General features: G+C 42.9%; 1 protein-coding gene and 1 pseudogene across 1 annotated transcript; both read left to right on the forward strand.

Moving 5' to 3' along the window:
* The first annotated feature begins 13,837 nt into the window (after positions 1-13,837).
* Positions 13,838-36,756, forward strand: MEX3C (mex-3 RNA binding family member C). Its single transcript, XM_023207525.3, has 2 exons — positions 13,838-14,944; positions 33,731-36,756. Exons 1-2 carry the CDS (start codon positions 14,197-14,199, stop codon positions 34,954-34,956), a joined length of 1,974 nt encoding a protein of 657 aa, XP_023063293.1. The 5' UTR covers positions 13,838-14,196; the 3' UTR covers positions 34,957-36,756.
* Positions 36,757-51,682: 14,926 nt separating this feature from the next.
* Positions 51,683-53,070, forward strand: LOC111539577 (annotated as a pseudogene).
* Positions 53,071-63,191: the final 10,121 nt, after the last annotated feature.

Consider the following 63,191-nt stretch of genomic DNA (forward strand, 5'->3'; position numbering starts at 1 on the left):
GAGGCTGGGAATTAACCGCTACTCTGCCTGAATCTTTACACAAGAAACCAAACTATCCACAGTAGATGGGCCTCCAAGCAGAGTCTAAACCCCTTAGCCTTTTCAAATTTCCAGGTTTTGCTTCCTCTCGTTGCCATATGTCAATCCCTCATTGTAATCAGATGTGTGTCTACTCACCTCCCATTCCCACCCCTGAGGCTCCCAAGTCTATGGGCTTCTCTTTTGCCTCTGTGTCTTTACTTGTGGTAATTCTCACCAAGAAGCTGCCTTTCCCCCTCTTTTTTACCCATCTAGAGCTCACCTCCCCTAAATGTCTGCTTAATTTCACTATTTCCATCAAGACTTTCCTGATTATCTTTAAAAAAAAAAAAAATTGTCATTCTGCCACCTAGATTATGAGTCTCTTGTGGTCTAGCCCATGACTTATATTTCCTTGTATCCCATATGCTTGGTATAGTAACTTGTAAAAAGTTAGTCAATATTTGTTGATCTGTGTCTTTCTGCTCCAAAGTGCTGTATTAGCGACTGGGTCTCACTCTGTTACTCAGGCTAGAGTGCAATGCTGTGAACACAGCTCACTGCAGCCTCAACCTCTTGGGCTTGAGCAATCCTCCTGCCTCAGCCCCCCAAGTAGCTGGGACTACAGGCGCACACCACCATGCCCAGCTAATTTTTTTTTTTTTGGAAGAGATGGGATTTCACCATATTGCCTAGGCTGGTCTCAAACTCCTGGGCTCAAGCAATCTGCTCGCTTTGGCCTCCCATAGTGCTGGGATTACAAGTGTGAGCCACCACACCATGCCAAGTCATAGTAATTCTTAAAAAGCTTCTCCCCTTTGGCAAAATATTAATTTGATCTTAATACTCAAATATTTGGACTTTCCTATTACATTGGTGATTTTCAAGAGTCAAGATCATAACAATTGTAAAATGCTGAGAGTATAGATAAATTATTGGGAAATTTACACTAGCAAATATTTAGTTTACCTCCTAGAAAATATGCGAATAAACATGTATAGAGAATTTATGACTAAATACCACTATGTAGAATGTTTTATTGATGTACCTTAATAGTAGTTCATAACATCTAAAGAGACACAAAATCAATTTTAGAGGACCATAAACTTATTAAACATTACTATTTACTTTCTACCAGATTTTACAGTGTTACTTTATATAATAAATAGAAGTTACAGGAAAACAAAATATTTTTGGAGAATGTGGAAAATCATCTAAAGATTGTTTTATATTGGGGGGTTAGAGCGCCTGTTTTAACTAGCATCACTTTGAAAATTGCATGAAACTTGGGAGATGATAAATGTTTACAATTTGCATCCACATTGTTACTAACACAATAGCCTGTTAAATCCCTTGGCAGGAATAAGAGCAGACTGCAGGCCATCCACATTATTCATCTAGGAGGAAAAAACATTATTCACAAATTTTAGTTGCTCCTGTGGCACCAACAGTCTGAAAATGAAACGTAAAAATGTAGCCTTTGGGAAGTTTTGCTGTGCAATGACTTTCGTTGCAAACCTGATCAGAGGGACCGATGTCTCTATCACAATTACACAAGGACTTGAATAAAATAAGTTAATAGTTTCAACTCGGGTCCTAGTGGACAGTTGACGTATTTTAAAACTCATTCTATCCACTGTAAAATCAACAAGTCCTACACCTGACCCAAAATAAATAAGTCCTTACCTTCCCTAAGAACCAGTGCCCTTAGAGAGAGGTTTTAGCAGAGAGATTTACGTTTAAGCTCTCCAGGTAAAGGGAACCAGCCAATGCTGCCTAGAGAATTAGGTTGACCTTCCATCTCCAAAGCTAAGACTTAGAGGGTTGCAAAGAAAAAGAGGAAGATTGGCAGGACATGGTGGAGAGAAACACCAAATCAGAGAAATGACCTTTGGATTCAAGCTACAACAGAGGCCACCAATTGTCATGAAACCCTTGAAACCCTAGAAACATTTACCCTAGACTCACTCTACCTGAAGCCCTCCCCATTAAGAACAATAGCATCCTTCTGCTCGCACAGGCCAAAAACCTTGAAGTTTGCTGGCACTGTCTTCAAAAGTGTGTCCCAAATCCCACGGTTTCTTGTCATCCTGCTTCTCTTTGTGTCACCTACATTCAATTCTCAACACCTTTTTATATAAGTATCACTTTTTTTTCCTTTATGGTACCAATTCTTTGCTTAAAACTCAGCAATGGCTTCTCATTTCCCACAGAGTAAAGCTGAAATCCTTTAAATTTTTACTTTTTTTCTAACAAAGACAGGGGCTCACTCTGTCTTCCAGGCTGGAGTGCAGTAGCAGCACCTCAGCTTACTGCAGTGCTGGGTTCAAGCAATCCCCCCACCTCAGCCTCTCCCGTAGCTCCGACTATAGGTGTGCACCACCAGGCACAGCTAATGAAGTCCTTCAAATGGCCTAAAAGTTCTGCATGCTCCACTCCTAACTTAGCCTTCGCTCTAGATGTGTGGCTCTTCCTGGAACACTTTTTCCCCAAATACCCCCTTGGCTAACTCCTCAACCTGAAAATCTTTGCTCAGACATCACCCTCTCAATCAGGCCTACCCTGACCCACCATTGTGGCTCAGGATCCTGCCCAAGGCCCCTGTAGTTGATATCCTCCTTACCGTATTGCACTCTTGTTTATATATATACACCTGTGTATATGTGTATATATACATATATGTATATACATATGTGTGTGTATAGATATATATTTTTTTAAGATGGAGTCTCGCTCTGTTGCCCAGTCAGGCTGGAGTGCAGTGGCACAATCTCAGCTCACTGCAACCTCTACCTCGCAGGTTCAAGTGATTCTCCTGCCTCAGCCTCCTGAGTAGCTGGACTACAGGAGCCCGCCACCACATCCGGCTAATTTTTGTATTTTTATTAGAGACAAGTTTTCGCTATGTTAGCCAGGCTGGTCTCAAACTCCCGACCTCAAGTGATGTGCCCACCTCAGCCTATATGACTGATATTACAGGTATGAGCCACTGCTCCCAGCCTTTGTTTTTCGTTTGTTTTTTATATTCCTTTACCACCTTCTAACATGCTGTACAATTTACTTATTTTGTTACATATTGTTGTTTAACTTTTGTGCCCCACCCCCCTTATAGAACATGTAGGTTCCGCAGAAAAAGGAATCTTTTTTGTTGTTGTTCACGAATGTGTTCCAGATACTTAGAACAGCGCCTGGGACATAGTAGAGGCTAAGTAATTATCTGTTAGATAAATAAATGAATTAATCCATGTTTTATCTGTGAAGAAAATGAGGCACTAACAGGATAAGTGATTTTTAAGCTAAAAAAGCAGCCAACTCCCCTTTAGTGCATGTCCCCCATGGTCGCTGGAAGATGTATTCCATAGGTTAGGTTATAATGGTAAATTGACATTTTTGTCAGTGTTAGAATACAGTGGTAGAGAAGTTCAATTCTATATCGACGAATCTTAGAAGTTAAGAAAACGAGCAGTTCACATTAACTCCTTTCTTTCTTTTTATTTATTTATTTATTTTTATTTTGAGACAGAGTCTTGTTCTGTGGCCCAGGCTGGAGTGCAGTGGCATGATCTCGGCTCACTGCAACCTCCACCTCCTAGGTTCAAGCAATTCTCCTGTCTCAGCCTCCTGAGTAGCTGGGACTACAGGCACGAGCCACCATGGTCGGCTAATTTTTATATTTTTAGTAGAGGCAGGGTTTCACCATATTGCTCAGGCTGGTCTCGAACTCTTAACCTCAGGTGATCCACCCACCTCAGCCTCCCAAAGTGCTGGGATTACAGGAGTGAGCCACTGGCACCCAGCCTTCCAGCCTTTTCTTCATTTTTCTTTTTTTTCCTGGCCACTAGGTCATCAGGAATCATGTTATCTGAAACTATCTCAGAGTGGTGAGAGTACAGGCACTTTTTAATGTCTTCTTTATATCTATGTTTAGTAGAACTCTTTAGTGAAACCTGGGGATTTCTTTTTTGGAAGCTTTTCAGTTATGAGTTTAATTTCCTTATCATTATAGGATTATTTAGGTTGTTTTATTTTGGTTGAATTTTGGTACTTAATAGTTTTCAAAAAGTGGTCCATTTCTTCCAAGTTGTTGAATTTATGAACATAAACTTGTTTGTGGTATTCTCCTTTTATGCTTTTAATGGCTTCAGGATCTATAGTGAGATCCCATTTCATTGCCAATGTTCATAACTTGTATCTTCTTTCTTATTTTTCTCAGTTTTGCTAAAGGTTTAGCAATTGTATTGATGTTTTTAAGAATCCATATGTTATATGGAGTTTCTCTACTATTTCCATATTTTCAATTTTATTGATTTCTACTCTTAACTTTATCAGTTTATTTTTTCTGCTTGTTTGGGTTTATTTTGTTCTTCTTTTTCTAGTTTTTTCGGGTGGGAATTTAGGTTATTGATTTGAACCCTTTCCTTTTTTTCTAATGTAAGTATTTAGTGCCATAAATTTCTCAGGTGATGCTTAACTGTGTCCCACAAGTTTTCTGGGTCTATCTGTCTTTTCTTTCTTCCTTCCTTCCTTCCTTCTTTCTTTCTTTCTTTCAGATGGGGTCTCATTCTGTCACCTAGGCTGGAGTGGTGCCATCTCAGCTCACTGAAGCCTCTGCCTCCCAGGTTCAAGCAATTCTCCCATCTCAGCCTCCCGAGTAGCACACCACTACGCCCAGCTAATTTTTGAATTTTTAGTAAAGATGGGGTTTTACTGTGTTGGCTAGGCTGGTCTCAAACTCCTGACCTCAGGTGATCCACCTGCCTCAGCCTCCCAAACTGCTGGGACTACAGGCATGAGCTACCACGCCTGACCATCCCACAAGTTTTCATATATTATGTTTTAATTTTCATTCAGATCAATGTTTTTTTTAATTTTCCTTGAATGATTTCATTGACTCATGGATTATGTGTTGTGTAATCTTCATGTATTGAGGTTTTCTTTTTTTCTTTATGTTATTGATTTCTAGTTCAATTTTTTTACGGTCATAGTGCATACTCCACATAGCTTCAATTATTTTAAATTTGTTGACGTTTGCTCTTAACCCAGGATATGGCCTATGTATACAACTGTTGCATGGGCACTTGGAAAGAAGTTATATTCTGCTGTTGTTAAGTGGAGTCATCTATAAACATCAATTACATCCTCTTGGCTAATGGTGTTATTTAGTTGTACTTATTTGCTTTCTGTTTACTAATAATTCTATTAATTACTGAGAGGGAATGTTGAGGTCCCCAACTACAATTGTGGATTTGTAGTTCTCCTTTCAGTTTTATTGTTTGGTTTCATTTGTTTTCCAGGTTTTTGTTTTTGTTTTCAATTTTTTAGACAGAGTCTCACTCTGTCACCCAGGCTGGAGTGCAGTGGCACATTCTTGGCTCACTGAAACCTCTGCCTCCAGGGTTCAGGTGATTCCCTGCCTCAGTCTCCTGAGTAGCTGGGACTACAGGCACGCACCACCACACCCGGCTAATTTTTGTATTTTTAGTAGAGATGGGGTTTCTCCATGTTGGCCAGGCTGCTTTTGAACACCTGCCTTGGCCTCCCAAAGTGCCAGGATTACAGGCATGAGCTGCTGCACCTAGCCGCACTTGGCCTTTTTTCCATGTATTTCCAAGTCTTATTGTTGGATGCATACACACTTAGAGCTGTTGTGTTATCTGCGTAGATTGATCCTCATGTAAATAAATATTTATTATCAGGCTCTGTGCTATAAAGTGAAATAGTCTTGGGCAGTTTGTGATCAGAGCATATACGTAGTTTAAACCATGTATTTTAAATGTGCTGGCGGGGTATGGTGGCTCGTGTCTATAATCCCAGCACTTTGGGAGGCCACTTTGGGAGGCCAAGGATCCTCAAGGAGGATCACTTGAGCCCACGATTATGGGACTAGTCTGGGCAACATAGTGAGACTCCATCTCTACAAAAAAAAAAGAAAAATTTAATTATAAATGTGTAAACCAGGGTTTTGTTTTGTTTTTTGTTTTTGTTTTCAGTAGATTTCATTTTCTAAAGCAGTTTTAGGTTCACAGCAAAATTAAGCAGAAAGTACAGAGAGTTCCTATGTACCCCCTCTCCACACAGATACACAGACACCCCATTATCAACATCCAGCACCATGGTGGAACATTTGTTACAATCCATGAACCTACAAACCTACATTGACACATCATTACCACCCAAAGTCCATAGTCTACATTAGGATTCAGTCATCATGTTTTACACTTTATGGGTTTTCACAAATGTATAAAGATGTGTATCTACCATTATAGTATTAAAAACAGTAGTTTCACTGCCCTAAAAATTCTCTAAGCTCCACCTATCCATTCCTCCCTTCCTCCAACCCCTGGCAACCACTAATATTTTTACTATGTTCTTACAAAACAGGGGTTTTTAACTTGGTGTTTTATATTCATTAAGACAGGCTAACTGGGATGGCTGGGCCTTGGTGTGGACCTGCACCTCCCTTAGCAAAAATTTATAAAATTTTAAAAAAAAAAAGGTAACTGCTGCAACAAAAATATATTTCAAACTCCTTAAAAAACTTTTTTTCCCATTCACATAAAGTCTGAAACAGGTACCTCTGATTGGAGGACACCTCTGCTCCATGTGGTGACTCAAGCTCATTTTATCTTGCAGTTCTATCATCTTAACATGTGCCTTCCAAGTTCATCATACTCATTCACATCCACAGATAGAGGAGGAACAAGGATGATAATATGAGGGACTCTTGAAGGCCAGGTCTGGAAATTATGTACACTTGGCTAAAACTCAGTCTTACAGATATTCCCAACCACAATGGAGGCCAGGAAATGTAGTCTAGCTGTGTGCTCAGGAAGAGGAGGAAACAGATTTAGTGAACATCTAGTCAGTCTGTTTCATAGGCCTATAGAACCCCAAAAGATCCATGGGTAGACTTTAAGGCGTCGTTTAAGCATACAGAAAACATACGGGAAATGTTGCCTCCATATGTATTTTCCTGGGGAAAGGAAGGGAAGGACAAGCCCTGATTCTATTGACTAGGAATGTAGGTTGGAAGAAGTCAAATTTAAGCTGAGGCTTAAAAATGTGTCGAGATGGGGAGGGTGGGATAGAAGGTCAGGGCAATCCGAGCAGAAAACAACACCAGCAAAGGCACAAAGATGGGATAGTACAATGAGTATTTCAAAAATGGCCAAAGGATCAGATTAGCCATTGTACTCAGTTTACTTGAAATAATATCCATTTAGTTGGTCAGTCAGCAAGGACATACTGGCCCCTCCTAGGTACCAAGTGCTATGGTAAAACTGGCTTTATAAAGATGAGGAGAGACAATGCAATAACAAAGAATGGCAAGTGTTGCTAGGGACGTAGAGGATACCATAAGAGTCAACTGCAGGACATTTACCTTACCTAAAAGGTTAAGGAAGACATCCTAGAGGAAGTGATGTTTAAGCTGAGCCCTGATGGCCAACTTGTATTGACATCAGCTTAGCTAAGAGTGAAGGGAGAGGCCAGGTGCAGTGGCTCATGCCTATAATCCCAGCACTTTGGGAGGCTGAGGCGGGTGGATCACCTGAGGTCAGGAATTCAAGACCAGCCTGGCCAACATGGTGAAACCCCATCTCTACTAAAAAATACAAAAATTAGCCTGGTGTGGTGGTGGGTGCCTGTAATCCCAGCTACTCGGAAGGCTGAGGCAGGAGAATTGCTTAAACCTGGGAGGCGGAGGTTGCAGTGAGCTGAGATTGTGCCACTGCACTCCAGCCTGGGCCACAGAGCAAGACTCCGTCTGCAAAAAAAAAAAAAAAAGACTGAAGGGAGAAGAACCCTATTCCAGGCCTGGAGGCATAAGAAGAGTATGTAGAATATATGAACACTTGCCAGAAGGCCTTTATGGTAAGGACAACAATGCAAAAGGAAGCCTGGCATGAACAAGGCTAAGAGGTAGATATAGCCCAGATGCAGAAGACCTTGCATGTTAGGAAATGTGGATCCTAAGGAAAACAAAAAGGGCTTTACAAGAAGTAAAAGGAGTAATCCTGAATTAAAATTATTCCAACTGCAGCATGGACAACGTATTACAGTGGCGCAAGACTAGATGTAAGAATATTTGTCTTGGGGACTCCTGTTCCTCATCTAGACTGTGGTAATGATGGTTCTGAACAGTTTTTACTCTCAGCACTTCTAATACCAAATGTGTGGGGTTTTGTCTCCAAATCAAACAATGCTCCAACTTTATGGACATCAAGTGGGTGTCTTAAAATTCAATTCAGTTCTGGCACTAACTACTTGGAGTTAACATAGATCCCATAGGTTAAGGGCTCAGCCCCATAAGACTGCCCCACTTCAGATGCCAACACAAGTATTGAATATCCAGGGTACCCAACCTTCTACCCAATTTGGCTACAAAGTCAGGGATTCCCACGGACACAAATATTTGCTAGAGTGGCTCAGATAACTGAGAAGAGCATCTTACTATTACTGGTTGAGTATAAAGGGTACAAATGAATAGCCAGGTGAAGAGGTACATAGGGTGAGATCTGGAAGGATCCTGTGTTCAGGAGCTTCTGTCCTAGTGGAGTTGGAGCACACTACCCTCCCAGTACATGTGTGCCTTCACTAACCCAGAAGCTCTCCAAATCCCATCATTTAGGGTTTTTTTTTTTTTTTTTAATGGAGGTTTTATCACACATGCACGTTTATTAGCTCAATCTCCTATCACTACCAATTTTTCAGGAAATTACAAGAGTTTTAGGAGCTCTGTGCCACAAATTATGGATGAAGATCAAAGATAAATTTCTTGTTCTATCACAGTGGTAGAGATGCAGAAAGATAGATGGATTTGAGAATTGGTATGACCCTTAGAACCTAATCTTTGATTGGCTATGGAAGTTAAAGAAGTCAAGAATGTCTACTGGGCTTTTGTCAAAAGAATGGAGTAGATAATGGTGATATCTAGCACACTATTAAGCTGCAAATCAATTTTACCTGAGAAGATTTGTTTGAGAAATCGAGTTCCAACTGAGGTTCAATTTGAATTGCCAAGTCCAGGTATCCATAAGACAGTGGGACTTGTGGAGAGGTAAGAATGGAACTCAGTGGAGAGGTAAGAAATGGCAATATATATTTGGGAATTGTCAACAAGGTAACGGAAGCCTTGGAAATGGATAAAACTTTAGGTGGAGAGTATAGAGTAAGCAAAAGTAGGTATCTCTGATGGATACCACATGTGAGTGATAGGAACACAGAGCCTGCTAAGAAGACCAGGGCATGACCATGGAGTAAGAAAAGCAGAGCTCAAGGAAGGGAAAGGAAGAGATTGCTTTAAGGAGCAGTCAATAGTGTCAAATCCTGCCATGGAAAGGTTAAGCTGGATAAGGATAAAACGTGCTCAATGGATTTACTGACAAGGTGAGAATAATTTCAGTGAAGCAACAAGAGCCACGGCTGCATTGAAGTGCTTGGTAAAGAAATAGGCAGTGAGTGCAGACAGCTGATTGGAGAAGCTGATTGAAAGTAAAGAGGGTGGTGACAAGAGGGGAATGTGCCGTCAAGGAAGAGTTTCTGTTAATATGGGAGAGATTTGAACATGCTTAGGTGACAGCTTTGAGCACCTGAAAGAATGATACCAAAGTGTGGAAGGCCTGGAATTCCATGTAGAAGACTTTCTTCCAAGGCAATGAGCCATTCAAGGCAAGAGAATGACATGTTCATGGTCCTGGGTAGGAAGAAATACCGTGGAGCTGGGTATTACTACTTTCAAGGAACATCCTACCCTAAAAAAACTCATCCTGCTTTATAAAGGAAGTATGTGCTTAGTTCTGGCTTCTGGCTGAGGGTCTCAGCAGAATCTTTCACCACATTTTTTCTGGCAGTCTTTACAGCATTGCATCAAAATTATTGTCTAATTATCTTAATTTTCTTACTAGGACAAACATCTTGTTAAGTTTTGTTTACTTTGCAATTATTCCAACCTTAATATTACAATTGGATAGATTTTTAGTTCAGCAGTCAGCCTGCTATTTGATAAAGGGCAGTGCCAACGCTGTAGGTTTTTTGTCCTAAGATCCTTAAAGCAACTCTTCTTCCTCACCACCCTCCATGTGTCAAACTCTGTCATAAACAGCACCATAGAAATAAAAGGGAAACCCCCTTCAGGTGCAAATTAGTGCGTGGTGTGACTGAGGGAGATAGAAGGGATTGGGAAGTTTGATATATTAAAATGAAAGAATCCCAGTCATTATATTTAAAGCAAAAGCAAATCTCAAAGTTGCTTCATAAACAAGATTTATTACAAGACAATAAATTTAGACCCAAATGGGAAGGTCTGTGAGCTTCAATATCTCCTGCCTTATTCATAAATCACAACATTGATCAAATATAAATTAATGCATGAATGTGTATATTTGTGTACAGGAACTCATGAAACCTCATTATGTAAGAATGAAGTAGAAAGCAATTTTATATTATACACACCTACATTAAAGCATTTAGCTTTTTTTTTTTTTAATTTTGAGACGGAGTCTCACTCTGTCACCCAGGCTGGAGTGCAGTGGCGCCATCTCAGCTCACTGCAACCTCCACTTCCCAAGTTCAAGCGATTCTCCTGCCTCAGCCTCCTGAGTAGCTGGGGCTACAGGCGCGTGCCACCGCGCCTGGCTAGTCTGTATTTTTAGGAGAGACAGGGTTTTGCCATGTTGGCCAGACTGGTCCCAAACTCCTGACAGGTGATCCACCCGCCTCGGCGTCCCAAAGTGCTTACAGGCATGGCCCGGCAAAGCATTTAGCATCTTAAAAAACCTTAGCCAAGTGGATCTTTGTGAGACTTATGTACATGAATCTATTTCTTACATCTCCCCCTCTCAAAAGAAAAATGTGTGATGAACTATCACTCCTGCTACAGCTCTTGCTTTGGGTTCTTGGCAAGAGAATTGGGAAGACTAAGGAGTGAGCATTATATGATAACTCATGAAAAGAGATGGAGAGAAGAACTTTCAAGAGTTTCATTTGTATTTCCTTCCAATGACCAGCATATCCTGGGAGTGGCCTCTGTGTATTTCATTTGGTTTTCTCTCTTGATTGGATTTGGTTTTTTTAGAAGTTCTTCCCTTCAAATAATATTGTTTAAACTTAAATATCAGACAGCAAACATTTTTGTATATTCTATAAGTAAATGTCTAGTTGTACAAGCTTCACTGATACATTAAAAAAGATTTAGTACCTTTTATCAAAATATCATGAAATGTGTCCGTAAGGCATATCTCAAAAAGGGTGTCGATGTAGTAAATCGGTGAAAATTGTCCGTAATTGGGAAGGTAGGGAAGGAAAAGATCACTTTTCAGTATGAGTAATGGCAAGATTTCTTCTATAAACCCACCTCCTCCAGGGCTTACTGCTACAAATGTGTTGTTAGAGAAGCAAGACATGGGGTTCTAGGAGGGCTGGGGAAATCTAGAAGTAACAGGAAAAGTTTAGTGTTAGCTAAAAGTCTCTATGCCTTTGATCAGAGGGGTGAGGTAGGACTGTACAAATGTGCTATGGGCACAAAATGGGGAATGCAAGTCACACTTTAGCCTTCTCCATCTTGGTAACAGCCTAGACAATTTAGAAAAGTATGTGTTCAATAAAAGCTGACTCCTACGAAACGAGTTTAAGGCAATTAGGTACAATAAATTAATCCAATATAGAAAGTGTCTCGTTACAATTTTAAAATCAAGAAATTTAGAGTACTTAGTAGTACTTGAAATGTGGTTAGTGTGAAAAGAACTGCTGGAAGTGTAAAACACACCCTGGTTTCAAAGGCTTAGTGCAAAAGAACTATAAAACATTATCAGTAATTTTATATTGCTTACATGTTGAAATACTATTTTGGACATATTGAACTAAGTGTATTTATTAAAACTATGTTTCTTCTTGCTTTAAAGGGGTCATTTAGAAATTTTACAATTACATTGTTACATTGTATCTGTAGATACAGGACCATTCTGCTGGCTAAGATTAACCTGGCAGGACTTAGTACTGAAGGGATAGATGGGCCGGTCACAGCCCTAAGATAAAGGTAAGTTAATAGGCATACTTTTTAACAAGCCATTTAAAAATACCCCCTAGAGGCCAGGCGCGGTGGCTCACGCCTGTGATCCCAGCACTTTGGGAGGCCCAGGTGGGAGGAAGGCTTGAGCCCAGGAGTTTGAGACCAGCCTGGGCAACAGGGTGAGAACCCAGTCTCTACAAAAGATAAAATTAGCCAAGTATGGTGATGCACTGGGGAGGCTGAGGCGGGAGAATCACTTGAGCCTAGGAGGTCGAGGCTGCAGTGAGCCGTGATCATGTCACTGCACTCCAGCCTGGGTGACACAGTGAGACTCTTGTCTCAACAATAACAAAATAATAACCTCTAAAAAAGGTAGCCACAGAGTGAGATCACCTGAGCAACACTGTGGGAAGAGTGTCTATGGAGGAGGAAACGGGGATTCATTTCCTTTAAAAGCACCAAAGAGCTGGACAAGGTGGTTCACGCCTATAATGCCAGCACTGTGGGAGGGCAAGGCGGGCGGATCACTTGAAGTCAGAGTTTGAGACCAGCCTGGCCAACATGGTGAAACTCTGTCTCTACTGAAAATACAAAAATTAGCTGCGCGTGGTGGCACCTGCCTGTAATCACAGCTACTGGGGAGGCTGAGACAGGAGAAACTTTTTTTTTGAGACAGAGTCTTGCTCACCCAGGCTGGAGTGCAGTGGCGTTATCTTGGCTCACTGCAGCCTCCACCTCCCGGGTTCAAGCGATTCTCCTGCCTCTGCCTCCCGAGTAGTTGGGATTACAGGCGTGCGCACCACGCCCGGCTAATTTTTGTATTTTTAGTAGAGACGGGGTTTCACCATGTTGATCAGACTGGTCTCCAACTCCTGACCTGACCTCGTGATCCGCCCGCCTCAGCCTCCCAATAGTGCTGGGATTACAGGCGTGAGCCACCGCGCCCGGCAAGGGAAAGCTCTTGAGCCCGGGGGTCGGAGGTTGCGTTGAGCCAAGATCGCGCCACTACACTCCAGCCAGGGCGACGGAGCTAGACTCCGGTTCAAAAAAAAAAAGCCCCAAAGAGCTAAAGTTCAGCACCTGCAAGCTGCTGATGTAACCACCCTGCCGGCAGAAAAGCCGGGCCAACGGGGCGTGGGAGGGTCCGACCCCAAGCAAGGAGCATTCCCGGGTCCAAGAGGGAAGGCCCGGGAGCCACGCGGCTCAGGAAACCGCCCCCGCGAAGGGATAGGAGGATATTGAGTGGCCCCTCCTTCCATGACTCTTAAGGCCCTTCCTCTGAAGGGGGCGATCTCATCCTCAACCCGAGGAAACAATGCCCTCGAACCTGCGCCTGCAGCTCTGCTCCAGGCCGCTCACACAGTGCCTCCCCTAAAAGAACTCAGCCAGACGGGCTACAGGGATGAAGGGTTGGGGGGAAACAAATCCAGGTGTGCGATTCGACCGCACGCGCCTGCGCCAAAACCCCGCGTGGCCCTTAGTTTCAGCCTCTGCAGCAGCACCTTCATCCGCCTCCTTTTTCCCGCCCCCGCCGGAGACGTCACAAAGAGTGACGTGTAAAGTGAACAATCACAGTCCCTCTCCGCGCGTGCCGGGAGGAATGGAGAGGAAGGTGGGCGGGGAGAGGACGCAAAGACTAGGCTTCGGGAGCTGGCTGGTCCCGGTCACCCAATCAGAGAGCTCTGGGGAGGGGAGGGGCGGGGCCCGAAGGAGGGCGGGGGGGTGGGGCTGGGGAAAGGAGTTGGAAGGCTGCGGGAGGAGAAGGCGGGCTCCCAGAGATTAAAAACACCCAATAAGAGCGCGCCGGCTTCGTTCGGAGAGCGGCGTGGGGCGTCGCCGCCGCCGCCGCGCGCGCCGGGGGCTGGTTAAGGCCATGAAACAAAAGAAACCCTGAGAGCGAGCCGCTGCCACCTCCACCAGCCCGCCCCGCCGCCGTCCCCACCCACCCACCTAGTTACCTACCTTTGCCTCCTTCCCCTGCCCCTCCACCCCGCCCTCTCCGGTCTCCGGGCGGCCCTGGCGCTCCACAGCCCGGGTCCCCAGCCCCACCGCCTCCCAAGAGGAAAGGTGTTTGCGCGCTGAGCAGGGCCCTGGCCCTGTCCGCCATGGGGCTCGCCGCCTGCCGCGCCTGACCCGGCCGCCGCCGCCGCCATTGACAGCGCGCCGCCGCGATGCCGAGCGGCAGCTCCGCGGCCCTGGCCCTGGCGGCGGCCCCGGCTCCCCTGCCGCAGCCGCCCCCGCCGCCGCCGCCGCCGCCTCTGCCGCCGCCCTCGGGCGGCCCGGAGCTCGAGGGGGACGGGCTCCTGCTGAGGGAGCGCCTGGCCGCGCTAGGCCTCGACGACCCCAGCCCGGCGGATCCCGGTGCTCCGGCGCTTCGAGCCGTGGCGGCGGCGGCGCAGGGCCAGGCCCGGCGGGCGGCGGGGCTGTCTCCAGAGGAGCGGGCTCCGCCCGGCCGGCCCGGGGCCCCGGAGGCGGCCGAGCTGGAGCTGGAAGAGGACGAGGAGGAGGGGGAGGAAGCAGAGCTGGACGGAGACCTGCTGGAGGAGGAGGAGCTGGAGGAAGCAGAGGAGGAGGACCGGTCGTCGCTGCTGCTGCTGTCGCCGCCCGCGGCCACCGCCTCTCAGACCCAGCCGATCCCAGGCGGGTCCCTGGGGTCTGTGCTGCTGCCCGCCGCCGGCTTCGATGCTCGGGAGGCGGCGGCCGCGGCGGCGGCGGCGGGGGTGCTGTACGGAGGGGACGATGCCCAGGGCATGATGGCGGCGATGCTGTCCCACGCCTACGGCCCCGGCGGCTGTGGGGCGGCGGCGGCCGCCCTGAACGGGGAGCAGGCGGCCCTGCTCCGGAGAAAGAGCGTCAACACCACCGAGTGCGTCCCGGTGCCCAGCTCCGAACACGTCGCCGAGATCGTCGGCCGCCAGGGTGAGTGCAGGGGTGGGGAGGTCCAGCTGGGCATGGCCCCGGGCGTGGGTGGGGAGACCAGAGAAATGAGCGTGGGACTGAAAAGGCAAACCCGGCGAGGCCCTAAGTCCACCCCGAAGGGGTCTGGGAGGAGCCAAGGGTCGATCAGATGTGAAGATGGGTCACATTGCGAAAACCCACGCTTTTTCGCTGGTCTTGCCTGGTAGAAAGTGTGAAGTTTTTCGGGCGACCCAGTCCGGTGGTGTTCACGTTACTTGGGCTGTATTCGTGGAACACCAGGCTGGCGTGGCACCAGAAACCTCAGTGAGGTGGTGAAAGGTCGGGCTCGAGGAGTTGTGGGTTCGCTCTTGGGTACGGAAACCTTCGAGATTGCAAGTTTGCGCCGCCGAGTGTCTTTTAAAAGCGTTCAGCCTCCCTTACAAGAACTTGTTCAGATGGAGAAAAGGACAGAAATGGAGGCCTGTAGACAGAGCTCACTGGGGAGGGAAGGGATGTTCAAATGGTCGGTATCACCGCCATCCCCTGCCTCTCAGCTGTTCCGAAACAGCTTTGGAAAAGCAGCCCAACTCATTGCCGCCGATCCTAACTGTATTCCTCTCGATACGTTTCAAGTCTCGGAAAGACACACTGACACACTGGCTGTCTTTCGAAACTGTTCAGTGTGCAGGATGAAGAAAAACTGGACACTAAGGTAATTAAGAAACTTCTGTGTTTATACAGTTTTCAGTTAATTCTCCTCTTCACTTGCCAGCACACCAGTACTGCAGACAGACTCCTCCCACATTGTTCAGACAAAGGACCTATGTCTCAGATTCCAGGAGTAGATTTGTGAAGGTGGGGGAAGGGGATGCTTGGGGTACCTCTGTATCCGACATTTTTAGGGAAGGTCCTAAGTTCTTTATGGGAGCTTTTTCCCTTTATGAAAGGGGCAGATGTTACCTGCTGCCACCGCATGACAATATGGTTTAGCCTGGTTGATGCATGCCTCTTTACTGTTAGGTTGAGAGCATTGTTGGGGTCAAATAAAGCGAGATGATGGCGCTGCTGCTTAAATGATCTCATCTTTCCCAAGTGGTCTAAAGTACACATAAATAAGAGGTCTGTCGAAATGGTGGTGTCACATATCAGAGTTGGCTCATTTCTTTCCTCTCTGTAGGATTTTAATAAAAACTCATCTGAAATCTGGATAAAGGAGATAGCTTATTTCAGACTGCCTGATGATTGGCACTTACCAACACTGTTCAAAGCTGGACCTTTCAATTGAAAGGTAGCTTATGTTTGTCGTTCTTCTGGTTAATGAGTTTCAAATACCTGGTTTGTTTGGTTTTGACGATACTTAGAGTAATAATCCAGGATAAAACTTTTATTTACATGGGATAAAATTACAACATCTCAATTTGCATCAGAATGAGTTGACCATTCATGTAAGAACACTGAGGAATCACTATGTACCAAGCTTGTATTTTGCCAGGTTTTGAGTTTGTAGTATTGAGTTGAGAATGTGAAGTTAATTCAGACTTTCTGCCCTTAAGAAGATAACAGTCTAACAGTAGAATGGCACTAACTGTAGTATATTTAGTGTGACAGAGTCTCAGATAAGAGAACATCTCAGTAGACTCAGTAGTTGGAGGGCCTTGGAAAATGGGTAGGTAGGAGTTTAACAAATGGAGATTGAAAAACTGTGGAGGAACAATGTGAGGAGTGGTGTGGAGGACCATCTTCTAGGTATAATTGCCAAGTAGTGTTGTTTTGATACTTGAGGTCTGTAAAGGGGAGTGGTGGAAAAGGCGGAAGGCAGGCGTTCACACCGGAATGTGAAGAAGTCTGAATGCCATATGAAGATGCCACTTCTCAGGACAAGTTACTTCAGTGTGCTTATGATAACAGTCTAGGGTAACAAAGGAAAAAACCATTTACGTGCCAGTTTTACTGAGGGACAAGATAACATATTTTATAGTTTAGTTTAATACAAATTTTTGTCCTTCTTTATAGTAGACACCCCTTAAAGCACTGCAGAATGGCCCTTGTGTACATTGTTATCTTTATAGAAATCAATTTTTTAAAAGTGAAGTGAATTCCAAGTTTTTATTTTGTATCAGCTATTACATGATAGGAAATGAGATAAAGCCTTAGTTTTTCTTTTGAGGGCTGTGCTTATTTGATTAATAAGGAAGTGTTGAATTTAATTATGTCTTAGGACATGGAGACAAATTGCTGGCTCTTCCATTTAAACCTTGTATTTTCCCGGAGTTGACAATACTGTTAAAAGTATGTCATCATCCTCTATCTTAAAAGCAGAAAATCTGGTCCTTTTGCTATTTTGAACCATTCAACTTGTGGATTTGCCACCCCCATGTCCCAGCAGCATAGTAATAAAACCTGTAAAGTATTTGCTTACTCCTATGGAGAACTAAGTAACTTCTAATGTTCACATCCTTTTACAGTATGATATTTCCCCATTGGAGAGAACCTGTCCTAAGTGAGGAAAACAGGGCAAATCATTTCATTTTCTTGTTTGCTTTGAAGGAGCTAAATTTTCATCCTTAAGATTAAATTATCCATTTCTGCCATTTTATGTATTATCTGAAGCCATAATTTTCTGTTTGACATCTCTTAATTGATTTTGGAAATAATTATGTCACAGATGGAGACATTTATGACTTCAGCTCTGAAGCAAAGAGCAGGACAAATGGAATTTGAGTCACATAGACTAGCAACTCATGTAGATGGCCTCTGAGCTTCAGTGTTTTCCTAAACACAAGCTACCGCTTTTGATACTGATGAAAGTTGGCAGAGTGTTTGACCTCGAATTTATACTCCCCAGTAGCATATGGTCATTTGTAAATGTTAAATTGGCCTTGTATTTTAAAGCATTTCATCTATTGTGAAACAACAGTACTGTAAAATGAAGCCAGGAACTGAATATAATCAAAGAAGTTTTAGAATATGGACATCAAAAATAAACCTGACAACAGATTTTAAGACCTAATTTTACAAACTTAGAACGTCTCTGTTTTTAAGTATAGTACCTGCAAGACATATTAACAGTGATTAACAGGTCTAATTTTAGTCAGCAGGTTTTTGTTCCAGTTTGTACAGTCATTTATATCCATTTAGACTAAAAAGTGAATTAAAATAGAACTGTGTACCCATTCTTAACTACATTATAAATTAATACTAAATGTCATAAATTCAGTTGTTTAGAGACTTGTAACCCAAGATTTTATATTACTATTAGGATAAATGTGTATCTTTCATTATTTTCATTAGACTTCAATTGATGGGATATGTGTGTTCTCTAGCCACATAGTCTAGAAAAGTCATCTCTAGCTTCTTTTTATTGTCCACCCTGTCCAAAAAAATGTGCATACTCCCAATCTCTGGGTTTTTATGTATGACTAGTAAGTGTGCTTAATATATTACACATTATAAAACATAAAATTCTTTATTAACGATTAATACTTTACACTGTTTCAAGTTGTCTTCCCAATTTCTTAGGGTGGAACCACCCTTCAAGCTCTAACACAACTGAAATAAGGTTTATACGAGAAAAAGAGAAAGCTTGGTCTTGCTGTACATAAATTTTCTCTTCAAGGAGAAATACATATTTCGTGATAATAAATAGTTTCAGAATGATGCTACAGCACAGTGTCTTTTTCTTTTATGGGGATGAGGGTGCATTGTTGGCCTTCTCTTTGCTGAGTACTATGCTAGGTGCTTTACCAGTGCCGTTTAACCCTGCTAGGTGGTTACTGCCATTTAGAGAGGTAGAAACTGTGGTTTTGAGAGCTAACTTGCTCAAATAGTGGAGTTTGGATTTAGTATAGTTTGACATCAGAAATAAAATTCTTTGTACTCTACATTGCCTCCTCAGTATTGAAGCATTCCGCTCTGGAAGGTTAGTATTTTGGATTAACTTGTGCCCTAATCGTAGGATACTGAGTTTCTAGTATGCATAATTTAAAATACCACTATCCAAATTAGTTTACTTGATAAAATTTTGGTGTCTCTGCTACCCACAAGGCACAGTTATAATTGTAATATAGTTCTAATGTGTCTAGCTAAAAATTCACTGTCATTTGTAGTTCAGAAAGTTAATTTGTGTATATATAGACACTAGCTTTAAAAATTAAGTATTACAATTTTTCTAGGCTTTAAAATTTAAATTTTGTTAATAATGGTTTTTATTAGTTCTGGGACCCTTGAGAAGGGTTCAATTATTGTAATTGTTTTTGCAAATGGGTGGGGAAATCTACTGCCTTACTTCCTGCCTTATTCAGCTAATGAACTATTCTGATTCACTAGGGAGGAAATGGGAAATGAAGTGGTAGTTCAAGGGTGTATTTTGTACCCCTTGGTTACCAGCAACCTGAAAATGATCCAGGAAACCAAGTATTTGTGTTAGTCTGTTAGAGATTTCTACCTAGAAAATTTTCAAACAATGTTTATGGGTTGGAATTCTAGGTGGTTCTTCACAGCGTAAGTTTTTAAGGAAAGGTAGCATTTAGTTATAAGGTAGTGCTTAATATATTGCTGATTTGGTTTTGAATACTTTTGCCTTAAGCTGATTATAAAAATGTTTTAGTATGTGTATTTGAATATAAAAATACGTATTGTAGCTACACCAAACTGCCTGTAACAGTCTCTGTTCGGCTGTGGTATATTGGAAAGAGCCAAATCAGAAATAGATATTCCTACACCAGTAACTCACTGTGCAATCTTGAACAAGTCACTTAAATTCCCTAGGCTTCAGATCCCTCTTTTGCACCTGGGCATAATCGTATCTACAATTCCTGTAGAGACTCTGGAAGATACACAAAGAAATCGACATATATGAAACTATTAAGTGGTAAGCACATTACTTTTGTTAAGGTAAATCTGAAATTAATTTGGAACCACCGTTTAATTATGTCTGCCTTTTTTGGCTTTAGCAGATAGTTTCACTCATCGTATTCTTCTAATGTAACAGAACTAGAACCAAGGGATATCTGAATGCCTTTTAGATACCTGGCACTTCTGTCAAGATGGGCTTGTTATGCTGTGGTTAACAAAGAACTCTGACACCTCAGTGTTAAAAACAACCACGGTTTATTTCTTGTTCGTAGGGGTTCTGCTCATTTTAGTCATTCAGGGACCCAGGCCAACAGCAGCCGCCATCTCCAGTGTTACTGATCTACTGTTGTGCCAGAAGATGAAAGACTACGGCATAGCACATACCAGTCTTAAAATGTTAGATCCAGAAGTAATGCTTATCACATCTGCTCATATTTCATTAAAGCAAATCGTCTGGTCACACCTAATTTCAAATGGGTGAGAAAGTACATTTACAACTATGTGCCCACAAGGAGAGCCATGATGACTACCACAGTCCTATTTTATAATTTATAGGATTATTATAGAATTTTAAACAGTGTCATTCCTGCCATGTAGAATTTGTAACCAAACTCAAGATGAAAAAGTAGATAATGTTCATAAGATACTAAATGAGTGTATTTGCACTTAAAAAAAAAAACAAAAAAAACGCCTTTTAAGAAGCTCCAAATAGATACACGGATAATTATGTTTAAATCTCCATTGATGATATTCAGGTGATCCTTAAGTGATATGTTTTTTATTAAACTGCATTCTTAATGCTTCCCAAATAGCTTATATACCGTAATTTTTGGGTTTACTTTTAAATTTTTTTCCATGCTACCATTAGTTACTGTATAGAGACAAAGATTAAATCTGATATTTAAGCCTTGAAAATAATTTTCTAATGTTAAGATTACCAAACCCAGATATACTAAATTGAATGTATGCATAGTCTAATACTGTTTGAGTAGTTCAAGTCTTTGTTCTATAACTGAGAATTTTGAGTTACACTAACTATAAGACCTCTTCCGTGCCAGTGTTTGAGATGTAAGGACAATTCAAGTGTTTGTTGCCCTTGTCCAATAAGTGCAGACTACATCATTGCATGCAGAGAAGCCTGGTTTGGTCACAAGTAAAGTTGTATCATGGAATAATAAGACTAAGCCTTAAAATAATAAAGAAAATCCTTCAATGAAAACTGCAGATGTAGTTGAAGGTAAGCATAAAGAATTTGGTCTTGAACATGATTGAAGGGGAAGTGGGGAGGGAATGGCTTCAAACAACTAGAAAAGATCTCCCAAAATGGTCAGTGTAAAAGTGTATATTTGCATTTGGGGCTCACCTTTTTATTATTATTTCCCTTCTCTGTGCCTCCCTTTCCCTTTGCCTTCTCCTCTTCCTTTCTACCAGTCTCATTTAGTATAATGCAGGAAAGGACATTGAACTTGGAGTTAGAAACCTTGCGTTTTGCCACTTGCTGCCTGTGACCTTGGACAAATCACTTAACCTCTCTGAGCCTGTTTTTTCTTCTGGAAAAAACCTACTTCATCTACTTGTTCTTTCAGGTTTCTCTCTTCCCTTTCCCTCATTTGTTGTAAGGATCAAGTTTGAGGAGATAGCATTAGTAGAAATTGACAGTACAATTGAAAGTACAGAGATGATAAATTATATATCAGATAAGGTAAATTTTTACTACTAAATTTCTTTTATACTCTGAACAAATGCTAGTTAAAGCCAAAAAAATGTCATTTTGGTAAGCTTTTCCTAGACTATACCAATAAATTACGTAAGTTATATTTTTTAAATTTACAATATGTCTTAAAATTTATTTAAAATCAGAGCTTTGGAAATGTATTTCCTGGCAAAGAACTAAGCAAGTCTGGAAGATAATCATTTACAAATGAATCTAATACCATTGTATGGTAGGTACCCAAATAGATAATTCTAAGGTTTCTGTTAACATTCTCTAAAGAGCATGAACATAATTTCAAGCTCCCCAGTTAGGAAAACTTCTGCCTTTCATCTCTAATTAACACCCTCTTCTGGTTTTTTCTTTCAGGTTTACTGAAAGGCCAAATAATAAACATTTTCATTAAATATTTTTTATTGTCTTGTCTAAAATAAGTGAAAAAAGAGAGGTTTTAGATTTAATTTAACTTCTTTTTTTTTAAATACCTTGTACATGCAGGGAATTCTCCACTCCTAAAAATGCACTAGAAATATTCTTATTGGGATTTAGGAAAATAAGGCAGCTTGAGAGAATGTTGGTTTAGGGGTCACTAGTTTATAACTGGACAATTTTAGGCTTCGATTTTCCTCATGTCTAAAATGATATTTAACTAGGTGGTCTGTCACATTTCTTATATTCTGATTTTTGTCCAAAGGGAGTCCCTAAAATTACCTAAAAGTAAACCAGATTTCATATTACCAGTTAGATAGATTGACTTTGCAAAATCTTCTCAATTTTGCAAAGTTTATAATATGTTTTATCTTTAAACAGATCTACCAAACAGATAAACAATTCTATAGAGATACAAACAACTTACCCAAGGTCTCAAGCTGTTATTGTTTGAGACTTCAACGTGCCTATCTCAGTAAGTGGTAGAACAAGTAGACAAAAATCAGCAAGGATATTATAGAAGATCTGACTACTGTCACCAACCAGCAGTATAAGAAAAGAAAAGAAAAAATAGGTCACTATCTGTACGTGAACATGGTTCACTAAATACTTTTAGTACTTGAAGTTAATACAAGTCAGTGAAGGTAGAACTGAATCTTAGTCATCTTTGCATTCTTAATATTGGTTAAAGTACCTAAAACAAAATGGAATACTTCCTGTTTATTTTATTGAACTGAATTTTTTAATTATAAACTTGCCATTTCATTGTTTATCATTGTACTTTCCATATTGTGTTAATTGGGGTTTTTTTCCCTCTTGCCTTTATTCCCAGCCTTTTTTTTTGAGACAGGGTCTCACTCTGTTGACCAAGCTGGAGTGCAATAGTGCAATCTCAGCTCACCACAACCTCCGCCTTCCAGGCTCAAGTGATCCCCAATAGCTGGTACCATAAGTGCACACCACCACACCTGGCTAATTTTTTTATTTTTGGTAGATACGGGGTTTTACTACGTTGCCCAGACTGGTCTTGAACTTCTGAGCCGAAGCTGAGCTCAAGCAGTCCACCCGCCTCGGCCTCCCAAAGTGCTGGGATTACAGGCGTAAGTCACCACACCCATCCAAACAGCTTTTTATTTAAGGACCCAGTCAACCTCAAGTTGTTTGGCACTTTTGTTTGAAGTACCGTAGATGCTACTTGATTGAAGGCATTAAATGTTTATATGAATACTGATAATGAAACTAAAATCACATAAATGAAGCTGTTTGAAGTATTGTCATAGTAATCCCTAAAGTGAGACAAACAATATTCTTCACTTAAAATAGCTACAAGGAGGCCACTTGAACCCTAGAAAGGAAAGCTGTTAGTTTTATATTGTGCATTCTTAAATTATTACTTAAAATGTTGAATTAATGTTGTGTACACAAGAAACATTCTTACTGGGATTTAGCTGATACTTATCAGTTTTTGAAGATAGAATACTAGAATTGATTAGTTGAACTAATGGCAATTCCATATTTGCTGTAACACCTTAATACAGTATTTTATGTGCTTCTATAAAATGAAAGGAACTTTTGAATATTCTGTCTAGACTATTCCCAGGGGAAAGGGACCTTATTTTGTATAAAATTATTAATACGACCCCCTCATTCATTCTTATATATCATGAAACTTGTGAGATGATTTAGGGTTTTTTTTTGTTTGTTTTTGTTTTTTGGTTTTTGGGTTTTTTTGAGACGGAGTTTCACCCTTGTTTCCCAGGCTGGAATGCAGTGGCATGATCTCAGCTGACCGCAACTTCGCCTCCCAGGTTCAAACGATTCTCCTGTCTCAGCCTCCCAAAATGATGTGTTTTTAGGGGAAAATCGTATGATGAAAGGAGTGTGGAATTAAGACAATTTGGGCTGAGTACTTAACTGAATAACAGGCATTGTAGTAAGCATGTTTAATTTAATACATTTTTTCATTTAATCTTTGCGAAAAACAAATGAAGGAAGTATCGTTAATCATAGTTTGCCCTAACATTGAAACAGCAGGTTTCCAGTCCTGCAGATAGTCAGTTTTTTGCTCCTTATATTGTTTCCCTTGAACTGGACCTTGAAGGATTCATACATGATAGCTGTAATAATGAGTTGTGCGTATGTTTGTATTATTCTTGAGTTCGTGGAGCCTTTTACACATAGTTTTATCTTTTCCAAATGGCCATGTTTGTTATTCAGATAACTCCGGGAGGAAAAGGAATACTAGGAGGGTTTTCCAGGTTATGTAAGGAAATACCTGAGCAGAGATAGAAGAGGAACAAGACATATTTGGGGGATGAAGTCTGGGAGAAGGTAGGTTATGGCCACTTAATGTGCAGAAGGGGTAGGGACTTAACTTCAGGCCGAAGAGTTTTATTTTTCTTGAAGGTAAGAAGAGCTACTCAAGATGTTTAACTCCCCTCTCTTTACCCTTCAAAACAAAACCTCTTGGGAAATTTTTGAAGAAAAACCCCAAGGACTACCAAAAGTGAAAATATATACATGATGCAGTTTTGGTGTTTGCTTGTAAGGGTTTGAACTTTCTTCGGTCACCTTATATTTATAGCTAATGCATGAAATGAATGGAAAACATAATGAATTTAGTTTCTAGGAAACAAATTCCTTTTTGCAAAATCTACAACACAAGTACTTGATGTTCATAACAGTGATCATACATAGCCCCAGACTTGCATTCTGTCCTTCGTTCTCAGCATTTTTCTGTTCATTATTGTGATAGGCTTTGCGGTGAGTGCCCCGTCTTGTCTCTTTTGCATCTTTTATGCTCCTACTAGTCTTAACATGCATAGCTGATTATGTTACCTTCTACCTCCAATTTTTTCTAGTCTACGATAAAGTCAGAATGCCCTTGCCTGACATCGAAGACTTCTGTCTCCCCATCCAGCTTTATCCCTGCCATTCTACCCTCCAGTGACTTGAAGTTCTCACACTACTGAACCCAGTTGTCTGACTGTGCCATCCCGTACTCTTGATTCCCTGCTTTTGCACTTGCAGTTCCCTCTGCTCTCCTTCCCATCTGGCAAAACCGCTTTCTTTAAGCCTCAGTTCAAATGCCTTTAAAGCTTTCTTTTATTTACTGTAAGTAGTAAAGTCATCTCCTTTTGTATGTACCTACTGCTTTGTAGGTACCTTTAAACCAGTTCTCGTATTCAGTATTGCTTTACTCATTTCCCTCTAGACTGAGCTTGAGAGCAGGAATGATGCCGGTTCATTTATACCACCTGGAAGTAACACTAGCATCTTTATAGGGAATTTAACATGTGAATGGTAAGTTCAGGCATTAGGCTGCACTTTATCTCACAATTGATAAAATGCTCTTAAAGTTCACCCAAGGAGTGATTTTGCTGGGAACACCTAGGATAAGTGGAAGCCACTACTACTTGTGTCTCACCTACCAAACCACTAATCTCCCAGCATAAACGTAATCTCCTAGTAAAAGTCATTGTAAACACTTGGCTTATATATTTTCTCCCTATTTGATATTTTTATTTTAATATTTAATTGTTTATTATAGAGATGGGCGTCTCACTATGTTGCCCAGGCTGGTCTCGAACTTCTGGCCTCAAGTAGTCCTCCCACCTCTGCCTCCCAAAGTGTTGGGATTACAGACGTGAGCCACCACACCCAGCCCTTATTTGATTTTTAGCTTTATCCCTTCACCTATTCCAATGCTTGTGATTCCCCAAACCTTTCCTGACCCTACCTTATGTCTATTCACTGCCCTGGCCTTTGAGTTACTATTCCTGAATTGGGATTTAAAAGCTAGATACTTGGAAGAAAAAGGAAAATAATTGAAGGAAAGGAGAAAGATAATGTCATAGGTAGAGTAATCCTACCCACCCAAAGAAGTCCGTGTCCGAGTCCCCCAGGAACTCTGAACACGTCACCTCATTTGGCAAAAGGGATGTTGCAGGTGTTTAGGCAGATGCGATTGAGGATATGGACCTTGCTTTGGGGAGCTTGAGATCATCTGGATGATCATCTGGGTATAAACACATGAGACCCTAAAAGCAGAAAACCTTTCCCAGTTGGGTCTGAGATCTGAGAAAGAAGATTTGAAGCATGAGAAGGACTCAGCCTCCGTTGCTCGCTCTGAAGCTGAAAGGAGTCACAAGCCAGGGAATGTAGGTGGTGGCCCCTGGAAGCTGGGAATGGCCCTCAGCTGACAGCCAGCAAGGACACTCAGTCCTTTCACTGCAAGCAATCAAATTCTGTCAACAACCAGCATGTGCAAGGAACTGGATCCCTCAAGCTTCTTGCAAGGAACACAGCCCTTGCAAACACCTTGATTTTAGCCCTGTTGAGACCCATATCAGATGTCTGACCCACGGAACTGTAAAATAACAAATACATGTAAAAATAATAAATTTATGTCATTAAAGCCACTGTGGGAACTTGTTACGGCAGCATTAGGAAACTAAAGCAGGTAATAGGAAATTAAAGGACAGAGATATTTTTGGACTTTAATTGAACTGTTGGCAATTCCATATTTACTGTAACACCTTAATGTAGTATTTTATGTTGAAAGCTGCTTCCTAATTCTATTTTTCTTTTTTCCTTTTTTTTTTTTTTTGAGTCAGGGTCTCACTCTGTTGCCCAGGCTTGAATGCAGTGGCACGATCTCGGCTCTCTGCAGCCTCGACATCCTAGGTGATCCTCCCAGCCTCAGCCTCCAAAGTAGCTGGGACCACAAGTGTGCACCACCACGCCCAGATAGTTTTTTATATTTTTTGTAGAGACAGGGTTTTGCCATGTTGCCCAGACTGGTTTCAAACTCCTGAACTCAAGTAATCCTCCTGCCTCAGCCCCCCAAAGCGTTGAGATTACAGGCTTGAGGCATCACGCACGGCCAAAAGCTACTTATAATAATTCTTGAGAGACTTCCAGAATGTCTTTTAGGGTATTGAATAAGAATGTAATATATCTAACATTTTAGTCTCTGCTCTCTTGGGGAAGTGATTGTGGAGTTTTTAAGGGCTCTGAGAATCTCTAGTAGTTTTTATTGCTTTGTAACAGTTACTGCTAATTTAGCAGCTTAAAACAACACAAATTTATCATCTCCATTTCTGTAGGTCAGAAGTCTAGACATGGTGTGCTTGCTGTTCAGGGTCTCACTGCGTTCAAATCAAGGACTGCAGTGCTTATCTGCGGCTCATGTCCTTACCCAAGCTTGCTGGTTGTTGATAAAATTCATTTTGAGCAGGGGCTGGGGGATGGGTGTTGCAGGATGATGACCTCCACCTCCATTTTCCTTCTAGCTCACAGCTCCTAGAAGACACTTGAAGTTCCTTGTCGTGGGGTCACCATAGGCAATTTACAATATACATTGTTTGCTTTCTTCTTCCAGGTTAGCCAGAGCACATCTCTCTGACTTCTGAGTCATGCTAGGAAAAAAAAAAAAAATTATTTTAAGAGACAGGGTCTCACTCTGTTGCCCAGGCTGGAGTGCACTGGTGTGATCATAACCCATGCAGCCGTGACCTCCTGGACACAAGCAATTCTTCACCTTATTAGCCTCCCATGTGGCTAGGACTCCAGGGATACACCACCATACGTGGCTTTTTTTTTTTTTTTTTTTTTTTTTTTTTTTTGGTAGAAACAGGGTCCTGCTACATTGCTCAGCCTGGTCTTGAACTCCTGGCCTCAAGCAGTCCTCTGGCCTCAGCCTCCCAAAGTACTAGGATTACAGGCATGAGCCACCACAATCAGCCAAAACCTTTGCTTTAAAAAAACTTGTGATTAGGTCAGGCCCACCCAGATAATCTGGATAATTTTACTATTTTAAGGTGAACTGATTTGGATTGTAATTATATTTGCAGAGTCCCTTCACAGGGGCCGCGTAGGTTGATGTTTGTTTAACTGAAAGTATGTGTACCCTAGGCCCAGGAATCTTGAGGAGCCGTCTTAGGATTCTGCCTATCATACTGTCTACCATAGCTTTTTAAAGGATTTAGTGGTGAATGATGAACAGCTTCATGGACTTTTATTTTCTGCTTAATTGTACATTACTGGTGACCTAAATGTTAACTCAATTCTTTACCACATGGTGCTTTTTGTATTGGGAAGTGGTATAGATAGGCCATGTGGTCTTTTTGCTACCATCTAAATGAACTGTGGTTTAAAAACAAAAACAAAACTTGAAAACTCCTGCTCTAAATATCCAAGGTTTGTTGCTGGTGGCTGGAAAATAAATAATGGGTTTTTAAAATTCAGTGTTATAAATATGTCTGGGCTCTCTGGCCTACACAAGCTACTTTAGGTGACCATAGAGCAGAACTATAGTATTACCATTTTCACCTGTATGGAAATTTCATCTGTAAAGTCAGATCTTAAACCCAGGTTTTCTCAGTAATGCCACATTCCCTCCATTTCACCGTCACTGTACTGGTTCTTAGTTGTAAGTACATCATTTCACATGTGTTATGGAACTAGAAAGTGGCCTTAAAGATGATGTTGTCTAGTGGTTTTAAGCTTTTCTGACAGGAAAAAGAACATTTTATATTGCAGCCCATTATATATTTCACTGAAACATTTGGAACATATTGAGTCCTTTTTTTAAATGCTGGTTGCACCCACTGAATTGATACTGCAACCCGTGGTTTGAAAAACACTGAAGGTTACCTTTATTTTAATTTCTTTTCTTTCAACCCCTCTCCCAGCAACAGAGGACCTCCCCGTCTTAATTTCTAAGGCTAGGAAAAGCTCTCTTTATTTACCCTGGAGAAGCAAGGCAGAATCCTTTGCTGTATCAGGGAGTGAGAGGACCAGAGTTCTAGCAGCAGCTAAAGGGTTTTAAGGTGAAACGTGGCCCCAGCAACAGTGATCTGGAAGGGAAAATGGGTTCCTACACCAGTGAGGTAAGTTGGAGACTCTTTTTTTAGGGAATTTACTTCCAAATCAAGATAAAATTAGTTCTTGACCTCTAAACAGTCTAGTCTAGACTTCTGCCCATTGATTACCTTGAATACAACTTGCCATACATGGATTTTTATCTCTAGCTATAAGAAGTGTAGTCCTCACATTTTTAAATTTCAAAACTTTGTTCAACTTTGAGGCTACGAAATCATTTACCCTGCTGTTTGTATACAGTAGGTCCCCCCCTTATCCAACAGGGATGCCTTCCCAAGACCTTAAGTGGATGCCTGAAAGCACAGAGGACCAAACCCTATATATGCATACTGTGTTTTTTCCTATATGCACATACCTGTGTAACATTTGATTTATAAACAAGACAGAATAAGAGATTAACAATAATAAAATAGAACACTTATAACAACATACTGTAATAAAAGTTAGGTGAACGTGGTCTTACTCTCAAATATCTTTTTATACTGTACTATATCCACCTGCATTTGGACTATGGTTGACTGAAAGGCGCTGAAATGAAACTGCAGATAAGGGAGGGGGGCTACTGTAATTTAAAATAATATCACTAGTACTAACCAAAAGTCTAATCAATATGCTAAGACTAGTAAAGTGTATCATTTCTGTATATTTGATTTGTTTTTCTTTTCTAACTTATTTGAAAAAGTAATATGTATGTATGACTAAAAATTTATTTAAAAAAATAAATAAGAATATACAGTGAAAACTGCCTCCCTCCTTCCCTGTCCCCCTAAGTCAACCAGTTTTATAAGTGTATAGCATAGCATTATATAGCTGTACCAGCCTCATGCTAATTTAATAATTATAAAATACAGAAGTTACTTTGTACTTGTGCACATATTTCTACAGGATCAATTCTACAAGAAGATTATAGAAATGTAAGAGTACATGGGCTTATAACTGTGATAGCTCTTAGAGGGCAGTTTATACTCTCACAGCTAAATATGAGAGTTCCTTTCTCCCACTTTTACTAGCATTGTTATAAGGTTTTTGTTCTTTGACAGTCTTATAGGTGGAAAATAATAGGTCAGTTCCCATGAAAATGGGAATTTCCATCTTCAGAGCCATTTGTATATTTACTTTGATGTTAGCTGTTTCTTTCACCCTTTTATTGGGTTTTTGTTGTTTTGATTTGTAGGGGAGTGATGTGTGAGTGCGTGTGTGTGTATTTTTGTGTGTGTAAGAAAGTGAGAAAATGTTATATTTTAGGTTTTCTTTACTTTTTTTTGGTGACTTGTGCCATGTAGCAACTTAAAAAATATAGGCTAATATATCATAATATGGCTTCTGAATTTTATGTCACTCTGAGGTTATAAATTCTATGATTTTTAAAAATATCTTTGAGTTTTCAAATAAAAACTCAATTTAAAGTACCCAAAAAAGCTAATACCTTCGTCACCTACAAAATTACAAAACAAGATTTTTTTTTTCCTTTAGTTCGTGTCACCTTTTAAAAACTATCTATTTGAGTAGTCCCCAATGTTAGAATGTATTTGTAGTTGAGAAATCATGTTAGTTGTTTGGAACTCAGAATATGTGTTCCTGTAGAAACAATGTTATGATTGGTGAGCTTCCCTATAATCCCTAATGTGAGTTTAGGGTACTATAATCAAAAGATTTAGGGAAGTGAAGAAATAGTTTCCTCTATCTTTATTGACAGTGGCTTAAACAGGGTTAGCAGCTGGGGGCAATGGCTCATGCCTGTAATCCCAGCACTGTGGGAGGCCAAGGAGGGTGGATCACCTGAGGTCAGGAGTTCGAGACCAGCCTGGCAAACATGGTGAAAATCTGTCTGTACTAAAAATATATTTTAAAAATTACCTGGGTGTGATGGTGGGCACCTGTAATCCCAGCTACTCGGGAGGCTGAGGCAGGAAAATTGCTTGAACCTAGGAGACAGAGGTTGCAGTGAGCCAATATGGTGCCACTGCACTCTAGCCTGGGCGACAAAGTGAGACTCCATCTCAAAAAACAACAACAAAAAAAAACCCAGGGTTGGCTTTCCTGTCTTCCTGTTACTTTTTTCCCTGATCTGCAAAACCTAGTAAGCACATGATCCTTTTGGGTGTAGACCAGGCCTGTCTTTCTCCTCTGTCTCAGGAGTGGCCCATGCTCAAACCATTTGTCTTACCTGTACCCAATGAACCATGCATTAAACACCTATTTATTAATACCAACCATAGGCTAGATAGTGTTCTGTGGACCCTCAATCATATTTCCTCAGTTAATAACATACCTATTAGGTATTTAACAAAATATTCTACTAAGGATGTGACTGGCAGTTGCTTATAGTATCAAAAGTGTTTGATTAAGGGATTTTTACGTAGCTTTCTTTTTTCTCTTTTATTTCTGTTTTTCTTTTTTTTTTTTCTTTTATTTATTTTCAGTTTTCTAATGGTCAATATTAGTAAGGAATGAAAGGGACCAACGCTAGACCCTTAGACTAATTCTCCCTTTGTCCTTAATGCAATTTGCCTGTGTTTTTCTGCAGAATAACGTCTGTCTCTTGTTAGGAATGTAATTGTGGCTGACTACCTTCTTGCCACCTTGTCAAGTTGTAGACCACTGTGAACTTACATATCCAAATAATAACTCCCCTAAGTATAGAGTATGACCAGTTCTGTGTTCATGTACCCCTTTCAGAATTTCTTAAGCATCAATAGAGAGTGATCTCAATTCTGTACACCAAACCGTACCTGCTGTGCTGAATGAGGGAATCTCCTGCACATTTAGCCTGTATAAATGATAAGTAGATGTGGAAGTTCCGTTGTTCTCTCTAGTCTTCTAACTGATTTTCTATTGTGGAACAAAAGCAGATACAGGCTGAAACTTCTAATCTGAAAATTTGAAATCCTAAATGCTCAAAAACCCTCTGATTTTGTTTTGGAGCTCCAAAATCTGAGGCTTTTTCAGCACCAGCATAGTGCTCAAAGAAAATACTCACTGGAACATTTCAGATTTTCAGATTAGGGATGCTCAGCTGGCAGGTATAATGCAAATACTCCAAAATCTCAAACATTCCTGGTCCCATGTGTTTTTTTGTATAGGGGATAACTTAACCTGTGTAATCAACACCTAGTGGCTTGGGAATGCTTCGGAAAGGCAAACAAACAAGTCCCACTTTGTGCAAAAAAGTGATCGGGTCATGTGCTTTATTAGAAAGCATCGGCCAGGCGTGGTAGCTCACGCCTGTAATCCAGCACTTTGAGAGGCTGAGGCGGGCAGATTACAAGGTCAGGAGTTCAAGACCAGCCTAAACAATGTGGTGAAACCCCGCCTCTACTAAAAATACAAAAAATTATCTGGGCGTGGTGGTGCACGCCTGTAGTTCCAGCTCCTTGGGAGGCTGAGGCAGAAGAACCGCTGGAACCCGGGAGGTGGAGGTTGCAGTGAGCCGAGATCATATCACTGCATTCCAGCCTGGGTGACAGAGCACGACTGTCTCAAAAAAAAAAAAAAAAAAAACATCATCTGACTAAAGTGGTGTAGAGAGTATTAATTTATTGAGGACAAAAAAGGAAGGGAATATTTAAGAAAAAGACATGCTCAGATTGTGACATCTAGCTTCAGTAGCACCTAGCTTCTCTTTTTTTTTTTTTTGAGATGGAGTTTCACTCTTGTTGCCCAGGCTGGAGTGCAGTGGCACAATCTTGGCTCACTGCAGCCTCTGTCTCCCAGGTTCAAGCAATTCTTCTGCCTCAGCCTCCCAAGGAGCTGGGATTATAGGTGTGCACCACCACACCCAGCTAATTTTTGTGTATTTAGTAAAGACGGAGTTTTGCCCTGTTTACCGTGTTGGTCAGGCTGGTCTTGAATTCCTGACCTCAGGTTATCCACCTGCCTCAGCCTCCCAAAGTGCTGGGATTATAGCACCTAGCTTCTTTATTTTGATGAACCAAGAATAGTATGATATATTCATGAGAACACATCTATCCTGGGAAGCTCAAGTTGGGGTCTTTGAAAAGTATAACCCCAGAGTTTTATGCCTTGGTTGTGTACTTGACATCTTAAGTTACAGTTTGAAACCCTCTAATCTTAACATAGTTGGCACTAGTAATCTGTGATTACTTAAAAAAAAAAAAAAAAAAAAGTTGGTTAAAGTGGATTATGTAAAGTTATACATATGTGTCTTAGATGTTTTATTTTAACTTAAATATACTTAGGATTTGGGGTCACAGCCTTTTGTTTGAAATTGTGTCTGTCAATCAGAGCAGTCCTTGAGTAAAACCATACCCAGCACCCACATTCCATACAATCTGCAGTATCTGTTTCTTTTAAATGGAGCAGGACTTTACAATGATACAAAATCATTCTATGTTACTTTTTTTTATCCCAGCCCTTTATAGCTATCTCACCTATTCATAATTCAATAGCAGCTTTTTTCTTTAAGATACTCTTTAAGGTACTCGTCTTTTTTGCATTGATGTTTCATTAGTTTATGCAGTAATTCAGATAATTCAGTTACTAGCGTGAGTACACCTAGCACAAACAACATGGGAATAAACAAAACTGAATCATAGCAGGCCTAGGATTTAACTGGTGGGAGCAGCAGTGAGATGACCTACTAGCCATGAGCACAGTGTTTGTCATCAATTGAGTTTTACAGAGGAAAGAGTAATGTTAAGTTAAAGTGATAAGATAATTAGGTGGAAGTCAGTTTAAGAACTTCTGTAAGATAATTGTGAAAATTGAGGTTCTTGGACTAGCAAAAAGACCATAGATTTTAGGTCAAACTAGGTTTACTTCTGGCTCTGCCGCTTCCTAGCTTTGTGAAGAACTCTAAAACTTACCTGTAACCAGATATTTAGCTTAAAAGGTGCATTCTGTGATTTGTCTTTATATGGATCATTGAAGTACATGTTGATTCTTATGAAATGTTTTCTTTCTAACAGGTTGTAAAATTAAAGCACTGAGAGCCAAGACAAACACGTATATCAAGACTCCTGTTCGTGGTGAAGAACCCATTTTTGTTGTCACTGGAAGGAAAGAAGATGTTGCCATGGCCAAAAGAGAGATCCTCTCAGCTGCAGAGCACTTCTCCATGATTCGTGCATCTCGAAACAAAAATGGGCCTGCCCTGGGAGGATTGTCATGTAGTCCTAATCTGCCCGGTCAAACCACCGTCCAAGTCAGGGTCCCTTATCGTGTGGTAGGATTAGTGGTTGGACCCAAAGGAGCAACTATTAAAAGAATTCAGCAGCAGACCCACACCTACATAGTAACTCCGAGCAGAGATAAGGAACCTGTCTTTGAAGTGACAGGGATGCCTGAAAATGTCGACCGAGCACGGGAAGAAATAGAAATGCATATTGCCATGCGTACGGGAAACTATATAGAGCTCAATGAAGAGAATGATTTCCATTACAATGGTACCGATGTAAGCTTTGAAGGTGGCACTCTTGGCTCTGCGTGGCTCTCCTCCAATCCTGTTCCTCCTAGCCGCGCGAGAATGATATCCAATTATCGAAATGATAGTTCCAGTTCTCTAGGAAGTGGCTCCACAGATTCCTACTTTGGAAGCAATAGGCTGGCTGACTTTAGCCCAACAAGCCCATTTAGCACCGGAAACTTCTGGTTTGGAGATACACTACCATCTGTAGGCTCAGAAGACCTTGCAGTTGACTCTCCTGCCTTTGACTCTTTACCAACATCTGCTCAAACTATCTGGACTCCATTTGAACCAGTTAACCCACTCTCTGGCTTTGGGAGTGATCCTTCTGGTAACATGAAGACTCAGCGCAGAGGAAGTCAGCCATCTACTCCTCGTCTGTCTCCTACATTTCCTGAGAGCATAGAACACCCACTTGCTCGGAGGGTTAGGAGCGACCCACCTAGTACAGGCAACCATGTTGGCCTTCCAATATACATCCCTGCTTTTTCTAATGGTACCAACAGTTACTCCTCTTCCAATGGTGGTTCCACCTCTAGCTCACCTCCAGAATCAAGACGAAAGCACGACTGTGTGATTTGCTTTGAGAATGAGGTTATTGCTGCCCTAGTTCCATGTGGCCACAACCTCTTCTGCATGGAATGTGCCAACAAGATCTGTGAAAAGAGAACGCCATCATGTCCAGTTTGCCAGACAGCTGTTACTCAGGCAATCCAAATTCACTCTTAACTATATATATATACATAAATACTATATCTCTATATGGACTCGTAAAGGCATGGGTATAATGGTACCCCCCAGTAAACTTCCTAATGATTTCTTATGACTGTTATCAGGCTTTATTGGGATTAGGCTAAAGTTGTTAGTAAACTTATAAAAGGCTGCTATGGTAACACTAAACCTAAGTGGTCTCTTGTCTATTAGTTTGGTTTGAATTATTAATACTATCCTGTAGACCCAGAGACATAGTTTATATAAGAATTGCTAAAGCTGAAGTCCAACTTGGCTGAGTGAAGATAATCATAGGTTGTGTGAGCCTATGAGAAAAGTGTATACGTCTAAGATTTCAAAACAGTGGGTCCCAAAGCCTAACCACTTTAAGAGTTTATGGAGGGTACTTGGCATTACAGACGATTCATACACTTCCAGTGCTGCCTTCTTTACACTGCCAGTTTTGACAAAACAGGTTTGTTTGTTTTTTATTTTACAACAACTTATGCCTAATTCTGCAGGATTGCAAGTAACTTTTTAATGCATTGTGATTACTTATTGGTAATAATAGGGCTGATGGCAGTTTACTAGATCACTGGTTATAATTTGGGACAAAAACTGCTACATTGACTTTCATCTCGCCCAGAGTGCTCAAGGCTGGTATGATCAGTGGATCAGGAATGCTGAATTCCTGCCCATTGCCTCTCTTGGTGAATGTGGAAGTGGCCACCTTGGTTTTCCCATATCAGGAAGGGCTTTGGGATGGCACCTATATTGGCTAACAATTGAGGATGCGAACATTCCATTCATTAGTGTGCTCGAGCTGTTAGTTTTTAGACTATAGATCAAAATGTGAAACATTTTATGTTCAATCCATATTTGTCTTGCACATTATAAATATATTTTTATTTTTTAGTAATTCAGGGGAGGGAGGAAGGGGAAAGGGATAATGATGCCCTTGGCATAATTCATAAAAGCAGCTGTGACAACCTCCAATCAGTTTACTTCATTTCAAAACTATTTCCAATCACAAGGAAAGATTTATTTAAAATACACTCGTACATTTCACCTGTGGATGTCTATAACTTCATCCTCAGTATGTTCCCAAATCTGTGCTGGCATTGAAAGGACAAAACATTATACTGGTGGGTTTTTCTACTAATTATTTTTTGAAGCATTATTTTCCCAACACAAAAGAGCTTTTTTCTCGGTATAATGAAAATTGAAATCCTATGTGTATTCAATAGTAAATAGACAAATTTTATTTTTTATTTCCACTTGAAGAGTTACATTTCGTATAAAAGTTTACAAATAACGGTTTTTATTTTGATTTTTTCAGTATAAAAAAAGTTGCCTTGATGGCATATTATGATGTAATGCTAATTGCTTGTAGGATAGTAAATGTCAGTATTGAAACCTAATCTCTAGCTGCCGTCTTGTAGATATGAACGAATGTTCACCAAGCATGTATTTTGTATTTTGTTGCATTGTACACTGCAACTAATAAGCCAAGGAATCGACATATATTAGGTGCGTGTACTGTTTCTAAAAACCACAAACTAAGAATGATAAATTATCAATATAGTTTAGTATTTGCTAATTTTACTACACTCTTTTGTTATGTATATGTAGGGAAGTCATAGGGATTATAAATTCAATTTGAGTAAAATTTAAAACCATATATTTTATGATAAAGGGCCTTTAACTTAAGATGGCCAAAGCACTGATATTATATATTTGCTGTAAAGAGAATTATAAGAGTTTTATTTTTCTGATATTAAAAGTTACTTAATAAAGACTTGTTTCCATTAACTTGAATGTATTCTCCTTGGTGTGTTTCATATAATCATCAGTTTATACTAGAAGATTAGTTAACAGAATTGAAAATTTTCTTTTATAGACTCCCTGTTCCCCAACCAGCTATCTCTGCTCACTCTTGTTGTTATTTTATGTGTGTGTGCTCTTGGTTTTGAGTGTGTCGCTTATGTTCCTGTCCAAGTTTAGTTTTTTTCTTTACGTGAGTGTTACATTACAGTAAATTGGGAATTGGGCTGGTTGTAGATTTAATTGCATATTTGTGTAGTTGACCACAACCACTAGTGATCTAATTGTGAATAGTAAGTGACTTTCTTTTATACATCGTTACTTGAAATCCTGAATTCAACTTAAATTCCACTTGGTTTGCATCCTTTGTTTATGGATTTTTGTCTTTTTATTACCAAATCTGTAAAACAAGTTCTTTTCTAATACAAAAGCACCAGTTTACCTTTCAAGAAAAACTACCTTCTGAAAAGTTGACAAAAATATTTCTCCATTTATGAAATTGATTTGATACAGATTGAAGTAAATCATTGACTTTTTTTTAAAAAAAAGCAAGAATAAAGACATTTCTAAGATAATTTTAAAGAAACTAAAATTCTATTCTCTTTTTGTTTTGTTTTTTTTTTTTGAGATGGATTCTCGTTCTGTCACCCGGCCTGGAGTGCAGTAGCTCACTCGGCTCACTGCAACCTCTGCCCCTTGGGTTCAAATCAGCCTCCCGAGTAGCTGGGATTACAGGCACACACCACCACGCCCAGTTAATAATTTTTGTATTTTTAGTAGAGATGGGGTTTCACCATGTTGGCCAGGCTGGTCTCAAATTCCTGACCCTAAGTGATCCGCCCACCTTGACCTCCCAAAGTGCTGGGACTACAGGCGCGAGCCACTGTGCCCTGCCTCTATTTATTCGTAATACTTAGACGTATCACATATCCATACCAAGGCTTCACTGTGGGTTTTGGACAAATTCTTAGGCTGTGGTAGACTTGCAAACATAGATTCAATAATGGGCAAGATCATCGTTCTAGAATTGTTGGGCAGAGTTACTTTGTCAACTTTAGGTTAGCCTCCGGAAGTATTAGTCTAATTATTCGGTTGTGTTACACTATTTGTACAATTCCTGTTTAGATTGGATAACTTGTGAAATGAATTAACTTTTAGCTAATGCTAGGTCAAAATCTTTCAGGGGGCCTTGAAAATAATCTCTATTTTAGAAGCTTTCCTTGTCCCAGAGTAAGCCAAAACTTGTCTGGAAGTAATGTTAGCAAAACTGATAAGTACTTACTCCGGTTCTAGGTCGGGATCTGCCTTTCCCTGTGTGCCTGTGTTAATTTTCTTGCTTACTGAAGTATTGGGGAAGAGAGACTTCAGGAAATCTGTGGGCCTGTGTTACAGGAAATAGCCATACCACACTGGATAATCTGCAATGTGAATAACCAAGAATTAGGCAAACCTATTGGGAGACCTTTACATTATTCCATTTTCACAACTGGAAAGGTGGATGCTAAACTGAAAACATTAGGTTTGGCTAGCTGCTCAAGTTATTGTAGTGTTCTATAATTCTTCGTATAAAAGACTTTATCAAAAGAATCCCTCTGCAAAGTAGACTTTTAGCAAGAATGGAGGCTAGAATAATTAGGTTTAAAAAAACAGGTATAAAATAGGGGTAGTAAATGTGTTTTTACAGATTGTTCAGTGAATCTGGTAGCCCAAAACCAGACACTGGTTCTCATTCTGCTACCTGCCCCTTCTATCCCTTAAATTTCTACTTTTCTCATTCTAAAACTTTTTATAAATAATGGGGATTGGGGATGTTTATAATACACTGTGAACATCTTTTCCTTGTCAGTATACTTCTACAACGTAATTTAATGGTAGCAGTAATATTCTCTCTTCTGGCTATCCCATAACTTAACCATTTGCTCTTAGTGACTTATCGAAGTAACTATGGGCAGTGGAACCCTGATGAAATATAGGGAAGGACATTGAGAAGCCTCAGGAGGAGATTCAATTTAGTAAAGATTTAAAATAGCTGTTCTCTTTAAAATGGCATACCTTCCCCCTTGGGTACATCAGAGCAACTCTTCCTATTAAGTTTCTTCAACTGCTTATATGTAATAATTGAGAATTGTGAAAGAAATGTTCCCGCCATTGAGATTTTCTACTGCCTCCATTTTCATTTATCTACATCTTAAAGGATTGTGTTTGTACACTAGTACAAGAAAACTTCATAAGGAGGATAAGTGATTAGATATTTTAAATAGTAAATGGAGTTCACTGATCAGAGATTGGAATTGGGAGGGAAGATGGCTAAAGAGAAACCACACATTGCTAAGCCCTTGGGGTGAGTTTAGATCCTCATTAGTCTCATGGAAAATGGGGATATTTGTAACTTGTTTACTTAATGAGTTGTAAAAATAGACTTCCTGCTGCCTTTGAATGTGTTCTAAATGATAAATCTTCAGTCTCTAAAAGCATGTGCATAAGTGCCTTCCTTTTGTAATGTGGAAGTTTTAAGAAGGAACTATAGTAGTCAGCTGAGTTTAAACCAAAAACTGAAAAGGACTGGCTTAGTAACAAGAGGCTTGCTAGTTTAAGAAGAGGCAGTAAATGAGAGTCAAGATTATATGAGTCTGCTCAATTCCTACCGGCAACATTTCAGTTTACCCAAAGCTGCTAGCAGTGTTATACATAATTTTCTGCATATTTAAATATGGAGCATGGGGATGGGACAAGTCAGTCACACCGTCTTCAGGGCTGCACAAAAAGATACAAACATGACCTGTACCGTAAAGTGAGTCAGATGGTGGTTCTTGTAAATTAGAATCTTCTTGGTTAAGTCAGCAATAGTTTACCTGTATTCAAAATGGAAAATCTGAGGGTTTCTTATTTAATCCTGAAACTGAGTGTAATTACTTAAAATTTGGAAATAAAATGTAGATGTTCCCCTATATTAAAGCATTAAGGCTTTTATATCTGTTTCATGACATTTTCAATATCAGAAACACTGAGTTCTGCAATTTCAGGGAAATTACCAAAGTAGTATCACAAGGGACATGAATGGGTAGTGGTTTCAAGTCTACTTGAGTCAGAGGTGAAGTGCTAGGCATTATACCTTAACGATAAAACTAGGGCTAGGTGCAGTGGCTGATGGATGCCTATAATCCCAGCACTTCGGAAGGCCGAGGCTGGAGGATCACTTGAGCCCAGGAGTTCAAGAGCAGCCTGGGTAACAGGGAGACCCTGTCTCTAGAAAGCTAAAATTTCAAAAAGGATTGAGGGAATACTTGATAACTCGTAGATTTGGCTAATGCCCAACATGTGTAAATTAGCCAGATTTATTAGGTGACAAGAGAATGTGATCATAGAGATAACAAATAGCAATGCCTGTTGAAAAATTATTAGTATTGTTGAAGTAAAATTTTCTGAAAGACCATTTAAAACAACAGAGAAATACTGGACAGATAGACTGTGTTGCCCAGGCTGGCCTCAAGCGATCCTCCAGCCTTGGCCTCCCAGAGTGCTAGGATTATAAGCATGAGCCACTGTGCCCAGCCTACCTAGGATGTTTTTTAAAAAATCCTGGAAGCTCTAGTTATCTAGAGGCTAGGCAGATCTTTCTAAGTGTGTGTCTTCAGTGCATGAATGAAGGTTCTCAGAATTCATATTCTGAGAGCTGCCATCTCATTTGAATTTGAGAAAGCCAACTCCAAAATCCGCTTTTCTTGAACTGTTCCCAGTGGTTTTTCTGGAACCACACATAATCCAATGAAAAGATCTTATTCTCATGTCTGGAAGCTTGTGAGAACTCTTGAGTCAGTCATCTTTTATGTTTTCCTAAGCAGGTGATTCCAAGTGCTTTTTCAAAAATGCATCCTCATGTTGAAGATTGTATTTGTGGTCAAGGATTTCAGAAATGGCCCCTTTTCTTTGCTAATAGGCAGGCTTTTTTGATGTTCCTATTGCTTTAGATGGTGCCGTTATCTTTTTAACTTTCCCCAGGAATAGCATCCTTCTGCCATCCCTTCCACCATCACCACTACTTAGACACCCTTAGTTGCCACCCCTTCCTGAGAAAAGATGGAATCAGGACTCTACAGCTCTCTCTCTCCCTGGGGTCTTAAAATCCAAGTAGACCAATGAAGGGAATTTAGTCACCTTTTAGAGTACATTTGATTTTTCAGTCATTTCCTTTACTTCCCAAATCCTGGTCATTACACCTAGAAACTGCTCCTGGGCTAGCCCTACAAAGGTGTCAGGGCATGGGAGTTGTAGAATTTCATTTTAGTCTCCAACTTGGGCTTCCATTTCAAGTTCCCTTATTTTCTGGCTTTGTTAGAGGGTATTTAATCCCATGTTTTGCAGATTAATATTTTGCATCTCATTTTCCTTATCTGTAAAATGAAAATAGTTGCCTCAGAACTGCATGAAACCTAAGTATGAAACTAAGGCATAGAAAGGCCTGCTGTGAAGTACCTAATTTACTTTCATAGGTAGCATCCTCTTGTTCTGTTTCTTTTAAAAATCCAGCATGACCCTGAAAAATACTGTTGAAGGGCTCTCGAAGAGCAGTGTAAAGTAAAAGTGAGAAGCCTTTGGGGTTTAGAGCACTACCTTTAGTTGTGTGGCCCGGTTAGCACAAAGTGAATTCAGGTGCATACTTAATCTTTACCATACCCCTAGAGGTGGAAGTATTATCTCCATTTTGCAGAGAATAAAGCTGAGGCTTAAGGGTAAAAATTAGTAAAGAGTGAAAAATAAGTAACGGGCTTAAGGTAAAAATTCCCAAGTCTAAAGGCATTTTCAGAGGATTCCATGGAAAATGCCTCAGTTTTTTGCACATGTGAGCGTTTTTCATTTAACTCTGGTTCTCTCATTCCTGGGCATGCCAATCAAAAGATTTCAGTGGCCCTTTTTAATATGATAGGAGTCATTAATATCCTCAGACTGTCATGACCATGAAGAGCTTGGGCTAGTTAAGGCACAAGTAATTGTTTCAGAATCGATTTGTTGACTCAATGGGCACTTGCCCTGCCAAGCAAATGAAATGTCAAAATCAGCCAAAGCTATGGTGGAGTCAAAATTTTTACTTAGTTTCATCTTTGACGCCATAGCATGAGCAGATAGTGGCCCAGCCAGACAACTTTGTTGACTTTTTGAAGGATTGGTCTTTTTCTGGAATAATGCAAATTCACTGACTTAAGTGTTTGTAGTTCTGAGTATGTAGTTTGCCTTGTCCTAAAGAGAAAAATCGAGAATGGGGGATGGACCTCATATTTTATTACTATGTGATGCTTTTTTTCTCTCTCTCTCTTCCTGAACCACATTTTTTTGTTTGTTTTTGTTTTTGCTTTTTTTTTTTTTTTGAGACAAAGTCTCACTTGCTCTGTCACCCAGGCTGGAGTGCAGTGGCACAATCTCGGCTCACTGCAACCTCTGCTTCCTGGATTCAAGCGATTCCCCTGCCTTAGCCTCCCGATTAGCTGGAATTACAGGTGGCCGCCACCACCCCTGGCTAATTTTTGTATTTTTATTGGAGACGGGGTTTCGCCATGTTGGCCAGGCTGGTCTCAAACTCCTGACCTCAAGTGACCTGGACCACATTTCAACCTCTAGCTTCTTTTCTGTTCTGGCCCTCCATTTTCTATTGCTTTTTCACATTTTACCAAAAAGCTATTTAAATCAGTCCACTGACCTATGAGTCTTCATTCTGATCCAGTGTCTCTAACATACCCTTGACTAATAGCTGCTAAAAGTGTACCAATTGAGAAGAGGGTTGGTTCTGCTTCCAGGGATGGCGGGACTTTAAAGTTGCTGCCAGATCCCACACTTGTAAGCTTGTTTCCTACCCACCTCCCCTTGTCTGGGTGGGCTAACCTCAGCTTCTCCCTTTAGACCAGAGGTACTCAACCTTAGTACTATTGACATTTTGGGCTGAATGATTTGTTGGGGGGTAGGAGGCTGTCCTGTGCACTATGGGGTGTTTACCAGCATACCTGGCCTCCACCCACTAGATGGCAGTAGTATACACACACACCGTGCGCGCACGCACACAGTTGTGACCATCAGAAGTGCCTTCTGACATTGAAAGCCAAACCCTCATTAGCCATTCCAAGGCTAATGAGCAAGCAAGTTCTAGGTTGAGTACTTGAGTTAAGCATGCTCCTAAATGTTTTATATACAATGACACTTAATCCTTAAACTCTGTGAGGGAAGTAGTACCCCCTCCTACAGATAAGAGCCCTATCTCGGAGATGAATGAACTTGCCCAGGGTCACACAATGACCGAAAGAATGGCATTCAGCCATTGTGATGTGCATGTTCTTCACCCCTGCTGTGTGTTGCTTCCTTACTGAGCAGCTTACATTCCAATTGAAATGCCACAGTCAGGGTTCGTAAGCCCCAGGACCCCTTTACAAAGCTGTCTCTTGCACTTCTCGGGTTCTCTCTCGAGATCTTGCTGCCAGGCAGCCAGACACTGTGCCCTGAGGATCTGCTTTAGGGTCACCCAGGCCCGAGCCTGCTGCACTTCCCACCTCAGACAGTCTGCCTATTCCTGGCAGCCGCATCAAGTTGCCTCAGAATCTGTTTGGTGAAAGATAGGTTGTGCATGGAACAAACAAGAATTAAGCTGCCTGAATCCATTTTCTTAGGCTTCAAGTAAGATTTTATTTGAAAACTTAGGATGCCTGCACCTTTCTAGGAAGTCTCGTTTTCCTGTGGTTTTGCCATTTGACCGTTGTTCCAGGAAGGAACCAGAGGACTTCAGAACCATCACCTTCAGGCCTTACAAAGGGTTGTTGGGATGCTGTCTCACGGGGCTTTGAGACTTGGCTAAGTCCTGAAAGGGCTTAGAGGGACATCCTTAGTTTGCTCTTCCATTAACAACGTAGAAAGACACCTAAGTATGAGTCCTTGGTCTTCTTTGCCAGATCTGGATCCACTTTCTAAGGGTGTGCTAAGGGCAGCGCTAAGACCACTTGGAGCTAACCCCAGTGGACCTCTGTAGGGCTTTGATGTCACACTGGTTTGACCCAGCAAAGCTCCACAATGGATTTGTCACTGTATCACTCAGATCTTGAAGAAGTCACTTTATCTCATCTACAAAGGGACCAGAAACTGATGCTGAGGGAGTGTGCTCACCTGTCCACCTCCTACCTGGGTTTCAAGGGCAAACACAGCCTTGAGACGGTGCTGCTTAATCCCACCTGAACCTTAGTGTCACCTGGGAGCCTTTTAGAGGTGCTGATGCTGGACACCTGCCCCTCTAAGATCCTGAATTAGTGGGTGGGCCGAGGCAGGGCTGTGTGGGAGCGGGGTGTTCAGCCCTGCAAAGCCAGGGTTGTGAACCACTGCTTTAGGCTGCAAGCCTGACATTTCTTTGACATCTTGTGTTTTATCTTAATCAATAAATTCACATTTTCCTAACAAAATCCGTATTTAATATTAAACCACACACATTTTCAGGAGTAAAATCAATGCACAAGATGTTTATTACATGTATCACATAGCTCCTGGAGGTTTTGCTTTAGTTTGAGGCAGGTAAGCTCTTTAAGAACACAGCATGCTCTTACAGTCTACAAGCTGTGAAGATGTAACAGGAGAGGAAATTGTCCAGCTTCGCAATGGACCATTTTCCTTGGGCTTTCCGTGGGCTTTTGGATACTGCTTTTTCATTTGAATCAGTGCCTGGGTGTGGGCTCAGGTTTTTCAGGGGCTTCATAGGCTACATAGTTGCAGTTGCCTCTGGAGACATAAATGAAAGAGGAACAAAAAGCTCAGTGCTTAAATAACAGTCTGTTTTGACCAGGAAAAAAGACACAGATGGAGGAAAACCCTGAAGGTACAGCAGGGATCCCAAGGCCCAAGACAGGGGGAGAATCTTCTCCGCCTCCTGAGTCCTCAGACCTGCGGGCTTCTGGTGCTCCCACTTAGATGCCTCTCTGTCTTTTTATTTCATTCCAGAAAGAATTCCATGTATTATATTTGACTCTTCTGCCAATCCTATGAAGTTGGACAGCTACCTGATTTTACAGATGAGGGGAAGGGGGCTGAGCAGGGCTGCCAGAACTGGGAACCAGGAGGCCCCGATGCCAGAATAACAACTGGGGAGGCTGAGCCCACACAGGCCCATTTGGTTTGTACAACCTCCAGGTGCCAACCCACCTCTTCACAGAATGCTTTCAGCATTTAAAGCTCTCTAAATTGGCCGGGTGCGGTGGCTCACGCCTATAATCCCAGCACTTTGGGAGGCCGAGGTGGGTGGATCACTTCAGGCCAGGAGTTCGAGACCAGCCTGGCCAACATGGTGAAACCCATCACTACTAAAAAATACCCAAAAAAAAAAAAAATTAGCCAGGTGTGGTGGTGCATGCCTGTAGTCCCAGCTACTAGGGAGGCTGAGGCATAAGAATCGCCTAAAACCAGAAGGCGGAGTTCGCAGTGAGTAAGATAGTGAGATCTTGCCGCACTACAGCCTGGGTGACAGAGCAAGACTCCATCTCAAAAAAAAAAAAAAAAAATGGCCGGGTAGTGGCTCACGCCTATAATCCCAACTTTGGGAAGCCGAAGCGGGTAGATCACTTGAGATCAGGATGTTCAAGACCAGCCTGGCCAACATGGTGAAACCCTGTCTTTATTAAAAAACACAAAAATTAGCTGGTCATGGAAGTGCACACCTGTAATCCCAGCTACTCTGGAGGCTAAGGCAGGAGACTTGCTTGAACCTGGGAGGCAGAGGTTGCAGTGAGCCGACATCGTGCCACTGCATTTCCAGCCTGGAAGACAGAGCAAGACTCCATCTCAAAAAAAAAAACTCTAAATTCACAGTTTATATTAACAATGGTAAAACAAAGTCCCCTGGGTGTGAAATATTTCATTCATTTAAAAAACCTGTCTCTTCTGTGTTGTTCATAGTAATCAGCCTGCCCTGGCCACTTAAGTATTTGTTAGTCTACATTACTGAGCACCTTGAACATGGAGGTGGCACTGTGCTAGGGGATTACTTATGATACCTATTATTTGGGGGGGCCAGCCTTGCCCCTTAGCAGGTACAATACAGCATAGGACTTTTTTTAGGGTGGACTTGATCCCACACCAGTGCTTCCATGAGATGCCCTGTGCCTTGACACCCTAGAGGCCTTGTGAGGGACTTCAACCCCTAACCTATTCCTGGATCCTATAGGAGGACACTCTATTCTGACTAGCTGGCATGAGAGGGCATCTGAGGTATGGCGCTGTGTAAAACTGGGAGGCAGGTTGGCACATAACCCAGAGCGTGGGCTGACCACATGAAAGTATCAGCATGCAGGGCATCCAGCCCAGCCAAGCCCAAACCCTGGGTGAGTTTAGAGTGGACAGAACCTCCATATTATTTCAGAAGAGGAGAGGGAACTAGCAGAGGAAGAATGTATTAATTCTGAGACTGACCAGGGAGAAACATCATAGAAAAAAGGTGACTATCAGCCCAGCAGTCCACATACTTGACTGGAGAGTCCGATACAGAGAGCAGCTTGACCAGATAAGCCAGGGATAGAGTGCTGGCAAGGACAGGGTGATGACTTTCTGCCAGGGCCAACTGGACCTGGCCAAGCAGGCAGGCGGAGCTCTGGAGGTGGCAGCTGAAAACTCTGGGCCTGGATGGATCCTCAGGAAGTGCTTCCACCCCCTCCTCATCCCCAGGCCCTTCCCAGGCCTCTCACTGCCATCCAGCCACCCTCCTCCATTGTTCCCTCCCACTAACATTTGTCAGTTGGGCCCAGCATTCGGCTTGGGGAAACAGACACATGAAAAGGACTCTGTCCTCAGCTAGCTGGGTCCTTCCCTCCCACTCAGCTCTCCCCTGGGGTTTAGGAAACAGGACTTCAATGCATTCTTCTGATGCTGATTGAATTCCTTCCTTCTGGGCAGCTTTGTGTGCCCTTGGCACAAAATGGGAAAGGGAGCAGGAAGGGTTTAAAATAGCATACAACTGGCCAATTTGCACACCAACATAGGCTAGCTATTACAAACCCCAAAATCCAGGTGATGCAATTTGTTCCAACTGTCTTTGGCATGGGCTTTAGTGTGGGTGTGCATTTTTAAGAGCAACGGAAATAAACATACCAAGTGCAAATTCTGTTTCTGTTGCATGTGTTGGGGCCATTGCAAGGTGTGGTTGCAATTCAGGCTGCAACTTGCTTTCGTGTCCGAATAAAATGTGGTTGTCATCCATTCTTGGCCACAGGGCCCCTCAGATGACTTGCGGTCATCGGGTGCTGTTGGAATCAGCAACTTCTAGGAACCAGAAACTAAGACTGCCATGAAAAGAAGCCACTTCTGGGTGCAGTATTTAAAGATATGTTCGACAGCTTCTAGAAATGGCCAACACAGGCTAGAGTCCCGATTGCAAATAAATACTTTTAATGTAAAACACATCACTCATGGGGAGTCCCTCCTTAGACATTTGAGAGGGCCAGCGTCATGAATACAGAGTGTTTATTTACTAAGAATGTTTTAAATCACTTTATTAGTTACTATGTCTGTCATAACCAGGAAAGAAGAGCCAGCTGTCCTGGGATGTCTGTACTGGGCCATCCACTACATCCACTAGGTTCATTTAGTAGTGGCTGAGTTAACTCAGATCTGTGCCTAGGCAAAATAACAAATATATAGGTCAGGGACCTTCTGGGTGGCTTGGGAATGACTGCGTGTCAGTTGCACAAATGCCAATGGTCTATAATAGACTTGTTGTCAAGCTAAGGGTTTTGAGGAGCATAGGGTCACTACACCTATAGACATTTTGTTTCCCTTCTTTGAAAGGAAGAAAGGCCAGGCGTGGTGGCCCACACCTGTGATCCCAACAGTTTGGGAGGCTGAGGTGGGCGGATGGCTTGAGCCCAGGTGTTTGAGACCAGCCTGGGCAACATGGCAAACACCAACTCTACAAAAAGTACAAAAATTAGCCAGACATGGTGGCACATGCCTATAGTCTCAGCTACTTGGAGGGCTGAAGCAAGAGGATTGCTTGAGCCTGGGAGGTAAAGGCTGGAGTAAGCCATGTTCGTGACACTGCACTCCAGCCTGGGTGACAAAGCAAGACCCTATCTCAAAAAATTTAAAAAAAAAAAAAAAAGACAGGAAGAAATATCAGATATTTCAGATATCAAAAAAGGGAAGAAATATCAGATATCACCTTATCAGAATGTTCTAGAATTGCCTAATCTTTTTTTTCCTCCTAATCTTTGATTTGAATGACTTTTTTTAGGTCTCAAAGCATTTCACAGCTATTGTCTTCCTTTTTAAGGGCAGGAGAGGAGATCCTGGGTAAGGAAAGTGGCTGGGACATGAAAAGCCTTTTTGCTCAAAATCACATAATTATTCATTAGTTGAAGGTGGAATTAGAAACCAGGATTCCTATTGCCTAGTAAAATTTCTATTTTACATCCTGCTGCCTCTGTTACTTGGCTCTAATATTCCTCATACTTCCCCTTAGAAAGGTCAACCTGTCATAGATAACACGCCTGAAATTCCACCATTAGAGCTTCATCTGTTTTGCTTAAGGGATGAATGTGAATTAAATTGCAACTCCTCCTAGAAGGAAGGTATCTTTATCTCTGGGATCAGCCAAACTTTTCCGCAAAGGACCAGATAATATTTTAGGTTTTGCAAGCCATACAGTCTGTCGCAAGTATGCAACCTGCCTTTGTAGCACAAAAGCAGCCATAAGCCATACAAATGAACAAAACATTATTTATGGACACTGACGTCTGAGTGTCATATGATTTCCACGTATCACAAAATATTCTTCTACTGAGTTTTTTTCAACCATTTAAAAACGGAAAAATCATTCTTAGTTCATAGGCTGTACACAAACAGGCAGTGGGGCGCATTGGTGCAAAGGCTGTGGTTTACTAGTCCTTGCTCTAAGGTGTCCTTGGTCATTGGCTGTGCTTTGTGGGTAAAAGTTCTATTGAAAAGATTGGGTGAGAAAACTGAGTGAACAGGAAGCCACTGAGCACCCTAGCAGGAGGCGGGGAGTGCAGACAGGTCACCACCACCTGCAATGTGGCCACTGCTGTCTTGAAGCTGTAGCTTGAGCCCATCTACAAGGCAGCAGCTGCCCACTGAACCATCTGTGCAGCCACTGCATTTGGGGCACCCACTGGAGCCATTCAGACCCACTGTCCACCTAAGGGTAAGCCAGATGTTCCTACACGCTGCAGCTCAGCTCTCCAATATTCAGTCCTTTCCTCCAACTCCCCCATCTGTCTGGTAAGATCCTTGCCTCGCCATAAAGAGGCTGAAAGGTCCTTGTTCCATGTTTCTGTTACATGTGAGAGATTTTGTTTCTGTTTTAAAATATAAAAACCATTCGAGGAGGAGGTTGTTGCTATAGACTGCCACATGGGAGACACTGGGCATAAGGTGCTATCATCTTGAAAGCACTTGCTCTTACTATCTCATTTGGTTCTGCTGGGCAGAATAAATAAGAAGAGGCAATTATCATCACCATTTTACACATGGAGAAACTAAGGCTCAGAAGTTAAAGTGACTTTCCCAAGGCAGAGTAGAGGAGGAGGGTCTGCATCCAGGTCTGACTCCAAAGCCCTGACCTCCAAAGCTTGCCGTGCACTGGGACGACTCCGGGAGGGCAGATGTGCAGACAGTAGCTCCTGCAGAGCCCAGCCTCCTCCCATCCTCCCACCCGGATGAAGAGCTGGCCGAGCACTCATGGCTCAAAAAGGCAGCTGGCCACTCCCCGCAGCCTCAGACTCCCCAAGGTCTCACGGTGGACCCTTCAGAAACAGCCTGGCAGTTTCTCCATGGTCTGCCACTTTGCCTGGGATGGAAAAGGGCTTCCACCCATTGGCAATGCCCACTGCCTGCCCCATTCTCACCTTCCCAGCAGCTTAGTCTCCAGGAAGGTCTGCCAGAGCCTCAAGGCCCTACTGCGTGAATAGCCCTCCCAGAGAAGCTTTTGTTCTTAGCTATTTACTAGCTTATTGTCTGACATGCAGTCAGCACTCCGTATACATTTGTCGCATGGATAAATGAATGAATTAACCTTCAGGTACCCCAGAAATCCCACCATAAGATTCCCTGAGCTTAGCTCAGTGACATAACCCACAGGGTTTTTTAGAATTTAGTCCAATTGGATGAGCCTATAGTAAGGACGCAAGGGAGCATCCACTGGGCCTTTCTCTTCATACACATTCACTTCATCCTCATTGGCCGTCTGCCGTCAGCACCCTCATCACCCTATTTTACAGAGCAAGGGACTGGGGCCTGTACCATTGAGGACTTGCTCAAGGTCACCCAGGTGGCCAGGGATGGGGTGAGGATTGGACCCTCTAAGGCCTGTTGTCTCCACACAGTTCTCAGTGGCCTTTTATAGGCACTAACTCATGCAGGTAAAGGAGGCTCCAGAATTACCCCAAAGGCAAATGAGTGCATGAGCCATGCTGAAAAAGGAGGGAGCTCAGAGGCTCCCCCATGTCAGCCCCAGCCAGTAGCACCAGGCACAGACAAGCTACACTGGAACTTTGTGGAGCTACATAGAGCTTGCTCCCTTCTCCCTGCAGTCTGCGTGCTGGAGGCTGGAATTCCAGTGCCAACATGGGCAGGTCCACAAACCTGGTATCACAGCAGGCCTTTCTGCAGAAGCGAGCAGCCTGGATGCATGGATATGACTTGGCCCAATCTGAAGGACACTGACTCTCTCCCGTCCAGGAAATCCTGCCATTAAAGTCACATCCCTTGGTATGTCACTGCTTCTGGTTTTCAGGAATCCTTTATAAAAATGCATATTTAAAAAATAAAGAAGCCAAGTATGGTGGTTCACTCCTGTAATCCCAGCATTTTGGGAGGCCAAGGCAGGTGGATCACTTGAGGTCAGGAGCTTGAGACTAGCCTGGCCAACATGGTGAAACCTCATCTCTACTAAAAAATACAAACATTAGCCAGGCATGGTGGCTCACTCCCATAATCCAAGCTACTCAGGAGACTGAGGCCGAAGAATCATGTGAACCCAGAAGTTGGAGGTTACAGTGAACCGAGATCGCACCACTGCACTCCAGCCTGAGCAACAGAGCGAGACTCCATCTCAAAAAACTAAAGAAAAATGGATGTGTGAGGTGAAAGGAGTCCTGGGGCAGAGGGGGACAGAGAAGGTCCTGATATCTACTTGGCAACTTTGCCCTACCAGGCGCGTGTCCTGCACCAGGCCTTCCTCACACCCACCAGGATATGGACTCAGCCTCCCGGGACCTGCCCCATAGAAGATGATGGCAACATGCAGGGCCAGAGGAACAGGGTGGGCTGCACCCCCAATAGCTCACAGCTTCCTTCTCTTAGGTCTCCTCAGTGCTTTCTCACTGGCCACAGCTTCCTCCTTCTTCCTTTCCACAGCAGCCTCCCACTCCCCAGCTCCCGCTACCAGCCCCTCCATGCTTACACGCCCACGACCCACACTGAGTCCGGCAGACAAGAGCCTGCAGCTACCAAGACCCACCCGTCTTAGAAGGCAGGAAGAGAATTAGAAATAATAAGGTCTTTTTTCTTGAGATTTGAGGTCAAAAGCTAGCTACCGGCTGCACAGGGAAACCAGCTCAGCTATCTCGGACATCAGAGCATGAGGCTTCCAAACCTGTGCCCTCAGCAGTGAGGCTGGTAGGTGGGATCACAAACCCCTCCTCCTCCGCATCCCTGCCCTCTGCATCCCTGCTCGCCTCTCGCTAACACTGCTTCTAGTTTCTAGAGGCAGTTGCAAAGCCAACTTTAAGGCTAAGGAGTCCAAAGGAGTCCGGCGCTGAGGGTGAATTTCAGGCATGTGGCAGGCTGTGGGGAGAGATCATCAGTCTTCAGGTGACAGTCTTGTCTACACCTGTGAGCAAGGTTGACAAGGGCAGAGGTGGCCTCACTGCCTTCAGCTTGTCTTCATTCAGGCTGTGGTCATTTCTATAGACCAGTGGTACCCAGACCATCAGCATCATCGTCACCTAGGAACTTGTTAGCAATACAAATTTCTAACAGCAGAGCTGTGGACAGTTTGCCTGGTCTGTTAGGGCCTCCGGCCTGGAATCACGCCACCGTCATGTCCCACTACCTGCACAATCCTCCAAAACATGTCTCTGTCCATCAGGAACGTGGCCAATGACACCAGGTCTGCAGATGGACAGGATAAATTTGGTCATGATGGTCCTACAGGAGATGTTTATGTTCCACTTGATTTCCACACCCGCCGTCCAGGAGGATTTGCTTATGTTCAGTTTGAGGATGTTCGTGATGCTGAAGATGCTTTGCATAATTAGGACAGGAAGTAGATATGTGGACATCAGGTTGAAATACAGTTTACACAGGGGAATCAGAAGACACCAAATCAGATGAAAGCCAAGGAACAGAGGAATGTGTACAGTTCTTCATGCCATGATGGTTATGATAGATACAGAGATTCTAGAAGCCAAAGTTATTAAAGGAGATCCAGAAGTCAGTCTTTTGATTACAATTAAAGAAGATCTTACAGTCCTAGAAATCAACCAACTGGAAAACCACGGAGTAGCAGAAGCCATTCTGACAATGGTGGATTCAAACACCAAAATCCATATTTTTTGGATGAAGGCTAAATCACATTCTAGGTCTGCATCCCACACCAAAACTAGAGGCACCTCTAAAACAGATTCCAGGCTGGGTGCAGTGATGCACACCTTTAATCCCAGGAGTTTGGGGGGCTGAGGCTGGAGGATCACTTGAGCTCAGGAGTTTGAGATCAGCCTGGGCAACGTGGCAAAACACTGTCTCTACAAAAACAAAAAAAAATTAGCCAGGCATGGCAGTGCATGCCTGTAGTCCCAGCTACTTGGGAGGCTGAAGTGGGAGGATTGGTTCAGCCTGGGAGGTGGAGGCTGCAGGGAACCTTGATTGTGCCACTACACTCCAGCCTGGGTGACAAAGCAAGACCCTGTCTCAAAAAGTAAGTAAAAATGAATAAATAAATCAGATTCCAAACATATTAAATAAGTCTGGCTCAAGATATGAAAAGGAATCAAAGAAAAAAGAACTATTTAGATCCAAATGTCAGTCAAGATCACAGTCTAGTTCTAGTTCAAAATCTAAATCAAGGTATTGGACTGCTCCTAAATCCAACGGCCACTGATAGTATAAACTAAGATTGCTTTTAGGCACATATCGTTTATTTATAGTTTGGTTTACTTAAATTATCAGGAATTGGCCAGGCATGGTGGCTCACCCCTATAATCCCAGCACTATGGGAGGCTGAGGCAGGCAGATCTCTTGAGCCTGGGAGTTCGAGACCAGCTTAGGCAACATGGTGAAACCCCTATCTCTACCAAAAATTAAAATATTTGCTGGGCATGGTGGTGTGCGCCTGTGGTACCAGCTACCTGCGGGGCTGAAGCAGGAGTATTGCTTGAGCCCAGGAGATCGAGGCTACATTGAGCCAAGATCACACCACTGCACTCCAGCCTGGGTGACAAAATTAGACCCTGTCTCAAAAAAAAAAAATCAGGAACACAATATTGTAACGATGCTACTAAAAAATACAAAAAACTAGCTGGGCGAGGTGGCGGGCACCTGTAGTCCCAGCTACTCGGGAGGCTGAGGCAGGAGAATGGTGTGAACCCGGGAGGCGGAGCTTGCAGTGAGCTGAGATCTAGCCACTGCACTCCAGCTTGGGCGACAGAGCGAGACTCCGTCTCAAAAAAAAAAAAAAAAAAACACTTCTTTTTAAAAACACTATACCAGGCAATGGTAATAATTCAAATGATATGCTGTGGAGAAGTCACTTTTAAGAGTCCAGTTTGTAACCCCGTCTCTACTAAACAAAGTACAAAAACTAGCCAGGCGTAGTGGTGGACGCCTGTAGTCCCAGCTACTCGAGGCTGAGGAGGAGAATGGCGTGAACCCGGGAGGCAGAGCTAGGAGTGAGCCAAGATCGAGGCACTGCACTCCAGGCTGGGCGACAGAGCGAGACTCCGTCTCAAAAAAACAAAAAAAAAGAGTCCAGGCCGGGCTCGGTGGCTCACGCCTGTAATCCCAGCACTTTGGGAGGCCGAGGCAGGTGGATCACGAGGTCAGGAGATCAAGACTATCCTGGCTAACACGGTGAAACCCCCGTCTCTACCGAAAATACAAAAAATTAGCCGGGCATGGTGGTGGGCGACTGTAGTCCCAGCTACTCGGGAGGCTGAGGCAGGAGAATGGCCTGAACCCGGGAGGCGGAGCTTATAGTGAGGCGAGATCGCGCCACTGCACTCCAGCCTGGGCGACAGAGCGAGACTCCGTCTCAAAAAAAAAAAAAAAGAGTCCAATTTGTTGAAGGTTATAGGTAACCACCAGTTTGTGGTGTCTCTGTATATTTTTAAAAGATTCTTTTCTTCGTGTTTGAAATTTGTGGCAAAAAGATGTTGGTTGACCATAATTTGCAACATTTTCTTTCTTTCTTTTTTTTATTTAAAGACAGGCTGTCTTGCTTGGTCACCCAGGCTGGAGTGCAGTGATGCAATCAAAGCTCATTGCAACCTCTAATTCTTGGGCTCAAGTGATTCTCCCACCACAACATCTCAAGTAGTTTGACTTTAGGTGCACGCCACCATTCTTGGCTCATTTTTAAATTTTTTGTAGAGATGGGGTCTTGCCATGTTGCCCAGGCTGGTCTCAAAATCCTGGGCTCAAGCAAATCACCCACTTTGGCTTTCCAAAGTGTTGGGATTACAGGTGTGAGCCACCGTGCCCGGCCTCACATTGTCTTATTAAAAATAAACTTTCATATTCATATTTGGTAGAACTGTTAACTTAGAAATGTAACTTGCTAATAAGATAGAATGATACAAAAGTGAAGTTGTAGCCACAGTAAAGTACTACTGCTCAGACACATTTAGGTTCAGGCTGGGCCTGGATGTCTTGACAAGATGTCTAGGCCTGAGATAATCGTTTGTTTATCATGCAATGGGGAATAGGTCTTTTGTTGACCCCACTGTTTTAGGGAATGATGCCAACCGGATTATGCAATATTTTCAGGGAGATTGAGTTTTGACTGAAATGTGGAGTCTTCACTGGTTCTTTTGGTTTCTATGAAGATTTGGACATAGGAAACATGAGAAAAACTTACCTTAAAATTTGAGCAGGTCAGTGATGGCAGAAATCATTTTAAGGGGAAAAGAATGTTCCTATGCAATTATTCTAAGATTTAAGGAGCATTGTTGACCATGGTATTGCTTTGTTTTCATACTGCTGTTAGAAGCAAGTAAATTGTTTCAAAGTAGATTTTGCACGTGCATATGTAAAAGTACTGAATTTTAGGCCGAGTATGGTGGCTCACAGCTGTAATCCCAGCACTTTGGGAGGCCAGGGCAGGCGGATCACCTGAGGTCAGGAGTTCGAGACCAGCCTGGCCAACATGGTGAAACCTCGACTCTACTAAAAATACTAAAATTAGCCGGACATGGTGGCACGTGCCTGTAATACTAGCTACTCCGGAGGCTGAGGCAAGAGAATCTCTTGAACTCGGAAGGCGGAGGTTGCAGTGAGCTGAGATCACACCATTGCACTTCAGCCTGGGTGACACAGTGAGACTTCATCTCAAAAAAATAAAATATAAAAGTACTAAATTTTGATGCTTGCAGTATGTGGCGTGTGCATTTGTATACATATTTGCCTACCTCTTTATGAGGGAGGTTTGCTCTTCATGCCTCAGTTTATTTAATGTGAGCTAAGATGAAAGACAGCACTTCATTCTAGGTGATTCTGTGGTGCCATGAAATTCAAAGTAATTTTGGAAAAAGAATTAGTCAACTTTCAGCAAGTCACATCTCTGAGTTTTTGGTTATCAGTGTAGTGCCTGACTAAAAATGGAGTAATACCCTTCATTTATTATACCCTTCATTCAAATATATCATTTACAATTTAAAGTGTTTCTCTGAAAGATTGTTTTGGGGGCAAAAGTGACTTGACATGTCCAATCTCGTTTCAGAATAAAAAGCATCTTTTAAAATCTGACATGCTTGCTTACATATTTAAGTATGAATTATCTTAGGGAAACAATTCCTTTTAAAGGATTACTTTTTTCAGTTTTGGTTTTAGTAATCTAGGCTTTGCCTGTAAAGAACAAAAACGTAGCTTTTAAATATTGTTTGTGGAATGTGTTTATAAAGGATTGATTCTAGAACCTTTGTATATTTGATAGTGTTTCTAACTTTCATTTATTTACCATTTGCAGTTAATGTCCAAGTTCTGCTATGCATCATTTATATGCACGTTTCTATAATATTTTGAGATTTTCCTGGATGTATGGTTAAACAACAAAAAGTCTATTTAAAACTGTACCAGTAGTTTGAAGTTGTGGCAAAGAGGAAAATTGTGAGGTTAAACTTCGTATTTTCTTTCTTATAGAAACTTCTAAAAAGGTAATGTTATGTGTTATTTTTAGGAAATATTGTGTACAGCTTTTCAAACATCAATGTTTGGATCAAAACAATACCCAGCTTATTTTCTGCTTGCTGTAAAATAAGCAAACATACTACAATGAAAACAAAATGAAGGAAATAATGGTTAACCGGAAAAAAAGAAAAAAAAAAAAAGAAAGGCAAATTCTCTGTTCCATTCCAGGCTCAATGGATCAGAAACTCTGGGGGTGGGCCTGAGATCCACTGGGCTGGATCAGGAGTCCCTGCACTATCATACATTGCACTATCATACTATTATTTTTTAACATCCAAAAAAGAAGAGTAAAAAGGATGAGATAAAGGTGAAATTAACAATATTTTAAATGTCTTATTACCCTCTCTTGGCACAATATGCAATTTTAGACGACGTCCAACTAGAATGATTATGGATGTAAAGTCGTATTTCAAATAGTCTTCTGGATGATTGCAATTGCAGCCAACTCCGCAAGGTCTGAGGAAAGCGCTGCTGTTTTCATTTCATAATGTGGCTGGGGGCAGAGGAGGGAGGGTCAGCTCTGCCATGTGGGCGCTGTGCAGTGTGATTTCCATATCAGTGTTATCTTCAGTCCAAGATTTCTCTTCAACATTGTTTTAAAGCCACTTATCCTTTTGGGGCGCCTTAGTTGACTTAAAAATAGATAATAGAATATCTAAATTCCCTTTGGTGGGCACTATGTAAGTTGCAATTTGATGAAATCCCCGCTCTTCCTCCCACAAAGTACTCCTCCCACACAGCCGTCTAAGGCACGTGAGTCCCTCAACATTCAAAATTACCAACATCACAGAGCTTTTTCTTTCATGTTGGAAGCAACACGTTCATCTAAGTAGATGCACTATTATTTTTCTTTCCTTGAGCCGTCTGGGATGTATGCATCCCACTTTGGAGAACCCTGCTCACACATCACCCCTCCACTTCCCTTGAAAGCCTTGTGGAGTCCCTCAAGAGATGTCATCAATCCAGAGGCTCAACCAACATCTGCACAGTTTGCCTAAGAAAGGCTCAGTCCAGGGGCTCGCAGGAGACCACATATCCCCCTTTCCTGCATGACCAGTCCACCCTGAGTTTCTGTTACCACTCCAGAGGCTCAGACACAGGAGTGTGGAGTCTTGCCCGCAGCCAGCATAGCAGGGGCAGCTGCTAGACAGCCCCGGGCAGGCGGCACTGGGCCCTGACCCCACATGCCAGGCCCTGTCCAGCGGCCACCACGGCAGTGGGCCAAGGGGCTTTCCCTGTGGGCAGCCCCAGCTGGCGGGCGAAGGCTGGGGGAACACGAGGGAGGGGCAGCTGCGACACCAGCTTCTTGTGGCATTTCTGAAATCTCATTTCCTGCCATAATTCTGAAGCAGGTGTTTCTGTTTTTTAGAGCGTCTTCAGTTGCTATTCTGGTCGTGTGAGTCGCTAGTTTTTTCCAAAGACTGAACTGCTATTTTTTCCTCTGGTGGAGGCACGGTGAGCAGCTGGTCCCCAACCAGCATCAGTTGGGTAGCAGGCCCCCCTCAGCCAGCCCCAGCCTGGGGGCGTGAGGACCCTTCACAGACTGAGCTGAGGAGCCACAGGGGAGCAGGGAGCACCGTCTGCTGAGCGGCCACCCAGCACTTTGTGTTTCAGTTCACATGGAGCATGTAGTGTGCACCTGCCCTGCCCAGGAGAAGCAAAACAAAAACAAGCCACGCCCCCAGTGCCTGCTTGAGGGACCTCAGCCCCACAGGGCATTGGGAGTGGCTGAAGTCAAACCCAGGCCTAGGGAGAGGCAGGTAAAGAGCTTCTTAAGTGAAATACCAGGATCTCAAATCCAAGAATTTTAGATCTGGAGTCTCCAAACACCCTGAGACTCACACCAGACACATTCAGGAGGTTCTACAAGACTTTTAGTTTTCATTTGAATGAAAGTCTTAAAAATTAATGTAAACACATCTGACATCAGATGACAGATCATCTCACAACTAAGTACTTCTAGAGTTCTCAGAGCCAAATAGTAGTAATTTAATAGGACGGAGTAGATGATGTCATTTGTAAATACCACGATAGTGTTCTGTATGAGTGAAATGTGGCAATTTTTCCAATACAGGCAAGATTTGAAGAGCCCCATGATGACACCACACAGCCGGGGTATCACTGAGCACGGCAGTCACGGTGTTTGAGTTCAGAAAAACAACACAGCAAGTCACATTAATGTGCTAATGAGTTTGGGTGGTTTTTCAGGGACTTTTGGTGTTTTCTTTGTACACTGATTTTGGTTTTAGAATTATTTAAGAGTCATTAAAATATTCAGAATTTAAGTAATTTTATGGCTGGGCACGGTGGCTCACGCCTGTAATCCCAGCACTTTGGGAGGCCAAGGCGGGAGGATCACAAGGTCAGGAAATCGAGACTATCCTGGCTAGTACGGTGAAACCCCGTCTCTACTCAAAATACAAAAAAGTAGCCAGGCATTGGGGCACATGCCTGTAATCCCAGCTACTGGGGAGGCTGAGGCAGGAGAATCCCTTGAACCTGGGAGGCACAGTTTGCAGTGAGCCAAGATCACGCCACTGCACTCCAGCCTGGGCAACAAAGCGAGATTCCGTCTCAAAAAAAGAAAGTTCGTACCTATTTAAGTAATATGATAAACAAAATAATTTCAGTCATCCCTAGGGAATCATACGACTTCTGGTTTCCTTTGTGTAACAGAGGTTTGTACATGACTCAGGCGCAAAAACCATTACTCTCATGTTTGAATCAGGTAGCTAGAATTACCTACAACAAAGGCTCAGGCTGGAAGAATTAAAGCGAGGTCTTTTAGGTCTTAGGACTAGCAAAGAGAGGGGGCCCTAGGGAAGCCTGTTGTCCCTTGCATGTTTACTTGGAACTGAGGTTAAGCAGATGCGGAAGAGGTTAAAAAAAAAAAAAAAAAAAGAGGCGAGGCTAACATCTAGGGAAGAAACAGCAAGCCTGTCTTGCGAGGGCCACCAGAGGGCATGTTCACTACCAGCAACACACACAGGTGCACACACACACCCACACACGCGCACACAGCCCTGGAGGCCACAGGAGACAGGTGGGGCCATCGCCCTGGGAGTGACAAAGTGGCTCCTCACTTGCTCCACTGCCCTGGGGGCAGGGGAGTGTGTAACACTTCAAGCACTCACTGGCTTTCCCTCACCAGTGGATTGGGGGTCCCAGGGATTAGGTCTGGGCTGTCATGGTCAGGAGGGCAAGGGCCACAGCTTTGTTCAGGTTGTTCCTCAGACATCTCAGAAACCATAGTGACCACAGAATCAAAACAAGAAGCGCAGCTGTGCAAGAGGTTTACAGCCAGAAGTGGCCAAATGTATGCCAGCCAATAAAGAAGCCCATAATGCAGCAAGGCTCTAGTCCTGCCACTCACGGTGTGGGGACCCGATGAAGGAGCAAGTCCAATCAACAGTCCTCCAGGTCCCTCCAGCAGTCGAGTCAGGAAGTTAGGTGCCAGGTCCTCTCAGGACAGAAACTCCAGAGATCTGGGTTTTCTGCCCTCTGAGAATGGACCTGCTAGAATCTTCTTATTTGGAAGGAGGTGGTTGGTAAAGGAAGACAAAGTAAGGCTGGAAACAGACCCAGACACACTTAGAAACAAACGGAGCAAATGAAGTACTGGGGAGAGTCACTTTCTGAAAGCCAGACACCGCAGGACCATGTGGGTGGGGTGTTTCCAGGGAGGATGGAAACTTTCACCATCACCCTCCTGTCAACTGAGTGTCTGACCCCACCCCAACTGTATTTGTGCACTAGGACCGCCATAACAAAATACCACACTGGGCAGTGTCAACAACAGACATTCATTTTCTCAGTTCTAGAGGCTGGAAGTCCAAGATGGAGGTGTTGCAGGGTTGGTTTCTCCTGCTGCTCCTCTCCTCAGCTCGCAGCTGGCCGCCTTCTGCAGTGCCTTCACCTGGTGCCCACCTTCTGCAGTGCTCACCTTCTGCAGTACCTGCCTTCTCCAGTGCCCAGTGCCTGCCTTCTGCAGTGCCCGTCTTCAGCAGTGCTCACCTTCTGTGTTGCCTTCACATGGGCTTTGCTCTGTGCCCGTGTATACATGGCGCCTCCTCCTCCTCTTATTGTAAGGACACTGTGGGGGCCAGACCTTCATGACCTCACTTAACCTTAATTACCTCTTTAAAGCTCTGATTTCCAGGCCAGGCGAGGTGGCTGACACCTGTAATCCCAACACTTTGGGAGGCAGAGATGGGTAGATCAACTGATGTCAGGGGTTTGGGACCAGCCTGGCCAACATGGCAAAACCCCATCTCTACTAAAAATACAAAAATTAGCCAGGCAAATTGTGGCACGTGCCTGTAATCCCAGCTACTCGGGAGGCTGAGGCATGAGAATCACTTGAACCTGGGAGGCGAAGGTGAGCTGAGAGCATGCCACTGCATGCTAACCTGGGCGACAGAGTGAGACTCTGTCTCAAAATAAATAAATAAATAAATAAAGGTCCGATTTCCAAACATAGTCACATGCTGAGGTGTTGGGGGTTAGGATTTCAATACAGGAATTTTGGGGGGAGACAATTCAGTCCATAACACCGATAAAATGGCGTTGTGCCAGGTGTGAAGGTCGTAGGCTGGAGCTCTGTCCTTTCTGAGCCCCTACCTGCAGTGGCAGCGTCATTCACCTTCATGAGAAGATGAAGCAGTAGCTCCAGGAGTGGCCCATCTCTCACCCTTCCTCAGCCCCTGGCAAGGATGAGGTATAACACCAACCTTTGGCCCAGACTCCTGTCTTTGAACTACAGGGCATTGAACCTGCACCCAGCGCTCACTGTATCTATCTTGGTGAAGGTAGAACAGAGACTATTTTCTAGCTAGACCTCCATGGCACTGGGCACTGGGCACAGATCCAAAATCTCAGCACAGCACGGGCTGCCTCAGGTGCCCTTGTGGATGAAGAGACACCATTACTGAGACAGCTAAGCAATACATACAGTTCCCAGGCCTGGCTAGCACACACCTCTGACTCCAGATGCAACATCGCAGGCTGGGCAATGAATCACCTCTCCCAGACATTGCAGATTATGAGAAGCTATGGGGCTTAGACTGCTTTGCTGGCAGCCATACTCTATGCCTGCTCAATGGGTCTTCATCAAGTATAGTTAGTAGTATCGAGCTTCTTCTTCCACTAATGTCAGAATAGGTAAACCAGAACAATTATCCCACCAAGAACAACTAGAAAAGCTGGACTAAATATGGAAATTATTGAAGGCATCAAAGAGCCCAGATGAGAGTGAAAAATTACTGAGCCGAGATCTCTGGAGAGCAGAAACTCAAGCAGATAAGGCAGGTTTCTGGGGCCTAGATGCATTTACTGATTGTAGAGACAGCTGATAAGACTGAACATGGCTTTTGAAAGCTTGATAGGCTACTGGGTGGGGGTGCGCAACAACAATAATAGCATATAAATCAGAAGCGGAGTGAATGGAATTAATGTCTTTCTAAGGCACTCATATTGTCTGAGAAGAGGTAAATGTACTAATTCCTTTTAGAATTTGGTAACTCAAATATGTTGCAATATCTGACCACTAAAGAGCTTATTTTTAAAAATATGTAACTACTGGCTGGGCGCGGTGGCACATGCCTGTAATCTCAGCACTTTGGGAGGCCGAGGCAGGTGGATCACCTGAGGTCAGGAGTTAGAGACCAGCCTGACCAACATGAAAAAACCCTGTCTCTACTAAAAATACAAACTTAGCCAGGCATGGTGGCACATGCCTGTAATCCCAGCTACTTGGGAGGCTGAGGCAGGAGAATCACTTGAACCCGGGAGGCAGTTGGTGGCAGTGAGCCAAGATCGTGTCATTGCACTCCAGCCTGGGCAACAAGAGCGAAACCCTGTCTCAAAAAAAAAAAAAAAAGTAACTATCTGTTTGGACGAACGGAGGCAAGATGGTGCACTTCCGGGTTCTTCATCCCCCCCTCCCAACTCTTCCTGCGTGCGCGAAAATGCAGCCGGCGACCCGGGAAGGTGCAGACCAACTGGGCATGCGCCAGGTGACGTCAATCTGAAGAGACCAAGATTTACCTGGTCGCACCTGCGGAACGCCCCTGACACGCCCATGCCCCACCTATTGCCCTCCCACTCCTAGAAAAGCCGCTCTCCGCCATTGAGCCGCGGCCTTCTCACAGCCCCGGCGGACTTCCCAGCTTCCCAGTCCTGTGGGGATGTCAGAACTCCGACGGAGAGCTTGGGGGAGGGGAACTCTGCCGGCCTTCTTTGCCGGAGGCCGACAGACTTCTTCTCCACACCTTAGGTTGCTAAAATAAACTAGCAGTTTTGCACCTGACCTTTGCCTACTTGCTGGTTCTTTTGTGCTCGCTCTGGTGGTCTTAGAAAAACAAGACAGATGGTGCCGAAACCCGGGAGGAGACCCCTCCTCAGGGCCCCCAGGGTCTGGGGAGCCTCCTCCTCCTCATTCCACGCCGCGGATGGACCAGGACCTGAGACCCGCTTCCCTCACTCTCATGGCCTCTCTGGGGTAAGTGCCCTTGTCTCCTCTTTACCTCCCTCGGCCAGAAATCCTGTGCAGGTCCAAGGTCCATTTTGAGCCACCAAGTGGCTTGGGAGACCCTTGCAGGACGGAGACGTCCGCCTGAAGGTAATCTCCACTTTGGCTTCAAGAGCCTCCAGTCTGTCTGTGCTGGTTCCAAAGGACGCTTTGAAGCCAGGCAGAGATCCACTTCCATTTCCATTGTGTCCATTGTGTCCCTCGGCCAAAATCCTGTGCAGGTCCGAGGTCCATTTGGAGCCACCAAGTGGCTCGGAGACCCGTTCAGGACGGAGACGTCCGCCTGAAGGTAATCTCCACCTTGGCTTCAAGAGCCTCCAGTCTGTCTCTGCTGGTTCCAAAGGACGCTTTGAAGCCAGGCAGAGATCCACTTCCATTTCCATTGTGTCCATTGTGTAAGTAAAGAGGAAACAAATGGGAAACCCCCAGTCCAAATTTCCAAAGAGCACCCCCTTAGGGTGCCTCCTAG

The sequence above is a fragment of the Piliocolobus tephrosceles genome, chromosome 18 (assembly GCF_002776525.5).
Source record: "Piliocolobus tephrosceles isolate RC106 chromosome 18, ASM277652v3, whole genome shotgun sequence".
Classification (NCBI taxonomy): domain Eukaryota; kingdom Metazoa; phylum Chordata; class Mammalia; order Primates; family Cercopithecidae; genus Piliocolobus; species Piliocolobus tephrosceles.

Bases quoted from the DNA above. Each gene is read 5' to 3' on its own strand.
- MEX3C (XM_023207525.3), top strand. From the start codon at position 14,197: ATGCCGAGCGGCAGCTCCGCGGCCCTGGCCCTGGCGGCGGCCCCGGCT. The intron at 14,945-33,730 runs GTGAGTGCAGGG...TCTTTCTAACAG, and splicing joins CGAGATCGTCGGCCGCCAGG to GTTGTAAAATTAAAGCACTG.